We start from the raw sequence: 72,089 nt of genomic DNA, 5'->3' as shown, positions 1-72,089 counted from the left end.
CTACTCATTCTCCTCATACTCATTCTCCCCGGGTGAGGGCACTGAATGGGGCTCTGAGTGTGGCTCCAGCTCTTGCCAACGCCCGCCTGCCTGGGCCTAATCACAGCCATGGCAGCAGTGGAAAACCATTGATTTCAATCATCGTTATTTGCACTGACCAGGGTGGCTTGCTCTGGGGTGCGCAGGGGTCCCCAAATCCCCAGCCCCGTGGTGCTCAGCCAAGCAGGGGTAGCTCTGCTGTTGCAGCTGGGGCCAGGCAGCTATTTTGGGAAACAGCCTCAGAAGAGAGAAGCCAATTTCTTGGTGTGGAACAAACAGCTATTTGCATGCACCCACAAGACCAAGTCTGCCCAAAATGATTAACTTGGAAGAAACAGAGACCAGAGCCCCTCACACCTGCTGGGGAGTGGGAGGGGAGTGGGGAGTGGGCTCTGTGTCAGAGGCTGGTGTTTGGGCCTATGATCCCTGAACACAGCCCCCGCCCATCATGATGGTGGCTGCCCTGGGCCACCTCAGAAGGGCCCTGCAGTCTCTATGTGGGTCCCATGCCGCAGGTAGGACACAGCGACTCAGGGGTCATGGGGAGCTTCGGCCAGCTCACATACCTCACCACAGTGGGTATGGGGGGCGTGGAGAACCCTGCTATCCTTGGGGCTCAGGGTGACGTGGCCTAGGGGAGGGGCACGAGTGACCATGGGGTGCAGAGTGTGGACTGGGAGCCCAGGACCTCTCATAGCACTGTCTCCAGCCCAGGTATCTGAGGGACCCGTGGGGCCACCATGTGTCTAGGCGGGGGTCTGAGCCCAAGAACAGCTGGGGAAAGAGAAAGAAGGCCCACACAGACCAGAAAGGCCCCAGCAGGGCACCCTTGGGCATTCTCCAGGCTGCAGAGGACACAGTGCAGTTCCCTGAACTGGGAAGCCCAGGAGAACAGGGCAGCAGGGGATGGGGTCCCAGAAATATCCTTCCACAGTTAGGACAAACCCACTGCTTTGAAGCCCAAAAAGGAAAGGCACCACAACCTCACCGCCTGTGAGCAGTCTGGCTCCATGATGAGCAGACTGACAGGGCTCCCTCCTGAAAGCTCCCTGAGAATGGCGATAGGGATGGAGGGAACAGGAGCTCTGAGTGACAAGGCCCAGAGCAGCACCTGGTCTTGGAAGCATGGAACCTCCAGTCTAGGCCTCCCTGGCAGCCCTTCGACATCCAACACAGTCGAGTGTGGGCCACACTGGGCCCACAGCAGGCAGGGGCCGCCTGTGTCCACTGGGCCACCAGACATGGCCACCAACACCCAGAGAGACCAACAGTTCCATTAGCAAGGCAGAGAAGGCAGCGGCTCACCTCCCTGTGGGCCAGCACCCACCTCCAGCGTGCAGGACAGGGCAGAAAGAGAGGAGGGTAGGACTCTAGGGATGGCAAGGGTTCCCTCAAAAAGATGGTGCAGACATTGGCGTGCATGGGTGCGTGTGTGCCCATGCACACTCCCGTGGATGGCGGATACCCATGGACACGAAGGAATGTGTGTCCGTCGCTTTGTGGGCCTGAGCTTGTGAGAGTGCATCGAGGAGGGTCCGGCGGGCCTGTCTGGGTGGCACAGGGAGATACCGCATACCTTGCCCCACTGAGGAAGCGTTGAGTTTGGCAGGGCTGGCATGACCGCAGAGTTGTCACCTAGAGGGATCTTATGCTGCGGGGACTGTGAGAATGTGGGAGGCCCATCCTTGCCTGTCCTCTCACCATGTCTGCCTTCAAAACCTGTCCCCAGCCACACCCAAACCCCTCCGGGCCCCTGACACCCATCCCCACCCGGGGGCCTAGGCCCAAGTCCAGCCCCACAGGGAGTACTTCAGACAGGCTTTTGATATGGTGAGCAGAAGGGAGAGGTGCCAGGGGGCAAGGGCCCACATGGGAGTGTGGACGGAGACCCACCAGGAATGGGCCACACACCCACTCCGCCCACACTGTGTGTCTCCAAACCCAGGACGAGCCTGATTGTAGCTGACCCAGGGCAGACCTGGGCTGACAGGGGCTAAGGCCTTCAGGCCTTGGGCACCTTTTTGCCCCTGGTGAGCCTCCCAGTCTCCCATCCCTCTCTCAGGCCCTAGGCCCACTTGTCCAGGTCTCAGTTTTTGGTGTGATTCTCAGAGTACAGCTCTGTTTGGGACACCTGGGCTGTGCTGTGCTCACAATGTCTCAGCTACCTCCAGGGCTATTTTGGGTGTTTCATTTAGTGAGGGGCACAGGACGCTTCAGAAGAAAGAGAAAAGCAAAAGAACACAAGTATGCGATCCCCTCCTGCCCTGCCCACACCTTGCTCCACAGTGTGACCCTGTCCAGGGGCCCATGTGGATAGAGGCCTGGGCTCCACAGGCCTGCTCAGCTCAGTGCCTACACACTCTAGGCTGGAAAGGATGGACAAACAAAAGGGTCCTCACCTTCTCTGCAACAGTGTGTGAGCAGAGAAAGTATGGATTCCCTAGAAAACTCCCCAACCCCACAGGGCCTTTTGTCAGTGAAAGCATGGCTCAGGGGCAAATGGGAAAATGGGCAGTGTAAGGCAGAATCGGACGGCCTGAGGCCTCAGAAACCATGGGCATGAGATAAGGACCAGGACTCAGTAACAGGAACCAGTGTCTGGGATCAGGATGTGAGTTCAGTAGAACCTGGCTCAGAATCAGAGATCAGACCAGGGTCCAGTACTCAGGATCAGGACCCAGTGGTCATGACCAAGGTCCAGTGATCAAGACCAGGGCCAGTACTCAAGGATCAGGTTCAGGACCTAGTGCTTCTGATCAGGGCACTGTCATTAAAAACAAGACTCAGTGATCAGAGTTAGGGCCCACGATCAGGAATGGGGCTCAGTGATCATGGCCAGAACTCATCACTCAGGATGAGGACCTGATGAACAGTATCAGGCTTAAGATTAAGAACAGCACTAAGTGATCAAGAAAAAGACTCAGTGATCAGGGTTAGGACAACTCAACAGTGTTAGGCTCAAGGATCATCACTAGCTACCTGTGACTAGGACCAGGTCCCAGTGATCTAGACTAGGGTCCAGTGACCAGAAGCAGGACTCAGGAATCATGATCAGGACCCCGTGATAAAGAAGAGGTTCTTGTGACAAGAACCAAGTCCCACTGTTCAAGGCACAGTTCAGTGACTAAAATAAGGCCAACTGTACAAACCAAGGTTCAGCATTCAGGACCAGGTCCTTCTGATAAGATCCAGATGCAGTGACCATGCCTCACCCTGAGTGCTTAGGATCCAGGCTCCATGTCAGGAACAGGGCTCAGTGTTCAGAGCAGGTCCTTAGGATGATAAAGACCTGGACCAGTGATCATGGCTCAACCTCAGTGTTTAGGATCCAGGCTCCTGTTCAGAACCTGGCTCACTGTTCAGGTCAGAGCTTAGTGTTCAGCACTGCGTTGTTGTGGTAAAGAACTCACTCAGTGATCATAACTCAGCCTCCATGCTTGGGAATCAGGATCAGTGTTCAGGACCAGGGTTCAGTGTTCAGGACCAGGTCTTTCTGATAAACATCTGGCCCAGTGTTCATGACACAGTCTCAGTGCTTAATAAGAAGGCTCACTGTTCAGGACCAGACCTCAGTACTCAGGACCAGGTCTTTGTGATAAAGACCTGGCTCAGTGACCATGACCCAACCTTAGTGCTTAAGAAACAGAATCAATATTCAAGATCGGTGTTCAGGATCAAGTCTTATGACAAAACCTCACCCAGCCATCTTGACTCAGCCTCAGTGCTTAGGAATCAGGTTCAGAGTTCAGGACCAGAGCACTGTGTTCAGGACCAAGTGCTTGTGATAAAGACCAGGCCCAGGGATGATGATTCAGCCTCAGAGCTTGGGAACCAGTCTCGTTGTTCAAGACTGGGCTCAGTGTTGTTACCAGGACCTGTGATAGACTTGGCCCAGTGACTGTGATGAAGGCTTAGAGCTTAGGAGCCAGGCTGAGTGTTCAGGAACAAGGCTCAGTGTTTGGGAAGACCCGGTCCTCCTGACAAAGACCTAGCCTAGTGATCATTACTCAGCCTCCATGCTTCAGAAGCAAACTGATTTCCTGATGCTTGGCTCAGTGTGAAGACCAGCACCAGTGATCAGGACCCGGGAGCACGTGTAAACGGTGATGCACCACTCCTGTGTGGGTTGGAGCTGCGTCTGGATCCATGCAGAGGGGCTGAGTGCCAAGGTGTGTGTGCTTGAGTGTGTGTTCGCTCCAGCACAATGTGGCCTCGTGGCTCCCGGCTTCTGCACGTGGGGGCCTGGCCCTGCCCCAGAGCACCGGGCCGGCCCTGTCCTTCCTGCGCTGTGTCCCTGTGTCCCTGTCCTCGTCTCTCATCCTCCATCTGACTCTCTCTGTCTCCGAGGCCCTCTCTTTCTCGTCTGTCTCGTTTCTGTCTCTCACCTGTCTTCCTCCTCTGCCCCGTCTCTGTCTCTGCGCCTGCTCGTGTCCCTCTTCGTGTGGCTGCTTCTCTCCCTGTTTGGATCCCTGTCCCTCTTAGTGCCTTTGTCTCTCTCCCCATCCCTACCTCAGTGTCTCTCAGTGTCTCTGTCCTCTAGCCTCTCTCTCTCTCTGGTTCCTGTCTCTATCTCTCCCCATCCATATCTGTTTCTCTCAGGGTCTCTGTGTCCCTCCATCCTCACCTGTCTCTCTCTGTCTGTTTCCATCTCTCTATGTCCCTCTCTGTCTCTCTGTCTCTGTCTCTCCAGCTGTGCCTCTGTCTCTATCATGGGCCCTAGTTCTGTCCCCCTTCCTGGACCGTGTTTTCCCTGCTGGGAGTCCATGTCCTGCCACGAGCCCAGGGCCATGGCCCTCTGCGGCCCCTGGGGACACAGAGGGAGCTGGGGCCTGGCCAAGACTGTTCTGGGGCTGCCTGCTGTGGGCACAGCCCTAATGAGCCACCCACTCTGAGTCCCACCAGGGCAGAACCCTGCCAACCCTGCATGGCCCTGTTTGACCTTGGCTGGTCCTGGGTGACCTTGGATTGATGGGCTAAGAGCCTTGGAGTCCTCTCTGCAGGGAGGGCTCCCCAGGTTTCTGTGCACAGCCCAGGCCCCATGGTATTGGCCCATCAGCCAGGTCTCATTTGGGGTGATTCACAGGACAGCAGACAGGGAACCCGGGGACCCTGCTACTTGCTCAGTGCCATAGGAAGTAGCTAGTCCCGGGGACTTGAGTATGAAGCCCTGAGGGCCGGGCCTGAGGCAGCATGTGGGTGTGTGTGGAACAGTGGCCTCAGGAGTCACAGGTCCCTGTCGGGTATCCTGGAGGGGTCTGTGGCTTATGGTGGGGGGAGGGTGCACATCCCTCTGGGCTACACCTGAACCCCAGCTTGTGACTCGACCCTTGCCTCAGCTCTCGTCTTGCTGTCCTCTGCCCCTGCCTCGGAGTCTGCTTCATCAGGCCTGGCCTGGCCAAATCTGGGGCCCCAGGTGGACCCAGTGGCCTCCACCCAGGCTGACTCGGGCTTCTCCCCACATAGCCACCCTGGGCCCTCCTGACCGAAGCCAGGGTTAGGGCACAGTCTGGAGCTCAGCCGTCCCAGTAGCACCAGGAGGCCCCCAGTCAGGCCTGCCTGGCACAAGTCACATACATGCATGTACATAGAGACACAGAGACACGTTCATACACACAGGCACACACAGGCACACCACAGACACACCACAGACAGACAAATACACAGAGACACAGATACACTTAACACACCCAGACAGGTACACATGACACACAGCACCATCCCTCCACCCTAAATGCCCAGGGAAGTCCCAGAGCGCCCCAACCCCAGCCCTGACACCAGGAGCCCTGCCACTGCCCAGTCATAGTAGAGTATGGGGAACCTAGGGAGGATGATCCAGGCCTGGAAAGGTGGAGACACACACACACACACACTCACTCACATGTACATGACACACCTCCACACATGCTTCATACAACCACACATTCCTCGCACATACTCACACATATGTGAGCCTTGCTAGAACAGCTGTGGCCTGTGGGCTGGGGAATGCTCAGGGCCACGGCCTCACCTGTCCAGCCCTTGAGCCAAGATCCCTGCACAGCAGTGGGAGAACTCCCCAGGGTCAGGACCACAGCAAGGCCAGGCAGCCAGTGCTGGGCTGTGTGAGTGTGCACACCACTGTGCTGTGTGTGTGTCAGCATCCTCGGGGGCTGGGGAGGACAGGACCCAGATGGCCCCTGTGACTCTCCCCACCCCACCCCCACCTCAGCACAGCTTGGAAAACAAGACCCTTGCAGCTCCTGCCCACCCCATAGGCACAAAAACACCACTTGCAAATGTTCTAAAAATACGGTGAACTGAAACCACAGAGCAGCTGGGGCCAGGTGGAAAGCCCCGCTCAACCCCGGACAGAAACTTACAGGGCAGACCTGGGGGATGTGCATGAGGGAAAGTGGCACAGAGCCCCAGGTGGCAGGCCTGTGCTGTGGCTGGGCAGATGGCCAGGCCCAAGGACACTGCTCAGGGATGCCTGGTGAGGATGCAATGGCCTTGCAGGACAACTGGCCCAGGAGCGAGCCAGGGACCTGGCCTGGAGGGGCATCTTGGGGCCCCACATTCACTTCCCACCACACAGCTCCTCAAGGGCCACCCTGGGCCTGGCCAACCCAGGGCCCACAGTGCACCCAACCCTTCAGACTCAGCCACTTAGAGTTCCCCACCTCCTCACTCCGTGTCTGTCTCCAGGTCACAGAGACCCTCAGACCATGCCCCACACATGGCCCCTCACCCCCAGCCAAGCCCCAGGACAAGGTGGGTTCCACGGGTGAGGGAAACTTAGTGGATGCCTGGGTCTGAGGTGTGCCCATGGGTGTCCCTGGCCAGGCAGCCCGGTACCCAGCCCGGCCCTGTAGGGTTCTGTACCTGCCCCCGGCCCCTGAGCCCAGCCTCCAGGAGCACCTGTGAGTGTGCAGGGCGTCCCTGGGAACTGGCAGAGGCAGGCAGAGACCCTGCCTGTATGTCTAGCCTCTGCAACACTACACACAAACATGTGACACACCAGCACACTGACACATAAACTCATACAGACACGCACTGATGCACAAACACACACACACCAACACAGAGACACAGATACACACATGTGACACACTGACACACGCTGACACACACAGATACACAGGACTGTAGACACACTCTTGCACTGAAACACGCCATGGACTACATTCAGACAGCCACACATGTCCCCAGGGGACACACACAATGTAAATACACAAATGCACACACACAGCCATATGCGCATACGCGTGTATTAACATAGCTGTGCCCACACACCCCAGAGTCACACACTCCCTGAGGCTCACACTCAGCCACACTCAGCACAACTGCACACACCACCCACAAAGGAACAGCCACACCAGAGCCACCTAGGCGCACATAGCCACAGACACACACTGCTAGAGGTGGGGGCTGCAGACCCTCAGACTGTCCTCAGAACCTGTTGTGTACAGACACAAATTCAGACAGGGGCAGTGGCACTCAGGCCATACCCAGACATGTGGTGCTGCACGGCCCCACCCTGAGCTGGCCCACACGCCCGGCACACACCCACCACACAGAAGATGGTATAGGCACACGTGTCATCCTGCAACAGGACACACGAGGTGAGCACAGGGCCACACAATAACTCACACTCACACTAACACACACTTGCACTCTGGCACTCACTATCACTCGTGACACACCAATACACTCACACTCTAACACTCTTTCTAACACATACCAACACTCAATTAACACACCAACACAACACACTCTAACATACACTTTCACCAACACACAATCACTAACACAAAATCACTAGCACACCATCATTAACACACTAACATACATTAACACACAGTCTACACACTCACTAACACACACTATCAAAACACACTCACTAACAACTAACACATTCCCTAACATACCTGCTGACACATTCTACCACACACAATAACCCAGATTCACTAGCACATTCACTACTTACCTTCAACACCAACATACACTCACTAGCACACAGTTTAACACACACTAGCTCATTAACCCACACTAACATATTCACTAACACAGTCACACATCAACACACTAACACACTCATTATGTCCTCACAGTCACTAACGAACACTAATGTACACTCACATTCGGTAACACACTCACACGAACACACCTGTGCCAGCTGGCCCCATCCTGTCCCTCTGACCGTGGTGGATGTCACCCTGACCCTCCCCACTGTCCTCCCCACCTATGACCCCAACTCTTCCTGGCACTCAGGGGTGTCTCAGGACCCACACCTGCCCAGGTCTCTTGGGGACCCTGGCCAATATCTGCCCCTTTGCACCCCAGCTGCTCCCACCCCCTCCCTCTGCTGTGGGCTTTGTGGGTTGGGTTCCCACTGTGCTCCCTGTGCCCGCCCACCCTCCAGGCCTGCCTTGGACCCCTGCTCCTGGTCACAGCCAGGCCACCAATCCTACCCCAGGGCCTGCTGGGGACACAGTCCCTGAGGCCCGGCCTGGCCCCAGCACGGCCTCAGCTCTGAGCCCACACAGCCAGGGGTGGGCAGCCCCCTTGACTCCTGGCCCAGAGCAAAGGGTTGGGTGTGTGGAGAGGGAAGCTGAGAAGGCAGGTGCCCGTGGGAGGGGCAGGGGCAGCATCTTAGCAGAGGCTGCTGTGCATGCTGAGCACCCTGTCAAGGGGTTCTGGTCATTAGGAAGGAGCCATCCCCCAGGGGTGAGGCTGGGTCTGGGAGGAGACCACCCTGGCAGTCCCTGCCAAGACTGTGGTCCAGAGGAAAGAGTGAGGTGCTGGGAACATGCACTCAGCCCAGCTCCTCCGGGTCCCAGTACCCACCCTCAGTACCTGCTCTGCCCCACAGGAGAATGGAGCCCCAGGGTGACACCCCCAGGCTAACCTGCGCCCCCAGGCCACCACCAACTTCTGTGTGACCACTGTCCTCCATGTGCTCTACACTCAACACCCGCATGCCTCCAACATGACTTCATAATGTCACAAGACAGTGTGTTGGGAGGTCTGCGAGGGAGCTCCTGCAGACCACAGGGCACAGTGGGGTTCAGGGGAGGTGCAGGCCACAGGGCCAGAGGGCTGTGACCCCTGAGTCACTCTTTAGGCTGGGGCTCCCGATAGAGGACAAGGGCAGAATGACACCCAGGAAGAGGAGGAGAAGAGAGTTGTGTGGGAGGGAGGGCAGGGGGTGGGGAAGGAAGGGAAGGCATGGGTGAAGGGTGGCAGTAAGCCCAGGAGGGTGGGAAGGACATGGATGGAGCAATGGGGATGCTGTAGGGCCAGTGGACAAGGGAAGCTTGGGGCCAGGCAGACAGAGAGGGACCACCAACTCTTACCATCTGCTGTTTGTTGGGCCCCAAGACACACCCCACCTACAGGGGCCCCAGCTTTGTGTCTGTGCCCAGGCCGGGCGCCAGCTGTCCCCACTAGCCAGGCAGCTCAGAGGGTGTGTAGGGCTGCCAAGGCCACAGATGGTCACAGCCCCAGACCCAGGCAGACAGGACCCAGGGCTCCAGCTAGAGTAGGCTCCCTCACCATCCTCAGCCAAGGTCCTGGGCAGGGGGCCTGAGCAGGGGCCCTGGGCAGCCCTTTGTTCCTAGGGGGCCAGGCCTGCAGACAGCTGGGACTTGGGGACTGTCTCGGTTATGCCTGCCCACATTGCCACAGAGAAGGGCTCTGGCAGCTTGGGGTCTCCAGCCCATAGTGGACAACCTCGAGGGCCTGTATTAGGGCTGGTAAGAACCCTGCCTAGAGTGACAGCAGGGCCAGAGTTAGGGTACAGGGGCCAAGACCCCACAACCTGTGAGGATGGATATTGAGCCCAAAGGCAGATGACCTGTGTGCCACATAGCCAGCCAGAGGAGAGGCTGTCTGAGGCAGAGCATACAGGGGGACACAGGGACGGGGGCAGCCCACATGCTGTCACCAGGCAGAACTCTGACAGCCGGCCCTGGGGCTACAGAGTGAACCAGCAAAGATGCACACAGAGGCGGGCCAACAAGGGCTCCAGTGCCGTCCCCAAGCACGGATGTCTGCAGATGGGTACCCAGTGCTAGGTCTCCAGGCGTACACAGACCCAGCTCCCTCTCACCAATGTCCTACATATGTGGAGCCGGACACCCACGGAACCCTGCCGCTTGGAGGTGCCCAGCCAAGCCCTGTCTTCAAGGCCTCCTCTCAGAGACCTGGGTGCAGCCACCCAGGGCTTCCAGAGCTGCCTCAGCTGGGCAGTTCCCCAATGCTCAGAGGCAGAGGATGCTGACGCGCTGCAGGCCTAGGCCGGGAACATCAGGCACTGCTCCTTCCCTTCAGGGCAGACCCCACGGAGGCCAGGGTTCAGCGTGAGGCTCTGCTGCCCCCATGTGGCCCTGCAGCAGCACCGGGCCGGGGATCCTAGGGTGAGGCCTCCTCCTGGGCAGGGAGGAATCCAGGTGTGTGCGGATGACTCCTGTGGCCAATGCGGGTGGGGCTGGTGACTGCCAACAGATAGAATGTAGTCTGTCTACATTGTTCAATGACGTGGTTTTGGTAATTTCAACTGAAACCTACTACCCATGGTTTTCTCCAAAAATAGTGATTTTTACATGTAATTTGAAACCATATAGTTTAATGAATATAGTCATAACTTTCACTTAGTCAAATATTCACTAAAAACACTTCCTAGAATAAAATTTGAGAAACAAACCTACAAAAGTTTAAGCTGAAAGAAGAAAATCTATGACCTTGGACTTAATGAAGAATTTTAACACACCCATACAATGCAGTTCTTAAAAGAAAATATATCAACTATGTATGCTTTGTAAAACCAAATTTTCTACTCCATGAGTGACTCTGTTTAGAAATTTAAAAGACAAGGCATTTTCTGTATAATTTTTATAGCACATATATCTGAGAATAGCTACATTCATAATACACAAATGACTTTTAATGTCAACAACAAACAATCCAACCAAAAATGGGTAATATCTTAACCAGATCATACTAGAACAAAGGAATCATAAAGACAACAAAGAGTTCCAGGAACAAAATCAATACCTTTCCTGTATACCAGCATGTTCCCACTGAGAAAGAAATCAAGAAACAGTCCCATTCAGAGTAGCTTCAAAAAAAATAAAGCGCTTGGGAATTAACCATTCAGAAAAAGTAAAAAATTCACTATTTAAAAACTTCAATAAAATCAGACCCCCCAAATTCAAAGATGCAATTCAAAAATGGGCATCTGAAATGAACAGACATTCCTCAGACAAAGAAGTAAAAACAGCAAATAAATACACGAAAAAATGTTCAACATCACTGGTTATTCGAGAGATGCAGATGAAAACAACACTGAGATTTCACCTCACCCCAGAAAAAATGGCTGCTATTAAGAAATCATCTAATAACAAATGCTGGTGGGGGTGTGGGGAGAAAGGAACCCTTCTCCATTGTTGGTAAGAGTGCAGATTGCGGCAACTGCTGTGGAAATCAGTATGGAGATACCTCAAAGAACTAGGCTTAGAGGTCCCATTCGACCCAGCTATCCCCCTGCTGGGTATCTTCACAAAAGAATTAAAAGAATCATACCACAGCGATATATGTGCACCCATGTTTATAGCTGCACAGTTCGTAATAGTGAAAGCTTGGAAACAGCCCAAGTGCCCATTGACTGGAAACTGGATAAAGAAGACGTGTTTTTTTTTATAAAATGGAGTAATACTCAGCCATAAAGAATGAGAAATTACAGACATTTATAGCTAAATGGATGCATATTGAAGCCATCCTCTTAAGTGAAATAAATAGGACACATATGTGTAAATACCGAATAGTTTCTCTAGTGTGAGAAACTGAAAGTGTAATTAAGGTTACACACGGATGAAATGGCCTAATAACATATTTCTCAGATTGTGTTTCCAGCGTGTGTCATATGACTGTATTGAAATTTAAATTAGGGAGAAGTTTGGCTTATGTGGAGTCTGCTAGCTAACTGGAGCTTTTTCCAGATCATTATTTGTTCAGTGTTGGTTTTGGGGATCTTTCTGAAACAAATCACATTCTCTGGTGTCTTGTTGGCCCTTGAGATGCTTTTTTAAGTTATATGGAAAAATGTTTAAGTGCTTTTCAGTTTTGTTTTGGTTGAGTTCTACTGTATTTGAATATTATTGTAGTTTTTTCCCCCTTGCATTATTCTTCTTTGAATGGTTTTAATTTTTTGTATGTGTGTGTGCTTGATAATAAAGTTATTTAAAAAAATATTTTTTAAACTGTAATAGTTTAGACAGAAAGAGATTGAAGAAGACACTAGAAAATGGAAAGACATCCCCTCTTCCTGGATAGGTAGAATCAATATTGTCAGAATGGCCACACTCACACAAAGGAGAGATATGTTTAATGCAATTCTAATCAAAATGCCATCAGCATTTTTCAAACAAATATAAAACACACTCCACAATTTATAAAAAATCACCAGAGGGCGACATGCCCAAACACACTTAGGTCACAAGAGCAAAGCAGGAGTCATTGTAGTCCCAGATATAAAGTTATTCCATAAAGCTACCATGATGAAACCATCAAGGTACTGGCACAGACATACTGATCAACACAATAGAATCCAGAATGCAGAAGCAAACCCAGGCACTTTCAGCCATTTGATTTAGGAGAAAGAGGACAAAATCAAACTGGCAAAAACCCATCATTTTCAACAAATGGGGCTAGAAAAGCTGGTTATTCTCATGCAGAAGAATGTATCCAGACCCATATCTAAAACACCATGTACTAAAACCAAGTCAAAATGGACCAAACAACTAGATACTGATCCAGAAACACTGAATCTACTCAAAGATAAAATAGGTAAAGCTCTTAGAGACATACGTATGGATAAGAACTTTCTGAACATACTACCAATTGTACAAGAAAATAATACCAAAAATCAACAAATGGAACTATATCAAATTAAGAAGCTTTCACACAAAAAAGAAAACAACCAACAGACTGAAGAGACAACCTATGGTGTGGGAAATTGTAAGCTAGTCCTCAGACAGAGGACTAACATCTGGAATATATAAAGACTCAAGGAAAATTAGACCTTCAAAAATAAAAGACCAAATCAAATAAAATAAGAAATCAAAATGAATACACACTTCTCAAAAGAAGAAGCACAATAGGCCAAGAAATATATGAAGAAACATTTCCAGCAACTTTGGACATTAAAGAAGGCCAAATCAAAACAACAAAGGTTCTCTTATTCCAGTAAGCATGGCCATCATCAATAACTTTTTTTAAAATGCAAGAAAGGTTATGGGGGGAAGGGAACAATGTTGAAGAAAATGAAAACTAACACACCCACTCTGGAGATTCCTCCAAATACTAAAAGCAGAGATATATTTGACTCAGCTGCAACTCTTCTGAGGTATCTTCATGAAAGATTAAAAGTAATCTTAGAGAGATGCATGCATTTCCATGATTACAGCAACACAGTTCATAATTCCTAAATTTTTGAAATGTGGATATTGATAGTATTACAGGCCACTGTGTGGATATAAAATTATTATTAGGCCCCACTGTGTGGATACTAATTTCAGGAGTCCACTGCTTAGATAACATAGCCTCTGTGTTGGTTTGACACTAGTATCAGAGGCCACCATGTGCATACTACTTTAGTACTGAAGGCTACAGTGAGAAAATTCCATCACTTACTCCAGGCCACAGTGTGAGCATTTTATTAGAGGATTCAGGCCTTGTCCAGTGGAAGCAGTGGTTACTGGGTATGACACATTTTGTGTGAAGCCTTTCCTCTGAGTTCTCTGGACACTCATTTTCTACCCCTGCATACAGGGTAGTGATGAATATTTGCACTCATGGTAAAGCAGCAGACACAGACACCTCTTGCTAAGTGTGATAGTTGGAAGTCTGTTGTCTGTGGACTCAGGCCTCTGGCTGGAAAGGCAGGGGCATGTGCTCTCTGGTGGCTGTGGGGATTCAGCAAGGGAGGCTCACAGTTCAGCAAGGCACATGCACACCCCTCCTGACCTTTCCGCAGAATGAATAAAGTTGGCTAATATATTAGTGTTATTCAATGTCATAATTTTGAAAATTCTAACTAAAACCCACTACCTATGTTTGGACCTAAAAATGGTGATGGAATAAGTATTTGGGAACCATATTAAATTAAGTGGATGGAGATACAAACCTTAAAAATTTAGACACAGATTCACTTTTAAAAGTTCAGGACAAAAACTGAAGAAATTGTTAGACCTTGGACCTAGCAATGATTTTGAATATAGAAACCATGCAATGCAATTCATAAAAGAAAATATAACAATCATGGGAACTTTGTATACTAAATTTTCCATTCTGTGAATGACCCTGTTTAGAGAACAAAAACTGAAGCTAAAAATGAGGATAATTTTGTCATAAATCACATATCTGAAAATAAATATGCATTCAAAAGAACACAAATAATATCATTAATTAACAATCCAACACAAATAGATGAATATCAAAACAGACACTGGCCAAAGGAAAAAAAGATGGTCAATGTTTATACAAAAGAATGGTCAACATCACATATCATTTGAGGAACCACATATGGGAACAATAATGAAATAGCATGTCCCTGTGATTAGAACTAATAAACCCTACAAGGATAAAATTTCAATACCAATTGCTGGAGGATGAGGGACAACTGGAACTCTCATTCACTGATGATGGGCAGAAACTGGAAGGTCTAAATGGTAGGGCACCTCCTGGCATGGACACACCACAACATCCATGGCAATTATTTTCCAAACTAAGCAGGTCTAACCTTATGATTTAAGAAATATACTTCTAGGGCTGGGAATTTAGCTCAGTGGCACTGCGCCTGCCTGCCAAGCACAAGGCCCTGAGTTCGATTCCCGGAACCAGATTAAAAAAATATATATATACTTCTAAATTGTCAGTAGACAACTGCTTTGAAAAATTACATCCAAACCAAAACACACTAAAGTAAAACAAAACAAAACAAAAACAGCACATACACACAGAAGCTCTCTTCATTCTGAGCAATACCTAAAATAATCAAAATGGATTTCAGTCACTGAAGGCAAAACCAAAGTATGTTAAAATCATGTAATGCAGTATATTCAGCAATAAGAATGAACTATCAGCCCATAAGAAGCCATAGTTGAATCTTACCTCTGCCTTCCTAAGAAATAAACATTCCCATGAGATAAACCCATATTGCAGCAGAAACCTCTGCTCAGAATTAGCAGGCTATAAGTGATACAAGCTTCTTGTCCCTTCATAATTCAGCTATATCACAGGACCAAGGCCTTGCTGAGTTCACTTCAAGCCAAGGTCAACTTGACTCCAACTAGATTCTCTCCCTCTGAATTAACCATTTGTTCTCTTCAGTTAAGACATGCTAGCGGCCCTGCTTGTGATACTTGTTATCAGCAGGTGTTCTGAGGCCTGCCCAGCTCCCCTCCTTCCCATGCTTGTAATGAATAAATACTGGATGTTCTGGGTGCCTTTTGTCTTTGCTGCCCAGAGCATCTTAGATCAGTCCAAGACCTAGCTTCTCTCAAGTCTCTGTGTCTGTGTCTCTGTCTCTCTCTCTCTCTCTCTCTCTCTCTCTCTCTCTCTCTCTCTCTCTCTCTCTCATTGCATCGTATTATCTCACAGAAGATTGAGATCCATTGCAAGGGTCATCGATAACATTCTCTATAACATATCAACTGGTTACACATCATAGACCCCTTTTTATATGACATGTTTAAAAAATGTAGAGCCACAAATGTTTAAAAGATGTAGAACCGGAAGATGCCGAATCAGCCCGCTGCAGACAGGCAGGTCTGTACACGCCCTACTGAGGTCCTGAGTCCAACGGAAGATGCCGAATCAGCCTGCGGCCCGGCAACAATCCATTGGACCCCCCACCCCCAACTGCCCTGTACAGCCACCTGGTTCCACACTACAAAGACGCAGAGGACATCAGACCACCAGACCACCAGACCACGGTACTGAGTCCCACTGCTCCTGGCCCAGAGGAAGGGGCTTCCAGGTCACCATTCCTCCCACTGATTCTAGCCCACAGGTAGGGGCTTCTGAGCCGCCATCCCACTGCTCCTGGTCCAGAGGAAGGGGATTCCCAGCCACCATCCCTCCCGCTGCTCCTGGCCCCTGTCCCACCTCTCCCAGCTCAGAAGAGGTAATCTGTGCAGGTGCTAACAGCCCCCCACCCCAGTAGAAATGAGAAAACATGTAAATAAGTCTCAAAACCAGACTGCCAGATCACCTACAGCAACCCCAAAGGGAAATGAGATGGAACACTCTGATACTCAACCACCTAGACCCACTGAACTGGCAACAAAAGGGGATCTGGAAAAAATGAAATCAGAAATAATTTCTCAGATAACAGGAGAAATTGTGCCCCTAGTGCAAGACATGGTTAATAAATCTAGAGAGGAGCTCAGGAACATGATGGAATCCCAACATAGGAAACAAATGGAATCCATAAAACAGATGCAAATAGATTTCCAGGACATGAAAAACTCCATTGAAAGTCTACACAGCAGAATGAGCCAATGTGAGGACAGAATTTCAGATATAGAAGATAAGATTGCAATGAATGATCAGGAAAAGAAAAATTGCCTCAAAATTATAAGGGAACATGAGACATCAATCCAGCAGCTACTAGATGATGCAAAGAAGAATAAAATAAGGCTGATTGGGCTCAATGAAGAAACAGGAGAGAGTGCAGATGACATAAAAAATCTCTTCACAGAAATAATGGCAGAAAACTTCCCAAGCAGGGGAAAAGAGCTTGACATACAGATAAGGGAGGCATATAGGACTCCAAATAGCCTTGATCAAAAAAAATCTACACATAGGCATATAATTGTTAAGATTCCAGAAACTCAACAGAAGAACAAAGTTCTACAAGCAGTTAAAGAAACAAATCACATACAAAGGAAAGCCCATCAGAATCACAGCAGACTTCTCAACACAAACCATCAAGGCAAGAAGAGCTTGGAAGGACATATTCCAAGCCCTAAAAGAAAACAGCCTCCAACCCAGATTGATGTACCCTGCAAAACTATCTTTCAAAATTCATGGAGAAATAAGATACTTGCATGACAAAGAGCACCTTAGGAACTTCCTGAATACCAAACCAGCACTCCAAAGAATTTTACACAATAGCCTAGGAACAGACATTGAGGATCACAACCCCAGGAAACAAAGCAGAATGAACCCATCTGGCATGACAAGAAACTAAATGTAATGGGGGAGAACCCAACAAAAAGAAAAAGTCATGGCAACGACAAGTCAATACGTTTCAGTTATAACCATCAATGTTAATGGTCTCAATTCACCAATCAAAAGAAACGGACTGGCAGAATGGGTCAAGAAGCAAAATCCAACAATATGCTGCATACAAGAAACACATTTAATTCAAAATGAAACTCATACACTGAAAGTTAAAGGGTGGAAAACAATATTCCATGCGACAGGTACCCGAAAAAAAGCAGGAGTAGCTATCCTCTTGGCAGATCAAGTAGATTTCAAACCAACACTGATTAAGAGAGATAAAGAAGGACACTACATCCTTGTAAAGGGAACAATCCAAGAGGAAGAGATGCCAATCATAAATATCTATGCACCAAACACTAGTGTGCCCAACTATATAAAACAAATACTAACGGACATGAAAAGCCATATATGCACTAATACAATTGTAGTGGGGGACCTCAACACCCCACTGTCACAAATAGATAGATCAACTAGACTAAAAATAAGTAAGGAAATACTAGAACTCAATCGAACTCTTGAACAAATGAACTTAACAGATGTTTACAGAATCTTCCACCCCATAAAATCAGAATACATATTCTTCTCAGCTGCACATGGGTCATTCTCAAAAATAGACCACATACTCACACATAGAAGATAGTTAAGTAAGTGCAAAGGAATTGAAGTTATCCCCTGTACATTATCAGACCATAGTGGGATAAAAATGGAGATCCATAGCAAAAGAAACTGGAAAATATTTCATAAACATGTGGAAATTGAACAACACACTTCTGAATAACCAATGGGTCACAGAGGAAATTAAAGAAGAAATCAGACAGTTCCTTCAATTAAATGACAATGACAATACAACATATCGGAATCTATGGGACACAATGAAAGCAGCCTTACAAGGGAAATTCATAGCAGTGAATATGCATATTAGGAAAACAGAACGAGCCCAATTAAACAACCTGATGCTGAACCTCAAGCTTCTAGAAGAAGAAGAGCAGAACAACCCCAGAGCTCATACAAAGGAGGAAATAACAAACATCAGAGGAGAAATCAATGCAATGGAGACTAAGAGAACGATACAAAAAATCAATGAAGCCAAGCATTGGTTCTTCGAAAGAATCAACAAAATTGACAAATCCTTAGTTAACCTTATCAGAAAAAGGAAAAAAAAGCCTAGATCCATGCAATTAAGAATGAAAAGGGTGAAATTACAACAGGCCCAGCAGAAATCCAGAGGATCATCAATACCTACTTCCAGAACCTATATGCCAATAAGATGGACAACACAGAAGAAATGGACAGATTCCTAGATACATATGAATTACCAAAGTTGAAAGAAGAAGACCTAAAAATTCTGAACGACCCAATATCAACCAAGGAAATTGAAAATGTAATTAAAAACTTATTACCTAAGAAAAGCCCGGGCCCTGATGGCTTCACTGCTGAATTCTACAAGACATTTAGAGAGGAACTGCTGCCACTACTATTTAAACTCTTCAATGAAATTGAAAGGGAAGCAATACTCCCAAATTCATTCCTGGAAGCAAGCATCACCTTGATCCCCAAAGCAGAGAAAGACCCAACTGAAAAAGAAAACTATAGGCCAATCTCACTAATGAACATAGATGCAAAAATCCTTAATAAGATAATGGCAAACAATGCAGAAGATCATCAAGAAGATCACACACCCTGATCAAGTGTGATTCATTCCAGGGATGCAGGGATGGTTCAATATATGAAAATCAATCAATGTAATACACTATATCAATAGAGCCAAGGACAAAAACCATATGATTATCTCCATAGATGCAGAAAAAGCATTTGACAAAATCCAACATGCATTTATCATAAAACCCTACAAAAAATTGGAATAGATGGTCTCTACCTCAAACTGATAGAAGCCATCTATGAAAATCCAACAGCCAGTATCATACTAAATGGTCAAAAACTGAAATCCTTCACACTAAAATCAGGAACAAGACAAGGATGTCCACTATCACCACTCCTGTTCAATATAGTTCTGGAAACATTAGCCACGGCAATTAGACAAGAGAAAGAAATAAAAGGAATAAAGATAGGAAATGAAGAAGTCAAATTGTCATTATTTGCAGATGACATGATACTCCATATAGAAGACCCCAAGAACTCCACCAAAAGTCTTCTAGACTTAATAACCAAATTTAGTCAAGTAGCTGGTTACAAGGTCAACACACACAGACTCACTGAGAGTGAAATAGGGCAAATAATTCCTTTCACAATAGCATCCAAACAACTGAAATACCTAGGAATCATCCTAACGAAAGAAATCAAAGACCTCTTCTCTGAAAACTATGGCACTCTGAAAAGAGAGATTGAAGATGATATCAGAAAATGGACAGACATCCCCTGCTCCTGGGTAGGAAGGATTAATTTAGTGAAAATGGCCATACTTCCAAAACTGCTATTTAGATTTAATGCAATTCCCGTTGAGATCCCACCAGCATACTTCATAGACCTTGAGAAAAAAAATCCAAAAATTCATTTGGAGCAAGAAGAGACCCAGAATAGCAAAAGCAATTCTAAGTAACAGAGACATGGCAGGGGGTATCCCAATCCCCAACCTGCAACTCTACTACAAAGCTACTGTGATAAAAACACCATGGTACTGGCAAAGAAACAGACCTGAGGACCAGTGGAACAGATTAGAAGATGCAGAAACAACTCCAGACACACTCAGCCATCTCATCTTCGATAAAGGAGCCAAACACCCTCACTGGAGGAAAGATAGCCTCTTTAATAAATGGTGCTGGAAAAATTGGGCTTCAACTTGCCAAAGATTAAAACTAGACCTGTATCTCTCACCATGCACTAAACTAAAATCAAAATGGATTAAAGATCTAAATATTAAAATAGAAACTCTGAATCAGTTGGAACAGAGGTTAGGTAGAGCCCTTGAAGACATCGGTGTAGGAAAAGATTTTATGAACAAAACCTCAGTTGCCCGTGAACTAGCATAAACAATCAACAAATGGGATCTCTTCTTGTTGAAAAGCGTCTGCACAGCAAGAGAAGCCACCAGCAGTGTGAAGAGACAATCCACAATGTGGGAAAAATTCTTCACCTGCTCTTCCTCAGACAAAGGTCTACTATCTCAAATCTATAAAGAACTTAAAAAGATCAGACCTCCCAAATTTAAAGACCCAATCCAAAAATGGGCATCTGAAATGAACAGACATTTCTCAGACAAAGAAGTAGAAATAGCAAATAAATACATGAAAAAATGCTCAACATCAGCAGTCATTCGAGAGATGCAAATGAAAACAGCACTGAGATTCCACTTCACTCCAGAAAGAATGGCTGCTATCATGAAATCAACCAATAACAAGTGCTGGCGGGGCTGTGGGGAAAGAGGAACCTTGCTCCACTGCTGGTGGGAGTGTAGACTGGTGCAACCACTGTGGAAATCAGTATGGAGATATCTCAAAGAACTAGGAATAGAGGTCCCATTTGACCCCACTATTCCACTGCTGGGGATCTTCCCCAAAGAATTAAAAGAATCATACCACAGTGATATATGTGTACCCATGTTCATAGCACCGCAGTTTGTAATAGCTAAAACTTGGAAACAGCCCAAATGCCCATCAAGTGAAGACTGGATAAAGAAAATGTGGTTTTTTTATAAAATGGACTACTACTCAGCCATAAAAAATGAGAAATTAGAGACATTTATAGCTAAGTGGATGCACATTGAGGTGATTCTCTTAAGTGAAATAAATAGGACACACATGAATAAATTCTGAATAGTTTCTCTGGTGTGAGAAACTGAAAGTGTAAATAAGGACTAAATGTATAATAGGTAATGTGAAATAGGAAGAAAAGGGGCAAAGGGGAAGGAAGTGGAAGGGGTAGGGGAAAGGATAGAAGAGAATGGGATTAATATGAGAAAATGGAAAAATAGGAACAAAATCTTTGTAAATAGGGAGGGATAGAAGGGTTGAAGGGAGGGCTAGGCAAGGGTGAAAAATAAGAACCAAGAGAGACTATGTAAAGGTGCAAATTTCCAATGATGAATGTCATTATATTGTATACCTAAAATGTACCAATGATTATAATGAATAATCGATAATGCAAAATAGGAAGAAAAGGTCCAAAGGGGTAGGGGTAGTGGGAGGGGCAGGGGAAAGGAAAGAAGGGAAAGGAAAAATGATGAGAAATGGAAAAAATGGAAATAAAGTCTTTGTAAATAGGGAAGGGTGGAGGGGGTGAAGGGAGGGCTAGGAATGGGGAAAAAATAAGAACCAAGATGCATCATGTAAAGGTACAATTCCCAATGAGAAATGTAATTGTGTTGTATACCTACAATGTACCAATAAAAGAATTTAAAAAAGAAAAACAGTTGTAGAACCACAGAGATGAAAAGTAGAGAAGGGGCTGCAAGAAGCGGTTTAGGAGTCTTCAGTATGCCATCTTAACAGAAGATCCCTGGCACCATGCACCTGAGAAGACCTGTGGAAACCACAATCATTTCAGACTGGTTCAAATTATCCAGGAGGTAAAACTATCCAAAGAGGGAATACAGATTGTCAGAAGTAAGCTAAGTATATTGCAAAAAATGATTAAACTGCATTGCAAAGTTATAAAAACTCAGTGCCACTGCAGTTGGTGGGCAAAAGCTTCAGGCCTAAATCACATGGGATTGAGCAGAATGTAAGAAGCCTGGTAAATGAGTCTTGAGGGAGACTCTTTCAATATCCTACCATGTGAGGACAAAGCTAAAATCACAATCTATGAAGAGTGTACTTTCAACAGACATGAAATCCACCAATATATTCATCCAGGTTCCAGAACTGTAGACAAAAGATTTTTCATGTATTTTGTTGAGGCTGCCTGAGAGGGCTGAGGGATTGAATTATTGTACAGGGTGAAATATAAGTCATATGAACAGCTAGATGAAAATAAACACAGGGAGAGGTTCAGGAGGGTCCCCAGGGCAGGAGCCTCTGTTCCTGTTCCCATGCCAGTGGTGTGCACCCTCCTCCTTGTACATGGAGGTACTTGCTGACTCAGAAGCTTCCTAAGCTACACATTCTAGGGATTTTTCAACTGATTGAATCATGTAAGCATCACCAATTATTTAACCCATCTCCAGCCTCTTTTTCACCAGAGGGTGGGTTGTGGGGATAAAAGTGCCAAGCTTCTGTTTTAAGTTGGTCTGTGAGTGACCATCCTCCCTCCTGAAGCTTTCTGGGGTTCTTTATGAGAACAGACATTCCTATCATCCAGGAGGTTCCAGAGGATTCATGGGCTTGTGTAAAGAACTAAAGTCAAAGACCAAACACTGGAACAGAAGATGATCCTAAGACCCCATCACTCAAGAAACTATCATAATTTATCTACCAGGATCTGAAGGAAGATACCAAATATACATTTCTTAGAAGACAGCTGAGCAATAAGCAGCAACAAATCAGCTTCTCCAAGATTTGGAATGGAGACACTGGAAGATAACAACTTGGGGGAAAAAAAAGAGGTGGATTCCTGGGACCTAGAAAGGACCCGAAGGGAAACAGAGCCCACAGAGAAATTGAAGAGAAAGAAAACAGTGCAGAAAAAGGAAAGGTCAAACTGCACTTTTCTCCTGATTTCTGGCCATGGTGTGAGAAAGAAAGATCCAATCTACAGAGACACATTGAAAGTGGGTGACTACAGAGGCTTCTGGGGTGAAATGCACCAGTGGAATGGAGCAATGAATGCTGTGCACTACAACAGCTGGTGAGTTCAGTCCAAGAAACTGCAGTGTCCTTTGGAGAGAGTGCTTGGTTGGAATCCATTTTAGGGATGGGCCAACTGAGCCTGGGGCTCAGAGCTTCCATGGGTCATCGGCTTTATCTCAGGGTTTCCAGTGTTAAACTACCACCGTGACTTGGTGAAGGACAACCACAGGAGATATCTAGGATCAGGGAGCTATGGTCAGGCCAGCAAGAAACACCCAAAATGTTATAAGCTAAATAACTCCAGCCCCACCTCCATGACTATTTCATGACTACTGGTCAGTTTCAGCCTGAACATCATATATTTGAAAGTCCCAGGACCGGGGATTTAGTTCAGTGGTTCCAGTGCCTGCTTCAAAAGTGCAAGGTGTTCAATCCCAGGAGGAGGAGGAGGGGGAGGGGGAGGGGGAGAAGACGATGACAACAATGAAGATGATCATGATGAAGAAGAAGAAGGAGGAGGAGGAGGAGGAAGCAAAAAGAAGGAGGTCCCAGAAGCAACACCACTACCAAATCCTAATGCAGGCTTGCTGGCTTTATCCAGCATGTATCTGGGCTCTGTCTCTTTTGTTTACCAATGAAAGCAGAGTCATGTCCTGAATTGAGTCACTGCCACAGAACTGTAGATCCCAGAAGATAAGCACAGGCTTGAAATCACAAAGAAACTTCCTTTTTTAAATTTTTCCTCTTTTTTTATTGTTTTTTGTTACTTTGTGTGAAAAAAATAAAACACCTTTAAAGGAAAACCGATCAGAATCAAAGAAGACTACTCAACACAAACCCTTAAATGAAGGAGATCTTGTAGTGAACTATTTCTAGCCTTAAAAGAAAACAACCCACCAATCAAGATTGGTATACCCCACATTCTTTCAAAATTGATGGAGAAATAAAATACTTCCATGCTTTACAAAAAAACCTGAAGAAATCCATGGCCACCAAACCAGCACTCCAAAAAGTTCCGAAGGATATTCTAGAAAAAGACAATGAAGACAACAATTGCAAGAATTCCAATAGAATGAATCTACCAGGAAAGGCAAGCAATTAAGAATGGAAATAAAGGGAACCAATAATAGTAAAATAATATGACAAGGATAAGTAAATATCTATCAGCTATAACCATAAATATGAATGGTCTTCACTCCCAATAAAAAGAAAGAGATTAGCAGAATGGATCAAGAAAAAATACCGCATACAATATGCCACATACAAGAAATACAATTAACTCAAAAAGAAATTCATAGATTGAAAGTCAAAGGATGGAAAACAATACTTGTTTGCAAAAGGAATCCCCTTTCACCAAGACTAGGGTACCCAGAAGATTCTACATGTCCCCACCACAGAACTAAGGCACCCATAAACATCAGTGTGCCACCAACTAGAGTCCCCAGAAGCTTCAGCATGCCTTCCCCTCTATGGCACACATAATACTCTGGGTAAAACCCCTAGATTATAGTACCCAGATGACTGTGTGCCCAACCACCACTGTACTACCTACCATACCCAAAAGCTTCAGTGAGCACCCCAACTGGATTATGGTACCCGGAAGGCTTCACATGACCCTTCCACTGTAATACCCAAAAGAGTCTTCAGAGCCAGAAGACTATAGTATGCAGAAGCCTCCACATCCCCATCCCAATATCCAGAAGCCCCAATGTGCCCTTTCTTGCCACAAAACCCATAAACCTCTGAGTGCTCCCAAAGGACTAGGTACCCAGAGAAATCATCAAGGACCATGGCACCCAGAATCCTCAGTATGACACTTCCCAGTACTACAATACCCACAAGCCTAAAGGTAACCCTCCCCAGGAATACAACACCTAGAAACATTCACAGGCCACAGAAACATGGTAATCAGAATTCATAATGTGCCCCCTCGAGGAGTAATGTACCCTGGATCCTCAGCAGGCTCCCGATGAACTAAAGTACCCACAGTCCTAAGAGAGAGACCACCCAAATTACAGTACACAGCATCCTTGTCATGATTTCAGTCCCCCAAATTGGAATACAATATCTTGAATCCTCAATTTCCCCCCACAGAATTACAGTACCCAGAATCCCTGAAATGACCCATACATACAAGAACAATACGCAGAATTGTCAGTATGTGTAGGGGACAGGGGAAGGGGACGTTACCAGAACCTCTGCAGTGAGTCCTGGTCTCCTGCGAGCCACGGCAGCACATGGCGAATTACAGGAAAGGTAGAAAAATGAGACTGAGAAGAAGCTGAGCTTTGGGTCTGATCAGTGATGCTCTGGGCATCAAAGACAAAGCCCCCAGCTTACCACACCTTTTATTCAGTACATCGGGAGAAACAAATGTAACAAATGACTTGCAGAGAGTTCAATAGTTCACATTGGGATAAACAAGGTGTAACGGAAGGCTTGCAGAGAGTTCAGTACATCTCCGGCAAACAAGATGTTAATCAGTCCAAGAACAGTGAGGAACTGAGCAGATGTTTGTTCTCCCAGGATGTTTCTTGTCCTGGAGAATCACAGCATCACTGGATCACTGAAGTCTCAATTGTGACCGGAGGCCAAACTGGAGTTATTCTGTAGCTGGGCTGTAGGCAAGAGAACTAGGCTAACCAAATGATTTATCCCTAGAATTATGTAGCATTGCTCCCAACAAGTATGGCTCAGGACAATAGCAAACGATCCTCAGCCAGTCCCTTCAGATTTGCTTACCAGAACCCAAGGATGGCTGTCCAATCATTTTTTTTTAATTTATATATTAATTGGTACATTTTTGGTATAAAACACATTTACATTTATCATTGGGCGTACCTGAACATGATGTATCTTAGTTCTTATTTTTTCCCCCATTACCTATGCGCCCTTCACCCCCTGCACACTTCCCTATTTACATAAACTTTGTTTCCATTTTTTCTTTTCTTTCTCATAATTTTTCCTTTCCCTTCTTCCCTTTCCTCTTCCCCTCAAACCACCCCTACACCTTTGGACCTTTTCCTATTTCAAATTATCAGTTATTCATTTTAATCATTTTTATCCTTATTTACACTTTCAGTTTCTCACACTAGAGAAACTATTCTGTATTTAAACATGTGTGTCCTATTTATTTCACTTAAAAGTATGACCTCAATATGCATCCATTTAGCTATAAATGACTCTAGTTTCTCATTCTTTATGGCTGAGTAGTACTCCATTTTATTTAAAAAACCACATCTTCTTTATCCACTTTCCAGTTGATGGGCACTTGGGCTGTTTCCAAACCTTAGCTATTACAAACTGTGCCACTGTAAATATAGGTGCACATATATTGCTGTGTTATGAGTCTTTTACTTCTTTGGGGAAGATACTCAGTAAGGGAAGAGCTGGATCAAATGGGACCTCTAGTCCTAGTTCTTTGAGGTATCTCCATACAAATTTCCACAATGGTTGCACCAGTCTGCACTCCCACCAACAATGGAGAAGGGTTCCTTTCTCTGCACGCCTGCGTCAGCATTTGTTATTGGTTGGTTTCTTGATAGCATCCATTCTTTGTGCATGAGGTGGAATCTCAGTGTTGTTTTCATCTGCATCTCTTGAATGACCAGTGATGTTGAACATTTTTTCATATATTTATTTACTGTTTTTACTTCTTTGTCTGAGAAATGTCTGTTCATTTCAGATGCCCATTTTTGAATTGGGCCTTTGAAGTTGGGAGGTCTGATTTTTTTCAATTCTTTATATATTCTCTATAGTAGACCTTTGTCTGAGGTACAGCTACTAAAAATTTCTTCCCATATTGAAATTTGTCTCTTAGCTCTGTTGGGAGTTTCTTTTGCAGTGCAGAAGCTTTTTAATAAGATGAGATCCCAGTTGTTGATTCTTTGTGTTAGCTCCTGTGCTACTGAAGATTTGTTCATAAAGTCTTTTTCTATGCCAATGTCATTGAGAGTTCTACCTAACTTATCTTCCAGAAAATTTAGTGTTTCTGTCTTAATATATAGCTCTTTAATCCTCTTTGATCTTAGTTTAGTGTATGGTGATAGGTATGGGTCTAGTTTTAATCTTTGGCAGGTTGAAATCCAGTTTTTCCAGCACCATTTATTGAACAGACTATCTTTCCTCCAATGAGGGTGGTTGGCTCCTTTGTCAAATATGAGGTGTCTGAGTATGTCTGGAGTTGTTTCTGCATCTTCTAATCTATTCCACTGATCCTTGGGTCTGTTTCTTTGCCAGTACCATGCTGTTTTTATCACAGTAGCTTTGTAGTAGAGTTGCAGGTTGGGGATTGTGATACCCCCAGCCATGTCTCTGTTGCCTAGAATTGTTTTTGCTATTCTAGGTTTCTTCTACTTCCAAGTGAATTTTTGGATTGTTTTCTCTAGTTCTGTGAAGTATATTGTTGGAATTTCAATTGGTATTGCATTAAATCTATATAGTAGTTTTAGAAGTATAGAAATTTTCACTATATTGATTCTTCCTACCCAGGAACAAGGAATATCTTTCCATTTTCTTATATCTTCTTCGATCTCCTTCTACAGAGTGCTGTAGTTTTCAGTGTAGAGGTCTTTTGCTTCCTTTGTTAGGTTGATTCCTAGATATTTCATTTTTTTAGATGCCATTGTAAAATGAATCATTTCCCAAATTTCTCTCTCAATGGGTCTGCTATTTGCATATAAGAAGGCTTTTGTTTTTTGAGAGTGTTGACCTTGTATCCAGCTACTCTACTGAATCTGTCAATTAGGTCTAGAAGACTTTTGGCCTAGTTTTTTGGGGTCTTCAATATAAAGTATCATATCATCAGCAAATAATGACAGTTTCATTTCTTCCTTTCCTATCTTTATTCCTTTTATTTCTTTCTCTTTTCTAATTGCTATGGCTAACGTTTCCAGAACAATATTGAACAGGAGTGGTGATAGTGGGCATCCTTGTCTTGTTCCTGATTTTAGCGTGAAAGTTTTCAGTTTTTGACCATTTAGTATGATGTTGGCTGTTGGTTTTTCATAGATAGCCTTAATCAGGTTGAGATAAAGACCTTCTATTCCAGTTTTCTATAGCGTTTTTATCATGAAAGGATGCTGGATTTTGTCAAATGCCTTTTCTGCATCTACTTAGATGATCATGTGGATTTGTCCTTGACTCTGTTAATATAGTATATTACATTCATTGATTTATGGATGTTGAACCATCCTTGCATCCCTGGGATAAATCTGATTTGGTCAGGGTGTATGATCTTCTTGATAACACTCTGTATTCTGTTTGCCAGTATCTTGTTGAGGATTTTTGCATCTATATTCATTAGGGAGATTGGTCTGTAGTTCTCTTTTTGGGTTGGGTCTTTCCCTGGTTTTGGAATCAAAGTAACCCTTGCTTCCAGGAATGAATTTGGAAGCCTTGCTTCCCTTTCAATTTCATTGATAAGTTTAAAGAGTAATGGCAATAGTTCTTCTTTAAATGTCTTGTAGAATTCAGCAGTGAACCCATCCAGACCTTGGCTTTTCTTTGTTGGTAAATATTTTATTACGTTTTCAATTTCACTCATTGTTATTGGGGTGTTTAGAATTTCTATATCTTCTTCATTTAACTTTGTCAATTTGTATATATCTAGGAATCTGTCCATTTCTTCTGTGTTTTCCATTTTACTGGAGTAGAGATTCTTGAAGTAGGTATTGATGATCCTCTGAATTTCTGCTGGATCTGTTGTGGCTTCACCTTTTTCATTCTTAATTGCATGGATTTGAGCATTTTCTTTCCTTTTTTTGATAAGGTTGGCTAAAGGTTTATCGATTTTATTTATTCTTTAAAAAAACCAGCTCTTCAATTCATTGATTTTTTTATATTATTCTCTTAGTCTCCATTGCATTGATTTCTGCTCAGATCTTTATAATTTCCTTTCTTCTATGAGCTTTGGGTTTGTTATGCTCTTCTTTTTCTAGGAGCTTGAGGTTCTGCATTAGGTTATTTAACTGAGTTCTCTCTGTTGTCCTAATATGGGCATTCACTGCTATGAATTTCCCACATAGAACTGCTTTCATTGTGTCCCACAGATTCCTGTATATTGTATTGGTATTATCACTTACTTGTACAAACTGCTTAATTTCTTCTTTAATTTCCTCTGTGACCCATTGTTTGTTTGGGAGGGTGTTATTCAATTTCCATGTGTTTGTGAGTGTTTTGCAGTTTCTTATGTTATTGATCTCCAATTTAATTCCGCCATGATCTGATAATATACAGGGAATAACTTCAGTTCTTTTACATTTACTTAGATATGCCCTATGAGCTAGCATGTGATCTGTTTTGGAGAATGACCCATGTGCAGCTGAAAAGAATGTGTATTCTGATTTTGTGACATGGAACACTCTGTAAACATCTATTAAGTCCATTTGTTCAATAGCTTGGTTCAGTTCTAGAATTTCCTTGTTAACTTTCTGTCTAGATGATCTTTCTATTTGTGATAGAGGGGTGTTGAGGTCCCCCACTACAATTATGTTATTGTTTATTTGGTTTTTCATGTCCATTAATATTTGTTTTGTATAGTTGGGGGCATTTGTATTTGGTTCATATATATTTAGGATTGTCATCTCTTCCTCTGGGATTGTTCCCTTCACAAGGATGTAGTGACCATCTTTGTCTCTCTTAATTAGTTTTGGTTTGAAATCTACTTTGTCTGCAAATAAGATTGCTACCCTTGCTTTTTTCTGGGTTGCTGTCATGTGGAAAACTGTTTTCCATCCTTTTACTTTCAGTCTATGAATTTCCTTTTGGGTTAGGTGTGTTTCTTGTATACAGCATATTGCTGGGTTTTGCTTCTTAATCCATTCTGTCTATTTCTTTTGATTGGTGAATTGAGGCCATTAACATTGATAGTTATAATTGATAGATATTGACTCATCCTTGCTATGATGTTTTATTGTTGTTGGCTCTTTTATTTCTTATTTTTTCCCCTTTCCTTTTTGTGTCTTATCTTGTGTGGTGTCTTCTCTCTGTTGGCCCTTATGGAGTTGTGACCTTCATTGTCTTTTTCTAGGATATTGCATAAAATTGTTTGGAGTGCTGGTTTGGTGTTCATGAAATTTCTCAGGTGTTCTTTGTCATGAAAGTATCTAATTTCCCCATCAATTTTGAAAGAAAATTTTGTCAGATACAACAGTCTAGGTTGGAAGTTATTTTCTTTTAGGGCTTGAAATACTTCACTCCAGGCTCTCCTTGATTTGAGGGTTTGTGTTGAGAAATCTGCTGTGATTCTGATGGGCTTTCCTTTGTAGGTGATTTGTTTCTTTTCTCTAACTGCCTGTAGGACTTTGTTCTTCTGTCGGGTTTCTGTTATCTTGACTATTATATGCCTATATGTAGAGTTTTTTTGGTCCTGGCTAGTTGGAGTTCCATATACCTCATTTATCTGTATGTCCATTTCTCTACCTCTGTCTGGGAAGTTTTCTACTATTACTTCTGTGAACAGTTTTTTTTATGTCTATTGTACTTTCTCATGTTTTTTCATGGACTCCTATCAGGCTTATGTTATTCTTCTTTGCAGCATCTAGCAGCTGTTGGATTGATTTCTCATGGTCCCTTACTATCTTTGAGAAGTCTCTGTTTTCATGGCCCTTAACCACAATTCTGTCTTCAATATCTGATATTCTGTCTTCAGATTCTCTTAGTCTGCTCTGCATGCTTTCAATGGAGTTTTTAATCTCCTGAATATCTGTTTGAATCTGTTTCATGGATTCCATTTCTTTCTTATGTTGGGCAATAATGGTTTCCATTTCTTTCTTATGATGGGCATTCATGGCTTCCAGCATGTTTCTGAGCTAATCTATTTTCTTGTCTGTTCCTGCTCTAGAGTCTCTAATCATGTCTTTCACTCTACTCACCATCTCTGTATTTATCTGGGAGATTATTTCTGCTCTGAATTTTTCTAGAGCCTCATGTATCTGCTTTGTTACTTCCTGTGCTATCAGTTCAGGGTGTCCAGGTGGTTGATTATCCGACTTTTCCACCTCATTTCCCCCAGAATTTCCTTTTTGTGGCCTGGATGCCTGCATTTGTGCTTTGCTTAAATGTCTTCTCATTTTTGTTTTTGGTACTGTCCTTGGCTTAATTCCTGGGTTGATATTTCAAAATTGCTTAATGTAGGTATCTTTGTTGTTTGTGTTTAAAACCTTTGTGGAATGATTGCTTTTCAGAGGTGTCTTCCAGATATGGCTTGTGTTTAGGTTTTGTGGCTCTAGTTACTCTGAGGCTATTTTATTTTCCTTATACCAGGAAGGAAAATTGATTAGATCAATCACAATATGTTAGACCAAATGATACAATCAGCAGTACCATAGCATCAAGCACAGCTTAGAAAATGACAATTTGTGGTAGTTATTAATCTATCACTTTTAACTATGTGAAGTATAATCCCTTGTGCCTCTGTAGTGTGGGACCAGGTAGCAGAAGAGCCAGAGGGTGGGGGAAGGGAGTGGAACTGGGCCTTGCAGTGCCCGCACAGCTAAGTGGAGCACCGGCTGGGGGCGGGGCTCCAAGCTGTGCCTGGGACCTCACCATGGCATGGGCAGGAACCAGGACAGAGTCGAGGAGATTCACGCTGCTTGCCTGACCTGTGGAGTGGAGCACCAGATGGGAGTGGGTCTCCAAGCTGTACCTGGGACCTCACTGTGGCATGGTCAGGAACCGGGAAGCAGTTGAGGAGCTTCATGCTGCTTGGCTGACCCATGGAGCAGAGCACCAGATGGGGATGGGGCTACAAGCTGTGCCTGGGACCTCACCATGCTGTTGGCAGGAACTGGGGCACAGTGGAGGAGCTTCATGCTGCTTGGCTGACCCGCAGAGCAAAGCACCAGATGGGGGTTGGGCTCCAAGCTGGGCCTGGGACCATGGTGTGGGCAGGAACTGGGCTGTCCAATCATGTTTACAATTATCTCTAAAGTTCCATGAGATCTGTTAGGGGCACTGAGGTACCTTGGTAAAGGAGGGATTCTTTTTCAGGTCATGGTTCCTTTATATTTTGGACATATTCATCTTATAGACATATTAGTAACATTTGCCATTTCTGAGATAAAGGTAAACAATTTCTCCTCAGTATATTTTGTTCTGGTCTTACTACTTTGCTATGCAAAACATCATTTTTAGTTACCTTCATGTATTGAATTTTAGAATTCTGAATTTTCAGATATGTTTGGGAAAATGTTTCCCTCAATGTTTTTTTCAAGAGATTTTGTAATTTTATTTTTCACATCGAGGTATCTTAGTGCTTTGATTTTTGTCCAGTTATACCTCATGGCACTACAAGTCCAGTTTAAACATTTTTCTAGTTTCTATCAATTTCCAAAATCAATTTCTTTTTTTAAAATTAATTTTATTGGTACATCTTAGGAATACAATATAATGACATCCCTCATTGGAGAATTGTAACTTTACATAATATATCTTGATTCTTATTATGTCCCCATTGCCATACCCTGCCATCAACCCCTGCACCCCTCCCTGTTTACAAAAACTTTGTTTTCATTTTTTCCTTTTCTCATATTTATTCCATTCCCTTCTTTCCTTTCCCCTACCCCTCCCACTTCTCTTCCCCTTGTCCCTTTTCTTCCTATTTCATATTATCTATTATACCTTTTAGTCCTTATTTACACTTTCAGTTTCTCACACTACAGAAACTTCAGTATTTACACATATGTGCCCTATTTATTTCACTTAAGAGTATCATGTCAATCTGCATCTATTTAGCTATAAATGTCTCTACTTTCTCATTCTTTAAGGCTGAGTAATACTCCATTTTATAAAAACACACACACCCATTTTCTTTATCCAGTTTCCAGTTGAAGGGCAATTTGGCTGTTTCCAAGTTTTAGCTATTACAAACTATGCTTCTATGAAAATGGGTGCACATATATCACTATGGTATGATTCTTTTAATTATTTTGGGAAGATATCTAGCAGGGAAATAGCTGCATCAAATGGGACCTCTATTCCTAGTTCTTTGAGATATCTCCATACTGATTTCTACAGTGGTTGCACCAGTCTACACCCCCACCAACAGTGGAGAAGGATTCCTTTTTCCCCAAAACCCCACCAGAATTTGTTATTGATTGATTTCATGATAGCAGCCATTCTTTCTGGGCTGAGGTGGAATCTCAGCATTGTTTTCATCTGCATCTCTTGAATGATCAGGGATGCTAAACATTTTTTCATATGTTTATTTGCTATTTCTACTTCTTTGTCTGAAAATTGTCTGTTCATTTCAGATGCCCATTTTTGGATTGGGTCTTTAAATTTGGGAGGTCTGATTTTTATAAGTTCTTTATAGATTGTAGATAGTAAACCTTTGTCTGAGGAACAGCTGATGAATTTCTTTTCCCCACATTGTGGGTTGTCACTTCATGGTGTTGGTGGTTTCTCTTGCTGTACAGAAGTTTTTTAATAAGAAGAGATCCCACTTGTGATTGTTTGTGCTAGTTCACGGGCAACTGAGGTTTTGTTCATAAATTCTTTTCCTACACCAATGTCTTCAGCAGTTCTACCTAACCTCTGTTCCAGCGGGTTCAGAGTTTCTGTTTTAATATTTAGATCTTTAATCCATTTTTATTTTAGTTTAGTGCATGGTGAGAGATATAGGTCTAGTCTTAATATTTGGCAAGTTGAAACCCAATTATTCTAGCACCACTTATTAAAGAGGCTGTCTTTCCTCCAGTGAGGGTGTTTGGCTCCTTTGTTGAAGATGAGGTGGCTGAGTGTGTCTGAAGTTGTTTCTGCATCTTCTAACTGCTTCCACTGATCCTGGGGTCTGTTTATTTTCCAGTGCCAGGTTGTTTTTATCAGAGTAGCTTTGAAGTATAGTGTCAGGTTGGGGATTGTGATACCCCCTACCTTGTTTTTGCTGCCTAGAATTGCTTTTGCTCTTTGAGGCCTGTTCCTGTTCCAAATGAATTTTGGGACTGTTTTCTCAAGGTCTGTGAAGGACAATGCTGGAATTTCAATTGGGATTGCATGGAATCTATATGGCAACTTTGGAAGTGTGGCCATTTTCACTATATTGGTTCTTCCTACCGAGGAGCAAGAGATGTCTTTCCATTTTCTGATAGCCTCTTCAATCTCTTTTTTTTAGAGTGCTACAGTATTCAGAGTAGAGGTCTTTGATTTCTTTTGTTAGGTTGATTCCTAGATATTTCAGTTTTTTGGATGCTATTGTAAAGGGAGTTGTTTCTCCAGTTCCTATTTCAGTGACTCTGTTGTTCATATACATGAAAACTATTCATTTCTGTGTGTTGACCTTGTATCCAGCTACTCTACTGAATTTGGATATTAAATCTAGAAGACTTTTGGTACAGTTCTTGGAGGTCTTCTATATAGAGTATCATGTCATCTTCAAATAATGACAATTTGACATCTTTGTTTTGTATCACTATTCCTTTTATTTCTTTCTCTTGACTAATTGCTATGGCTAGTGTTTCCAAAACTATATTGAACAGGAATGGTGACATCATTGTCTTGTTCCTCATTTTAGCATGAATGATTTCAATTTATGACCATTTAGTATGATATTGGGTGTTGGTTTTTCATAGATGGCTTTTATCAGGTTGAGGTAGAGATCGCCTATTCCAATTTTTTGTAGGGTTTTTATCATTAATGGGTCTTGGACTTTGTCAAACACATTTTCTGCATCTATTGAGATGATATGGTTTTTGCCCTTGGCTCTATTAATATAGTGTATTACATTTATTGATTTCCTTATGTTTCCTGCATCCCTTGAATGAACCCCACTTGGTCAGAGTATGTGATCTTTTTGATGATATTCCACATTCTGTTTGCCAGTATCTTATTGTGGATTTTTGCATCTGTGTTCATTAGGGAGGTTGGCCTATAGTTCTCTTTTAAGGTTGGGTCTTTCTCTGCTTTGGGGATCAAACAATGCTTGCTTCAGGAATGAATTTGGAAGTATTGCTCCCCTTTCAATTTCATTGAAGAGTTTAAACAGTAATGGCATCAGTTCTTCTCTAAATGTCTTGCAGAATTCAGCAATGAAGCCATCAGGGCACGAGCTTTTCTTAGTTGATAAGTTTTTCATTACACTTTCATTTCATTCATTGATTTGGGGTTGTTTAGAATTTTTAGGTCTTTATTCAAGTTTGGCAATTCATATGTATCTAGGAATCTGTGTTTTCCATCTTACTGGCATATAGATTCTCCAAGTAGGCGTTGATGACACTCTGGATTTCTGCTGGGTCTGTGGTAACCCTTCTCATTCCTAATTGCATGGATTTGGGCCTTTTCTTTCCTTTTTTGATGAGGTTGGCTAAGGGTTTGTCAATTTTGTTTATTCTTTTGAAGAACCAACTGTTTGCTTCATTGATTTTTTTGTATTATTTTCTTAGTCTCCAATGTATTGATTCCTGCTCTGATCTTTATAATTTCCTCCCTTGTATGAGCTTTGGGTTTGTCCTGTTCTTCTTTTTCTAGAAGCTTGAGGTTCAGCATCAGAGTGTTTATTTGAGTTTGCCCTGTTATCCTAATATGAGAATTCGCTGCTATGAATTTTGCTCATAAGACTGCTTTCATTGCGTCCCATAGATTCTGATATGTTGTATTGACATACTCATTTAATTGTACAAACTGTCTAAATTTTTTTTTAATTTCCTCTGTGACTCATTGGTTATTCAAAACTGTTACTCATTTTCCATGTGTTTGTGAAATTCTTGCCATTTCTATCGACATTGATCTCCATTTTCATTGTGCTATGGTCTGATAATATACAGGAATAACTTCAATTCCTTTACACTTACTTAAACATGTTCTATGAGCAAGTATATGGTCTGTTTTGGAGAACATCCAGTGTGCAAAGGGAATGTGTAATCTGATTTTGTGGAGTGGAACGCTGTAAACATCTATTAAGTTCCTTTGTTCAAGAGTTTCATTGAGTTCTAGTAATTTGTTTTTTATTTTCTGTCTAGCTGATCTGTCTATTTGTGACAGTAGGGTATTGAGGTCCCCCACTACTACTGTATTAGTGCTCATTTGATTTTTAATGTCTGTTAGTATTTGTTTTATACAGTTGGTGGCACTAGTGTTTGGTGCATATATATCTGAGGTTGTCATTTCTTCCTCTTGGATTTTTCCCTTTATAAGGATGAAGTGTCCTTCTTTGTCTCTCTTAATTAGTGTCAGTTTGAAATGCATTTGATCTGTAAAGATAGCTACTCCTACATGGTTTTGAATTAAGTGTGTTTCTTGTTTGCAGCATTATTGTTGGATCTTGCTTCTTATGACCCATTCTGCCAATCTATTTCTTTTGATTGGTGAATTGAGACCATTAACATTGATGGTTATAACTGATATGTATTGACTTATCTTTGTCATGACTTTTCTTTTTGTTGGATTCTCCCCCTTTCCATTTAATTTCTTGTTATGCCTGATGGATTCATTCTGCTGGGCTTCCTGGGGTTGTGATCCTCATTGTCTTTTCATAGGATACTGTTTGAAGTATTTTGGAGTGCTGGTTTGGTATCTGTGAAGTTCCATGGGTGCTCTTTGTCATGAAAGTATTTTATTTCTCCATCAATTTTTAAAGATAGTTTTGCAGGGTACATCAATCTGGGTTGGAGGTTGTTTTCCTTTAGGGCTTGAAATACTTCTCTCCAGGCTCCTCTTTCCTTGAGTGTTTGTGTTGCAAAGTCTGCTATGATTCTGATAGGCTTTCCTTTGCATGTGATTTGTTTCTTTTCTCCATCTGCTTGTAGAATTTTGCTCTGTTGGGTTTCTGGAATCTTAACTATTATATGCCTAAGTGTAGATTTTTTTTTTGACCATGGCTAGCTGGACTCCTATACGCTTCACTTATCTGTATGTCAAGTTCTTTTCCCCTGCTTGGAAAGTATTCTGCCTTTACGTCAGTGAAGATTTTAATGTTGTTTGAACTCTCTTCTGTTTCTTCATTGACTCTGATCAGTCTTATATTATTCTTTGCATCATCTAACAGCTGGTGGATTGATTTCTTGTGATCCCTTACTATTTTAAAGAAATTTTTCATTTCCTGGTCAATAATTTCAATCCTGTCTTCTATATCTGAAATTCTGTTCTCACATTGGCTCATTCTGTTGTGTAAAGTTTCAATAGAGTTTTTAATCTCCTGGAAATCTGTTTGCACCTGTTTTATGGATTCCATTTGTTTCCTATGTTGGGATTCCATCATGCTCTTCAGCTCCTCTATTTTTTCATCTGTGTCTGCTCTACATTTATTAATCATTGCTTGCACTATGGACACAATCTCTCTTGTTATCTAAGAAATTATTTCTGATTTCATTTTTTCCAGATCCTCTTTTGTTGCCAGTTCAGGGAGTCCAGGTTGTTGAGTATGAGATTGTTCCATCTCGATGCCCTTTGGCGTTGCATTAGGTGATCTGGAAGTCTGGTTCTGAGACTTGTTTATGTGTATTCTCATTTCAACAGATGCAGCCTGCTGTGCCTTTTTTGATGTGACTGCTCACAAAGTGGTCAATTCTCAGCAAGCCATGGAGAGGCCTTTTCTCTTCTGTTCACCCTGATGGTATAGTGGTGGGCCTCTAGCTTTTGCTTGTGCCCCTGTGCAGCTCTTTTCCAGGCAGGCCTTTGGGTTGGCCTATGGGTCCCAGTTGCTGGGGTTGGGGTGGGGCCCTCACTAGGACCTGCCTGCAACCATGCCACTTTGGTCCCTACAGGCTTCTCCCTAGGATCTATGAATACTTATCGATGGTATCAGGATGGGCCTCAAAGTCAATTTCTTTTAAAACACAGTATTTATCCTCTGATTTGTAGTTTTACTCACTAACTTAAATACAATGCAATAAAGTGTGCAATACATCAATTATCTTATACCTTCATTTATACTTGGACATAGGTCAATTTCTAGGGTTTTGTTAACATTAGTCTAACTGTGCACCAAAAGCATCATCAACTTTTCATTATGGAGGGTTTATAATATGCTAAAATATTTTAGGACTAGATGTACCACATCAACTTTATATTTTATACTTTTAAGGGCTACATTTACTATTTCATTTATGCATATGAACTGCTATGGTTGAAAGGTCCACATCAAAACTCATAGTGAAACTTAATCCCCTTCATGAAAATTAAATATTTGGTACTGAATGAGAATTTAGGATGTAAATAGGTCATGAATGGAGTAAACCAATCATATATCAATGACTTATCAGGTCATCTGGCAAATCTAACTATAGAAAAAGCCAATTTTACCATCTTTGTGTGCCCCCCTATAATCTCACCTCAGGACTCTGCAGTGTCCCCACCAGCAAGAAGCCCCTCACCAGATGGGGCCCCTTGATCTTGCACCTCCAGAATCCTGAGATGAATAAACCTTTATTATAAATTATGCAATCTGTGGTATTCAATCATAGTAGCAGAAAATGGATTAAGACATGAAGCATATACATATTCATTGCAGAATGAATGACAGTGTCATTTCATTTTTGTGTATGTTAGGAATGAAAAAGAAAGTATCCGTTATGACTTGTATATAAATGTTTCTGCAAAGCCTCATGTGTTCATAATTGAGGATCTTTGGAAGTGGCTGGATCTAGGATACTCTAATGTGGATTAAGGATGTGAGAACTAGAGTAGTCCACTGATTACATTACCATAGTTCCATGTGTGAATAATGGGAAGGCCCACCCTGGTTTTGGGTGGCATAATCCAAAAGGCTTCTAGCCTCAATGAGATAAAAGATAAAGGGAGGTTTTCTGCTTGCTGCTACCTGTCTATCCTGTTTATCCTTTGCAATCTCACTTTACCATATTGCCCTGCCTTGGAGCCAGCCGAATATGGATTGGAACCTCTACAAACAGTGAGCCAAAATAAACATTTTCTCCATTAACTCTGGGTGTAGAGTATTTTGTCCCAGCAATGAGAAATTAAATAAGACAGTGTCCTTAAAGTTATTTCATCAACAACTCTACATAAAGAGTGGAGACACAATCACACAATGTGAAATTGCTGAGGAAAATAATTAAGAATATGATGTTGAACATTTTTTCATATGTTCATTTGCTATTTCTACTTGTTTGTCTGAAAAATATCTGTTCATTTCAGATGCCCATTTTAGCATTGGGTCTTTAAATTTGGGAGGTCTGATTTATTTCAGTTCTTTACATATTTCAGATAGTAGACATTTGTCTGTGGAACATCTGGTAAATTTTTCCCACATTGTGGGTTTTATCTTCACTCTGATGGTGGTTTCTCTTGCTATGCAGAAGTTTTTAAATAAGAGATCCCACTTGTTCTTTGTGCTAGTGCATGTGTAACTGGGGTTTTGTTCATAAAATATTTTCCTATGCCAATGTCTTCAAGCATTCCACCTAACCTCTCTTCCAGCTGGTTTAGTGTGTTTTAATACTTAGATCTTTGATCCATTTCAACTTTAGTTTAGTGCATGTTGAGAAATATAGGTCTAGTTTTATTATTTGGCAAATTTAAACCAAATTTTTCTAGCACCATTTATTAAAGAGGCTATCATTCCCCCAGCAAGTGTTTGGCTCCTTTGTCAACGATGTGGTGGTTGAGTATGTCTAGAGTCATTTCTGCATATTCTAATCTGTTCCACTGGTCCTTGGGTTTATTTATTAGCCAATACTATGCTGTTTTTATCACAGTAGCATAGCAGTATACTTTCAGGTTGGGGATTGTGATACCCTCTACCTTCTTTTTGTTGCCTAGAATTGCTTTTGCTATTCTAGGTCTTGTCCTGTTCCAAATGAATTTTTGGATTGTTTTTTGTAGTTCTGTTTAGTATACTGTTGGAATTTTAATTGGGATTGCATTGAATCTATATGGCAGTTTTGGACGTATGGCCATCTTCACTATATTTGTTCTTCCTACCCAGGAGCAAGGGATGTCTTTCCATTTTCTGATATCCTCTTCAATCTCTTTTCAGAGTGCTGTAGTTTTTAGTGTAGAGGTCTTTTCTTTCATTCATTGGATTGATTCCTAGGGTTTTCATTTTTTTGGACGCTATTGTGAAAGTTGTTTCCCAATTTCCTCTCTCAGTGAGTCTGTTGTTCGTATATAGGAAGGCTGTTGATTCTTGTGTGTGGATCTTCTATGCAGCTACTCCACTGAATTTGGTTATTAAGTCTAGAAGACTTTTGGTGGAGTTCTTGGGGTCTTTTCATTATTTGCAAATGACATGGTATACTATACAGAATTTAATTACTTTATTCCCTATCTTTCTTTTCTCTTCTCTAATTGCTGTGGCTAATATTTCCCAAACTATATTGAACAGAAGTGGTGATAGTTGACATCACTGTTTTGTTCCTCATTCTAGCACGAAGAATTTCAGTTTTTGAACATTTAGTAGGATGCTGTTGGTTTTCCATAGACGGTTTTTATCAGGTTGAGGTAAAGACCATCTACTCCAATTTTCTGTAGGATTTTTTAACACGAATGGGTGTTGAATTTTGTCAAATGCTTTTTCTGCATCTATTGAGATGATCACATGTTTTTTGTCTTTGGCTCTGTTAATATAGTGTATTACATTTATTGATTTGCATATGTTGAACCATCCTTGCACCTCTGGGATGAATCCCACTTGTTCAGGGTGTGTGATCTTCTTGATGATCTTCTGCATTCTGTTTGCCAGTATCTTGAGGATTTTTGCATCTATGTTAATTAGAGAGATTGGCCTATAGTCCTCTTTTTCAGTTAGGTCTTTGTCTGCTTTTGGGATCAAGGTAATGCTTGCTTCAGGAATGAATTTGGAAGTATTGCTTCCCTTTCAATATCACTGAAGAGTTTAAGCAGTAGTGGCAATAGTTCTTCTCTAAATGTGTTGTAGAATTCAGCAGTGAAGCCATCAGGGCATGGGCTTTTCTTAGTTGCTAAGTTTTTTTTTTTTTGTTTTTGTTTTTGTTTTGGATACTGGGGATCAAACTCGGAACCTTGCGCTTGCAAGGCAGGTGGCGAAACCACTGAGCTAAATCCCTGGCCCTAGTTGGTAAATTTTTCATTACATTTTCAATTTCACTCATTGATTTGGGATTGTTTAGAATTTTTAGGTCTTTGTTCAACTTTGGTAATTCATATGTATCTAGAAATCTATTTCTGTGTTCCCATCTTATTGCATGTATGTTATCAAGGTAGGTACTGATGATCCTTTGGGTTTCTGCTGGGTCTGCTGTAATTTCACCCTTTTCATTCCTAATTGCATAGATTTGGGCCTTTCCTTTTTTATATAAGGTTGGCTAAAGATTTTTCAATATTCTTTATTCTTTCAAAGAATCAACTGTTTGCTTCATTGATTTTTTTCTATCATTCTCATAGTCTCCAATGCATTGATTTATGCTCTGATCTTTATAATTTCCTTCCTTGTATGAGCTTTAGGTTTGTCCTGCTCTTCTTTTTCTAGAAGCTTGAGGTTCAGCATCAGGTTGTTTATTTGCACTGGCTCTGTTATCCTAATGAATATTCACTGCTATTAATTTCCCTCTCAGCACTGCTTTCATTGCTCTGCATAAATTCCAATGTTGTGTTGGCATTTTCATTTAATTGTAGAAACTAATTTCTTCTTTACTTTCCTCTGTGACCCACTGCTCATTCAGGAGGGTGTTGTTCAATTTCTATGTGCTTATGAAGTTTTTGTTATTTCTTTTGCTATTAATATCTAATTTCATTGCACTATAATCTGATAATATACAGGGGATAACTTCAATTCCTTTGCATTTAAACATGTTCTATGAGCAAATATGTGCTGTACTTTGGAGAACAATCTGTGTGTAGCTGAAAAGTATGTGTATTCTGATTTTGTGGGTTGAAACACTCTGTAAACATCTGTTAAGTCCATTTGTTCAGGAGTTTTGTTGAGTTCTATTATTTTGTTATTTTTTGTCTATTGGATCTATTTGTAACAGTGGGGTATTGAGGTGCCTCACTACTATTGTATTAGTGCATATTTAATTTTTCATGTCTATTGACATGTTTTATATATTTGCATGCACTAGTATTTGGTGCTGACATATTTATGATTAATTCTTCCTCTTGAATTTTTCCTTCACAAGGATATAGTGGCCTTCTCTTTCTTATTCTTGTTTTGAAATCCATTTTATCTGCAAATGAGATAGCTAGTCTTTCTTTTTTTCAGGTTCCTGTGTCATGGAGTATTATTTTTTACTGTTTAACTTTAATAGGTCATCAGGGAGATGCAAATGAAAACAATACGGAGATGCCACTTCACTCCAGAAAGAATGGCTGTTATCAAGAATTCAACCAGTAACAAATGCTGGCAGAGTTGTAGGGAAAAAGGAACCCTCCTTCATTTGGTTGAAATGTGAATTAGTACAGCCATTATGGAAATCAGCATGGAGACTTCTCAAAGAATTGAAATTAGAAATTCCATATAGTCCAACTACCTCCCTGCTATGTATCTTCCCAAAAAAGTTTAAATCATCATACTAGAGTGACACATGCATACCAATGCTTATTTCAGCACAATTCCTAATAGCTAAATCCTGGAAGCAGCCTATATACCCATCAGTGGATGACTGGCTAAAGAACATACGCTATGAATATATAATGCAATACTACTCTGCTATAAAGAATAACAAATGTGAGATATTTGTAGGAAAATGGGTGCACAGGGAATATATAATGTTGAGCAAAATAAATCAAGACACAGAAGTTTAAATAACATGGTATGTCTCATATGAGACGTGGAACAAAGAAAATGACATAGGATGGATAGAAAGGGACAAGGGGACAGACCTATTGGAACAAGAAAGGGTTCCAAGGAAACTAGGGTGAGAGGTGGGGAGGAGAGGATAGGGAAATAAGAAAGATATGCCATGTACAGGAACCTAATAATCCCTATTAATATAAACACTATGTCATAACATGAGGTAAGACAAATAATATCAACAAGTATGAAAAACAGGTAGGGGAACCTGTGAGGGAAGGGGGAGGAGGGAATGGGAAGGGGATTAAAAAAAAAAGCAGTAATATGTACATGTAACCACTCCCAAGATGACTGTAAACTGCATAAATTGTAAGCATGTACCAATTGAAAAAAATACATGCTCACAATTCTCTCAAAATATGTATCAATATAAACTATAGAATAAAATTCAAAAATATCTTTTGTTACACAGGATGTGGAGTATATACACCAAAAATTTAAAACAAAAGGGGGGCAAAATTCCAAGAAAAAAATTAACAACATTAATTTTTAGTGGCCCCCCTATTGTAACAACAAAACAAAAACTACATACTTATGCTACTTGAAAGTAAATAATACATTTTAGGACCAAGGATTTAGCTCAGTGGCACCATGCCTACCTCATAAGCACAAGGGCCCAAGTTCAATCCCAGGCAACAGAAATAATATTTCAATTAACCAGGTTTAATTAACACAAAATGCATCAAGCTCAGACACAAAAAAATACATAATCTCAACACAATTTTTATATTAAACAGTATGGATACATAATCAAGATATTTATATTTACTGAAAAACACAATGTTTGTACTTTAGGATATCTCCATCTGGGATTGTATTTCTGGAAAATTCAGGAAGAAATATTGACATAAAATTTTTTGTATTATTTCTACCAGTCCTTGTCAGAAATTTTCACAGGATTTTCAAAATAGGGTTACATACATAAAATTTCTCCCCAGTGCAACTTCTTTCATTTATGCAATATGTTTGTACTGAAAGCTTTCTCACATTTGTTTACATACACAGGGTTTTACCCAGTGATTTTTATGAAATGAGGACTTAGCAGCAAATTTTTTGATATTGCTTACATACATAGGGATTCTCCCCAAATAGTTCTTTTCTATGACAAGTACCACTTGTGCTGAAAGCTTTCCCACATTGCTTACTTAGGGTTTCTCCTCAGTGTGAGTTCTTTCATGTCTTTGACAATGACCATGTGTGTTGAAAGCTTTCCCACACTGTTTACATACATAAGGCTTCTCCCCTGTATGAGTTCTTTCATGTATTTGACAACTAGCATGTATGCTAAAAGCTTTCCCACATTGCTTACATACATAAGGTTTCTCCCCAGTGTGACTTCTTTCATGTATTTTACAATAACCCTGGGTACTAAAAGCTTTCCCACACTGCTTACATACATAAGGTTTCTCCCCAGTGTGAGTTCTTTCATGTGTTTGACAATTAACCTGTGTGCTGAAAGCTTTCCCACATTGCTTACATACATAGGGTTTCTCCCCAGTGTGAGTTCTTTCATGTCTTTGCCAATGACTGTGTGTACTGAAAGCTTTTCCACAGTGTTTACATACATAGGGTTTTTCCCCAGTGTGAGTTCTTTCATGTACTTGACAACTAGCATGTATGCTAAAGGCCTTCCCACATAGCTTACAGACATAGGGTTTCTCCCCAGTGTGACTTCTTTCATGTATTTTACAGTAACTCTGGGTACTGAAAGCTTTCCCACACTGCTTACATACATAAGGTTTCTCCCCAGTGTGAGTTCTTTCATGTGTTTGACAATTAACCTGTGTGCTGAAAGCTTTCCCACATTGCTTACATACATAGGGTTTCTCACCAGTGTGACTTCTTTCATGTATTTGACAATGACTGTGTGTGCTGAAAGCTTTCCCACACTGCTTACATACATAGGGTTTTTCCCCAGTATGACTTCTTTCATGTACTTGACAACAACTGTGTGTGCTGAAAGCCTTCCCACACTGCTTACATACATAGGGTTTCTCTCCAGTGTGAGTTCTTTCATGTACTTGACAATGACTGTGTGTGCTAAAAGCTTTCCCACATTGCTTACATACATAGGGTTTCTCCCCAGTGTGACTTCTTTCATGTATTTGACAATTACCATATCTGCTGAAAGCCTTCCCACATTGCTTACATACATAGGGTTTCTCCCCAGTGTGAGTTCTTTCATGTATTTGACAATGACTATGTGTGTTGAAAGCTTTTCCACAGTGCTTACACATATACGGTTTCTCCCCAGTGTGAGTTCTTTCATGTATTTGACAACAACTATGTGTGCTAAAAGCTTTCCCACATTGTTTACATACATAGGGTTTCTCCCCTGTGTGAGTTCTTTCATGTACTTGACAGTGACTGTGTGTGCTGAAAGCTTTTCCACAGTGCTTACATACATAGGTTTTCTCTCCAGTGTGGATACTTACATGTCTGTGAAAAGAATTACTGTAAGTGAACCCTTTCTTCCATTCCTTAGACACACAGGGTTTCTCTTCAGCGTGCCTTTGTTCAGGTATTTGAATATAGTGGGATGAAATAAAGGCTTTCTCATACTGTTTACATACATATTGATTCACCCCACTGTGATTTCTTTCATAGATCTGAACATCACTGGGTGTGTTGGAGGCTTTCAGGTTTTGCTTACATACAAAGGCTTTCTCTCTGAGGTAAGTTCTTTCACTAAGATCAGAGCAGGATTTCCCACACTGTTTATGTTCATGGGGCTTCTCTCCAGCATTTGTCCTTGCGTACTTCTGATGGGACTGCAAATCACCACACGTTCTTCCATTTTCATCACATTTATACAGCTCCTCTTCAAAGCCCAAATATTCAGATGGCTTCAGTCCAGTGGGAGCTATGATGGGTACATTTAGTGACAAATACCCAATCAGGGGCTTTCTACAAGCAAGACTTTCAGCTGGTTTTAAACCAGCTTGTTTCATATTCACATTAGCATCTGGAGTCCAAAGGAATATTTCTTCATACTGAGTCCAAGCTTTATATTGATAATGTTTCACTACCTGTTCATTTCTGTGAAGAAAAAAAGTCACAATAAAATGGATCTCCATATTAATGATTTACCAGAAAAACTTCCCACCTTCTAAAAACTACTAACAATGAATTAACTGAATGGCCTGGAGGATAACTTTAAAATGGCCAATCCGAAATCAGTGGTATACATTTGGAAACTTTTAAATTGGAGTATTTTGCAATGCATAGGCTTAGTTCCATTCTGGGAAGTTGGTATATGTGTATATTATATATTGATCATTTTTGTTACCATTTCCCCATCACTCTCCCCCTTCTCTCCTTACCCCTCTTCTCTCCTTCCCAACTCCCAAAAGCCTGGCTTGCCCTTTTCTATCACCACTCCTTTACTTTACTCCCTAATTTGTATGTTGATTCTCTTATAAGAGAAACCATAAGATAGTTCACATTCTGTATCTGACTTATTTCACTTAACATTATGGGTTGAAGACCAACTCATTTCTTTTGCCAAATGACATGGTATCATTCATCTTTATGGCTGATTATATAGCACATTTTCTTTTTTTCTTTTCAGTGCTGGGAATTAAACCCAGGTCTTAGTACTGAATTACATCTCCTGCTTTTTTTATTTCTTATTTTGAGAGAGTTTCTCATTGATGATTAAGTTGCTTAGGCTAAGCTTCAATTTGCCATCCTGTTGAATCTGTTTCCCAGAGTGCTCAGTTTATAAAAATGCACCATCATGCTAAGCCTATCAAACATTCTATCCATGCATCCAATGATGGACATCAAGGCTGATTCCAAGACTTAGCTGTTATATATTGTTCTGTTTTGAGTATGGGTATTCATGTATCAGAATAATATGATTTTAACACTTCTGTGACTATACTCAGGAGAAGTACACCTGGATCAAATGGAAATGCTATTTTTTAGAGACATCTATGTACTGACTATCACAGTGGCATTAACATTCCCACCAACAATGTTGGAAGGTTTCTTCTAAGAATTTTACAACATGAATGGGCTCAATTCTCTGGTGGATGGCTTGAAAACATCTATTATTACAACACTGGCATTCATTTGCACTTTGAATACTGTTTCACAGTTAGCAATTTTTTAGATAGTGAATCTCTCACACTGAGATGTATATAAAAATCAATATCCAGAAGATGGGTCCCTGTCAAAACTCAAAATTTATTCTTTTCATATACACCTATACATAATACCTAAATGCATTATCATACATTTTCATGACATTGATCATGAAAGAACACTTTTATACTTATATATCAAATAGTGTCACTTGTTGGATGACATCAGTACTAACAGTTTCCTACACTGGAATATTTCTGTATTTGTCAGATTATACATACTCAAGCTGTATACATCTTTGGAGAATATTTGTGAAATTAAATTTGAACATGGCCTTGTTTCCTTGGTTGTCATATTTCTGCTCAGACACAGACACTTGAGGAACATTCTTTTTCCTTCAGAATGCAAATTACCTTAGATTTCTCCAGTACTTCTTGTATTCTTCTTCAACTTCCTGGTTATCCCAGGCTCTTCCTGAATTGTAGACATAAAAATATAAGCAATCATTATTTTATTACATAAACATTAGTAGATTCCAGTTAGATTCATTTTGTAATGCAACTAGACTTGTAATGTTCTTAAAAGTATTTTCACATTCTATTTAATGAAACTGCACCCAAAAGCAAGAAGCAATGTTCTCTGATTGTATAAATGAGAAACTGTCATCCTTACCTATAGCAGCTATGTTCATAAATGTTTCCCCCATCACATCTCTGTAGAGCTTCTTTTGGGATGCATTCAGCAAAGCCCACTCCTCCATGGTGAAATTCACAGTCACATCCTCGAAGGTCACTGCCTCCTAAATGACCATATATAAATTTCTTGAAGGAAGGTTGAGACTGACAGCCTGGGATAAAACGTTGAATTGAGACCCAGGTATAGTGGTGCATGCCTGTACTCCCAGTACTGAGGAGGCTGAGGCAGGAGGTTTGCCATGAGTTTGAAGCCAGCCTTGGCTACCAGCCTGCACTAAATAGTGACATTCTGTCTCAAAAAAAAAAAAAAAAGCTGAATGAAGGCTGAATCCTTCAACTACTAACTCCATGTCTTGGTCATCAAGTCCATGCCATGTGCAGGCACATTTTTAGACAGTAATTCTGATGCTAGATTGCCACTCACTGGTAAAGCAACAGCAGAAAAGGAGCACTGGTCCTTCTGCTGGGTGATTGCAAGGGTATCATCTGTGCACTGTCTCTAAAACAGAACTCATAGAGCCTACAAGATCACCATCCACAAAACAATGTGGCAGATGAATATCTAATGAATGGTTTTGACAGATCATAGGTGCTATCTCTTATCAAATATTATAATTTCTGATATTGAGTCCTTCTTTCTTTGTACTTAGGTGGTATTTTGAAACCTGAATTTGGTTTCATAGAAAAAACATAATTGAACATCAAATAAGGTTTATGAATAATAACTAAAATGGAAAACAGTTTTATTGGAACAAGTCTATAAATAATGAAAATAGGGAAAAGGTGGCATATTATCTTATAGGTCACTGTCACCAAATGATCATCACCTTGTGTTTGCATAAGACATTCCAGAAGGGTACAGGAGAGTAATGAGGGGAAGAAGATGAATAAAATGTATTTTATGCATTGAAAACCAATATATCACAAAATAATCAGGCACAAAAGGCACCAGGTGTGGTGGTACATGCCTGTAATCCCAGCACAAGGGAGGCTAGTGCAGGAGGATTGCCAGAGTTCAAGGCTACCCTGGACTACATACTAAGGCCAGTTGTAAATATAAAGTGAGACCCTGCCTCAAACTCCTCCCCAAAAAGGAAAATTTCGTAAAAATTGTGTCATTTACAAATGACACCTTTGATTTGTTAAAAAAAAATTATAGATGTAAAGTATAATAAATTTAACAAGAGTCAATACCTTCTTCTAAGCAAGAAAGTTGATAGCTTACATAATATACATTGAAAGACTCAAATTCCACCTTTCATGAGACTGTACTATTAGTAGAGTGAATGGCAAATGCATCTCAGAAAAGGAAGACAGTCTTCACTGGGTCTATATGTATACAGAATACTAATTGATGATAGAGCTGGTGTTACATGTGTCTGGAGAAAAACAGAATCTGTTTCATTTATGTTCAAGGAGAAACATTTATGTATTTGGAATCCTGTATAATCTTGTATATATAATAATTAAGTTATATATCAAAAAGAGAAAGATAAACTTGAATGCCTTGAGAATTCATAGTGAAATAAAGTGTTTCCTCAGAAAGAAACCAAGTAACCATCAGAATTAGGAGAATAAATTGAAATACTGATAATCATGGGAAATAAGACAAGAAAATACTTCCTGTGTACACAGTATAAACATTTTGCACAGGGGGTAAAGAGCAAAAAATAAATAAAAACTGACTACAACATAGCTAATGCAAGAAAAAACACTGACTAGCAAACAAGAACCAAATCTTTTTTTGAGAAAATTACCAAAAAAGAAGTGTGGAAAAACATAATAAGAAAGTAGACTTATGCAAGAATGGAGAATCACGTGATACACTCTGCATTTATTTCCTTTACTTTGGACTTGACCAGTGACTTGTTTGCAATGTCCAGAGATGTATGAATAAAAGTAAAAAAAACAAAAACAAAAACAAAAAAAAACATTAATGTGTTCACAATGGAAATCATGCAAACCAAACTTTCACATCTACTGAAATAAAATTTAAATCAACAGCAGAACTACATTTAAAATACTCCTGAGAGTCAGACAGGCACATCTGCGGATGCCATAGCAGGGTCCCCAGCCACAGGGAACACACTGATCCAGCCCGTTTCAGACAGGAATACCTGTGGACGCTGTAACAGGGTCCCCAGCTATGGGGAACACACTGATCCAGCCCACACCCCAGCAACAATCCACACCCCCCCCGGCCTGTTGGCTGTACTGCCACCTGGTTCCACGCTACAAAGACAGAGGACACTGGACCACCAGACCACTGTACTGGGTAAGTTGGAGCGATCATCACCTCCCATCGGAACTGGGACTATCTTCAGGGGAAGGGCAGCTGGAACCTTCAGTACAACCCTGCAGAGTTCCACCCTACAAGAGGACAGGTAAGTCAACTTGGGACTTGCAGCCAGAAATCTGCCTGAATCTCAAAGGTCTGCAACTGGCTTGCCAAGGCTCATTGACTTGTATCTGCACACTGCTACCCACATTATCTATTGTGACAACAGAGACATACCTTGAAAGAGGCCCTTCATTTTCATTTTTATTTTTTATTTCCAAAATTAGTATTATTGGTTTGTTTTTTTTTATCTTTTCTTTTTTATCCTCTTATGTTTAATTTTTTTTTACTCTGCAAATACTTGTTTTTCTCTCTTTTTTTCTTCTTTTCTCTTTCCTTTCTATGACTCTTATACTCACTCTCTTGATGTCCCACATTGTTCATCCCCCTTTTTGTCCCTATTTTGGCCCTCACTTGGAGTTCTTCTTTATTTTTCTATTATTCTCTTTTTCCTTCTCACCTGTGTCCTCTGGCCTCACTTTTAACCTTCCCCTATCCTCCTACCTATCTATCCCTCCCTCCCCAACCCCTTCTAACTCACCATCAAAAAGGGTAAAGTTATTATATTGAAGAGTTTATTCACTATAAACATATGTTGGGTTGGTCCTTGATCTTGATTTAATTCACACAGTTAAAGGTGATAGATTAATAACTACCACAAACTGTCATTTTCTAAGATGTACTTGATGCAATGGTGTTGCTCATTGTATCACTTGGGCTAAGGTGTTGTTATTGATCTAGTCAGTGTCCCTTCCTAGTATAATGAAAATGAGATAGCCTCAGAGTCATTAGAGACTTAAAACTTAAAAGACCAGTTACATCTGGAAGACACCTCTGAGAAGCAATCATTCCATAAGGGTTTTAACTACAAGCAACAAAGATATTTACAATAAGCAATTTCAAAGTATCAACCCAGGAGATAAACCAAGGACAGTACCAAAAACAAAAATGAGAAGACATTTAAGCAAGGCACAAACTCAGACTTCCACCCCACCAAGGGTAAATAAAACCTGGGCGAAATGAGGTGGAAGAGTCTGACAACCAACCACGTGGACAGCCTGAACTGATAGCACAGGAAGTAACAAAACAGATGAATGAGGCTCTAGAAAAATTCAAAGCAGAAGTAATCTCCCAGATATCTACAGAGATGGTGAACAGAGTGAAAGACATGATTAGAGGTTCTACAACAGAAACAGATAAAAAAGTAGATGAGCTCAGAAACATGCAAGAAGCCATAAATACCCAGCATAAGAAAGAAATGGAAACCATGATCGCCCAACATAAGAAAGGGAATCCATGAAACAGATTCCAACAGATATTCAGGACCTTAAAAACTCCATTGAAAGTATCTACAGCAGATGAAGGGAATCTGAAGATAGAATATCAGATATACAAGAAAGGATCGCGATTAAAGACCATGAAAACAGAGATTTCGTAAAAATAGTAAGGGACCATGAGAAGTCAATCCAATAACTGCTAGACAATGTAAAGAATAACACAAGACTGACAGGAGTCCATGAAAAAACAGGAGAACGCATAATTGACATAAAAAAAACTGTTCACAGAAGTAATAGTGGAAAACTTCCCAGACAGAGGTAGAGAATTGGACATACAGATAAGGGAGGCATATAGAACTCCAACTAGCCATGATCAAAAAAAATCTACATCTAGACATATAATAGTCAAGATCCGAGAAACCCAACAGAAGAACAAAATCCTACATGCAGTTAGAGAAAAGAAACAAGTCACCTACAAAAGGAAGCCCATCAGAATCACAGCAGGCTTCTCAACAAAAATCCTCAAGTCAAGGAGAGCCTAGAGTGAAGTATTTCAAGCCCTAAAAGAAAATAACTTCCAACCTAGACTGTTGTATCCTGCAAAAATTATCTTTCAAAATTGATGGGGAAATTAGATACTTCCACAACAAAGAATACCTGAGAAATTTCATGAACAACAAACCAGCACTAGAAGCAATTCTAAACAATATCCTAGAAAAAAACAATGAAGGTCACAACTCCATGAGGCCCAACAGAGGGAAGCCACCAGGCAAGGTAAGACACTAAAGGGAAAGGGCAAAAAATAAGAAATAAAACAGCCAACAAAAGTAAAACATCATGACAAGGATGAATCAATATCTATCAATTATAACCATCAATGTTAATGGCCTCAATTCACCAATCAAAAGAAATACACTGGCGGGAAAACAGGCCGAATCAGCCCGCTGCAGACAGGTAGGTCTGTGCATGTCCTACCGAGGTCCTGAGTCACGCAGAAGACGCCTAATCACCCCACTGCAGACAGGCAGGTTTGCCCACACCTCACCGAGGTCCCCAGTCACGGGGAACACACGCCAAATCAGCCCACTGCAGACAGGCAGGTCTGTGCATGCCCTACCGAGGTCCTGAGTCGCACGGAAGATGCCGAATCACCTTGCTGCAGACAGGCAGGTCTGCTCACACCCTACTGAGGTCCCCAGTCGCATGGAACACATGCCGAATCAGCCCGCTGCAGACAGGCAGGTCTGTGCATGCCCTACCGAGGTCCTGAGTCACACAGAAGACACTGAATCACGCCGCTGCAGACAGGCAGCCACCTGATTCCACAATACAAAGACGCAGAGGACACTAGACCACCAGACCAAGGTACTGAGTCCCAATGTTCCCAGCCAAGAGGTAGGAGCCTCTGAGCCGTCATCCCACTCCTCCTGGTCCAGAGGAAGGGGCTTCCTGGTCACCATCCCTCCCACTGCCCCCAGCCCAGAGGAAAGGGCTTTTGGGCCACCTTTTGTCCCAGTGCTCCTGGCCCAGAGGAAGGAGCTTCTGAGCCACCATCCCACTGCTCCTGGTCCAGAGGAAGGGGCTTCCCAGCCACCAATCCTCTGGCCGCTCCCAGCAAACAGGAAAGGGCTTTTGGGTCACCATCCCTACTGCTGCCCCCAGCCCCAGTCCCACCTCACCCAGCTCAGAGAAGGTAATCCGTGCAGGCGCTAACAGCCCCCCACCCCAGTAGAAATGAGAAAACACATAAATAAATCTCAAAACCAGACTTCCAGATCACCTACAGCAACCCCAAAGGGAAATGAGATGGAACACTCTGATACTCAACCACCTGGACCCACTGAACTGGCAACAAAAGGGGATCTGGAAAAAATGAAATCAGAAATAATTCCTCAGATAACAGGAGAAATTGTGCCCCTAGTGCAAGACATGATTAATAAATCTAGAGAGGAGCTCAGGAACATGATGGAATCCCAACATAAGAAACAAATGGAATCCATAAAACAGATGCAAATAGATTTCCAGGAGAAGAAAAACTCCATTGAAAGTCTACACAGCAGAATGAACCAACGTGAGGACAGAATTTCAGATATAGAAGATAAGCTTGCAATTAGTGAACAGGAAAAGAAAAATTGCTTCAAAATTATAAGGGAACATGAGAAATCAATCCAGCAGCTGCTAGATGATGCAAAGAAGAATAACATAAGACTGATTGGGCTCAATGAAGAAATAGGAGAGCGTGGAGATGACATAAAAAACCTCTTCACAGAAATAATGGCAGAAAACTTCCCAAGCAGGGGAAAAGAGCTTGACATACAGATAAGGGAGGCATATAGGACTCCAAATAGTCTTGATCAAAAAAAAATCTACCCATAAGCATATAAGTGTTAAGACTCCAGAAACACAACAGAAGAACAAAGTTCTCCAAGCAGTCAGAGAAAAGAAACAAATCACATACAAAGGAAAGCCCATCAGAATCACAACAGACTTCTCAACACAAACCATCAAGGCAAGAAGAGCTTGGAGGGACATATTCCAAGCCCTAAAAGAAAACAGCCTCCAACCCAGATTGATGTACCCTGCAAAACTATCTTTCAAAATTCATGGAGAAATAAGATACTTTCATGACAAAGAGTACCTTAGGAACTTCGTGAATACCAAACCAGCACTCCAAAGAATTTTACACAATAGCCTAGGAACAGACATTGAGGATCACAACCCCAGGAAGCAAAGCAGAATGTACCCATCTGGCAGGACAAGAAATTAAATGTAAAGGAGGAGAACCCAACAAAAAGAAAAAGTCATGGCAATGACATGTCAATACATTTCAGTTATAACCATCAACATTAATGGTCTCAATTCACCAATCAAAAGAAACAGACTGGCAGAATGGGTCAAGAAGCAAAATCCAACAATATGCTGCATACAAGAAACACATTTAATTCAAAATGAAACTCATAGACTGAAGTTAAAGGGTGGAAAATAATACTCCATGTGACGGGAACCCGAAAAAAAGCAGGAGTAGCTATCCTCTTGGCAGATCAAGTAGATTTCAAACCAACACTGATTAAGAGAGATGAAGAAGGACACTACATCCTTGTAAAGGCAACAATCCAAGAGGAAGAGATGACAATCATAAATATCTATGCACCAAACACTAGTGTGCCCAACTATATAAAACAAATACTAACGGACATGAAAAGCCATATATGCACTAATACAATTGTAGTGGGGGACCTCAACACCCCACTGTCACAAATAGATAGATCAACTAGACTAAAAATAAGTAAGGAAATACTAGAACTCAATCGAACTCTTGAACAAATGAACTTAACAGATGTTTACAGAGTCTTCCACCCCATAAAATCAGAATACATATTCTTCTCAGCTGCACATGGGTCATTCTCAAAAACAGACCACATACTCACACATAGAACATATTTAAGTAAGTGCAAAGGAATTGAAGTTATCCCCTGTACATTATCAGACCATAGTGGGATAAAAATGGAGATTCATAGCAAAAGAAACTGGAAAAAATTTCATAAACATATGGAAATTGAACAACACACTTCTGAATAACCAATGGGTCACAGAGGAAATTAAAGAAGAAATCAGACAGTTCCTTCAATTAAACGACAATGACAATACAACATATTGGAATCTATAGGACACAATGAAAGCAGTCTTACGAGGGAAATTCATAGCAGTGAATAAGCATATTAGGAAAACAGAACGAGCCCAATTAAACAACCTGATGTTGAACCTCAAGCTTCTAGAAAAAGAAGGGCAGGACAACCCCAGAGCTCATACAAAGGAGGAAATAACAAACATCAGAGGAGAAATCAATGCAATGGAGACTAAGAGAAGAATACAAAAAATCAATGAAGCCAAGAGTTGGTTCTTCGAAAGAATCAACAAAATTGACAAATCCTTAGTTAACCTTATCAGAAAAAGGAAAGAAAAAGCCTAGATCCATGCAATTAAGAATGAAAAGGGTGAAATTACAACAGGCCCAGCAGAAATCCAGAGGATCATCAATACCTACTTCCAGAACCTATATGCCAATAAGATGGAAAACACAGAAGAAATGGACAGATTCCTAGACAAGTATGAATTACCAACATTGAACGAAGAAGATCTAAAAATTCTGAACGACCCAATACCAACCAATGAAATTGAAAATGTAATCAAAAACTTATCAACTAAGAAAAGCCCGGGCCCTGACGGCTTCACTGCTGAATTCTACAAGACATTTAGAGAAGAACTGCTGCCACTACTATTTAAACTCTTCAATGAAATTGAAAGGGAAGCAATACTTCTAAATTCATTCCTGGAAGCAAGCATCACCTTGATCCCCGAAGCAGAGAAAGACCCAATCGAAAAGGAGAACTACAGGCCAATCTCACTAATGAACATAGATGCAAAAGTCCTTAAGAAGATACTGGCAAACAGAATGCAGAAGATCATCAAGAAGATCCTACACCCTGATCAAGTGGGATTCATCCCAGGGATGCAGGGATGGTTCAACATATGCAAATCAATCAATGTAATACACTTTATCAATAGAGCCAAGGACAAAAACCATATGATTATCTCCATAGATGCAGAAAAAGCATTTGACAAAATTCAACATGCATTTATCATAAAACCCTACAAAAAATTAGAATAGATGGTCTCTATCTCAAACTGATAAAAGCCATCTATCAAAGACCAACAGCCAATATCATACTAAATGGTCAAAAACTGAAATCCTTCACACTAAAATCAGGAACAAGACAAGGATGTCCACTATCACCACTCTTGTTCAATATAGTTCTGGAAACATTAGCCATGGCAATTAGACAAGAGAAAGAAATAAAAGGAATAAAGATAGGAAATGAAGAAGTCAAATTGTCATTATTTGCAGAAGACATGATACTCTATATAGAAGACCCCAAGAACTCCACCAAAAGTCTTCTAGACTTAATAACCAAATTCAGTCAAGTAGCTGGTTACAAGGCCAACACACAAAAATCAATAGCTTTTGTCTACATGAACAACAGACTCACTGAGAGAGAAATAGGGCAAACAATTCCTTTCACAATAGCATCCAAAAAACTGAAATACGTAGGAATCAACCTAACAAAAGAAATCAAAGACCTCTTCTCTGAAAACTATGGCACTCTGAAAAGAGAGATTGAAGATGATATCAGAAAATGGACAGACATCCCCTGCTCCTGGGTAGGAAGGATTAAAATAGTGAAAATGGCCATACTTCCAAAACTGCTATTTAGATTTAATGCAATTCCAATTGAGATCCCAGCAGCATACTTCATGGACCTTAAGAAAACAATCCAAAAATTCATTTGGAGCAAGAAGAGACCCAGAATAGCAAAAGCAATTCTAGGTAACAGAGACATGGCAAGGGGTATCACAATCCCCAACCTGCAACTCTACTACAAAGCTACTCTGATAAAAACAGCATGGTACTGGCAAAGAAACAGACCTGAGGACCAGTGGAACAGATTAGAAGATGCAGAAACATCTCCAGACACACTCAGCCATCTCATCTTCGATAAAGCAGCCAAACACCCTCACTGGAGGAAAGATACCCTCTTTAATAAATGGTGCTGGAAAAATTGGGCTTCAACTTGCCAAAGATTAAAACTAGACCTGTATCTCTCACCATGCACTAAACTAAAATCAAAATGGATTAAAGATCTAAATATGAAAATAGAAACTCTGAACCAGTTGGAACAGAGGTTAGGTAGAACCCTTGAAGACATCGGTGTAGGAAAAGATTTTATGAACAAAACCTCAATTGCCCATGATCTAGCACAAACAATCAACAAGTGGGATCTCTTCTTATTAAAAGGCTTCTGAACAGCAAGAGAAACCACCAGCAGTGTGAAGAGACAACCCACAATGTGGGAAAAAATCTTCACCTGCTCTTCCTCAGACAAAGGTCTACTATCTCGAATCTATAAAGAACTTAAAAAGATCAGACCTCCCAAATTTAAAGACTCAATCCAAAAATGGGCATCTGAAATGAACAGACATTTCTCAGACAAAGAAGTAGAAATAGCAAATAAATACATGAAAAGATGTTCAACATCACCAGTCATTCGAGAGATGCAAATGAAAACAACGCTGAGATTCCACCTCACTCCAGAAAGAATGGCTGCTATCATGAAATCAACCAACAACAAATGCTGGCGGGGCTGTGGGGAAAGAGGAACCTTGCTCCACTGCTGGTGGGAGTGTAGACTGGTGCAACCACTGTGGAAATCAGTATGGAGATACCTCAAAGAACTAGGACTAGAAATCCTAGTTGACCCCGTTGTTCCACTGCTGGGGATCTTCCCCAAAGAATTAAAAGAATCATACCACAGTGATATATGTGCACCCATGTTCAGAGCAGCACAGTTTGTAATAGCTAAAACTTGGAAACAGCCCAAATGCCCATCAACTGAAGACTGGATAAAGAAAATGTTGTTTTTTAATAAAATGGAGTACTCCTCAGCCATAAAAAAATGAGAAATTAGAGGCATTTACAGCTAAGTGGATGCACATTGAGGCAATACTCTTAAGTGAAATAAATAGGACACACATGTATAAATACCGAGTAGTTTCTCTGGGGTGTGGAACTGAAAGTGTAAATAAGGACTAAAATGTATAATAGGTAATGTGAAATAGGAAGAAAAGGGGCAAAGGGGAAGGAAGTGGGAGGGATAGGGGAAAGGAATGGAATTAATATGAGAAAATGGAAAAATAGGAACAAAATCTTTGTAAATAGGGAGGAATGGAGGGGTTGAAGGGAGGGCTGGGCAAGGGTGAAAAAGAAGAACCAAGATAGATTATGTAAAGTTGCAAATTTCCAATGATGAATGCCATTATATTGTATACCTAAAATGTACCAATGATTAGAATGAATAATCGATAATGCAAAATAGGAAGAAAAGGTCCAAAGGTGTACGGGTAGTGGGAGAGGCAGGGAAAAGGAAAGAAGGGAAAGAAAAAATGGTGAGAAATGGAAGAAATGGAAATAAAGTCTTTGTAAATAGGGAAGGGTGGAGGGGGTGAAGGGAGGGCTAGGAATGGGGAAAAAATAAGAGCTAAGATGCATTATGTAAAGGTACAATTCCCAATGAGAGATGTAATCATGTTGTATTCCTAAAATGTACCAATAAAATAATTTTTTAAAAAAATTCTCAGAGTGGGTTGAATAGGCATCTCCTTCTGCAAATTGATTTTTGCAGCATTATTGGCATCTTCCCTTCTCTAAACTGATAACTTTCCCTCCCATTTTCTTCATATTCTAAACTACATGAGGACTATGTATGTATGTACATAGGTATGTATGTAGGTAGGTAACCGCAAGAGTTTATGCATATTTGGCACGTGCCCCTACAACTGAACTTCATCACAGTAACATTAAACCTTTCTTCAGTTTTTTGTGGCCTTTATAAACACCCTCCAATGATGGGCAACATGGGGAAATTTTTGGAATTGACTGCCATCACAATGAAGACCAAGATTCAGAAGACAACTTGTGGTTTTGAGAGTCTGCATCCTAAACTTCTATAAAATTACCAGCTGTCATTCATTTTTACATCAATAGGACCAAATATTCAATACCCACAACTTAAAGGGTCAGTTTACTTTGCCTCACAGGTTTAGTCCAGTCGACTGGCTCCAAGGCAGATAGAGGATGGCAGAGTGGTATTAGTGGGGAAAATGTACTCAAGCCATGGCAGCCAGGATGCAGAGAAAAATGGGGAAAGCTTCGGACAGAACACATTTTTCCAGGCCATGACCAACGTCCTCACAGCACTTTCAGATAGTGAACTTATCAACAGCTGGATTCACTGGTGAATATAGGTCCCACAAAATCCAATCAACTTTCAAACTCATGAGACCTTCTAGGGATATTGTAGATATAAACCATAATACAAGGCCAGCTGTTGAAAGAAAAAAACAAGGTACCCAATAGCACAGTCCCACCCAAATAGAAACCTCAGAAAGGAGTCAGGGATCTACCCCAATCAACCTTGCTCCTCCTAATGCTGAATTTCATCACTCAAATTATCCAATTGAAGCTGTGTTACACAGCATATGATGACATTTTGTGTAAACTAGGGATATATTTGTTGTGGCTATTATCAATGTCCTGTCACACCATATGAACTACAAAAACACACATAGAATTCAAAATCATTTGGCCATATTCTAGAGATTATGATCCACAGGCTTCTAAGACTCCTAAATCTCTAAAGAAAAGAAGTAATAAGAAAACTAAAGAAGAAGAAAAGGAAACCAAAGAACAGACGGTAGGGACTGTGAGGAAAGAGAACAGAAGGATGATGAGAAGGAAGAAATATAGGGACCAAAGTGCCCCTTTACAATCCCAGCAACAAAACTCTGAAGAAGAGTTGATGGGTAAGGCTTTTTTCATGTTGTTCTTCTGATCCTTATTCCCGAGGATGAATATGATGCAGTTTTGACCATGGTGTGTCAGATCTTTCAAAGAGACTCAGATATTTCCAAAACTGAGACAAAAGTAAATGACAAAGGAACAGCCAGAATGCTTGACAACCAGCAGAGCCAGAGTGCTTGAAAACCACAGTGAGGTACACTGCACACATGGAGAAGGGCATCTGCTGTCCCTCAGTAGAGCAGATCCTTAACTTGGAGGTCACAATGAAGACACAGGAGAATACAATTAAGATTAAACAGTCAATGAGGTCTCACAGTCAGTAAGACTTCTTCTCCCTACAATTCAACTTCATGAGGAAAAATGTGGCAGAGAAAATCTTGGGTTACATTAGACTCACATAGGACAAGGTGGAAAACTAGTATTGTCACCAAAATGCTATAACTGAACATGGGACGTATGTCAGGACAAAGCCCCAAGATAGGGCACTTTCACAAGGGCTGCTCGGCATACTGTCACACAAAGGCATGGAAAGGGACACACAGTGGGCTTACCCCCACAACCACGAGGAAGGGTTGTGTAGCAAAAGCTGAAGTGGAACATGTGGTTAGCTCAGGCCATACATGTGAAGCAGCAGTGGAGGCACAGCACAGTAATATCACTGATGGTCATGCTGAGCACAATTTCAGAGATGCAGAAAGCAGTCAGGAAGAGGTACATGGCTGTGTGTGGACTGTATTCACTCTGGCAAGGAACTGAAGTGACAATCAGTTTTCTAGTGTACATTCCTCTCCCAGTGGGTTTGCAAGTGACTCCTTGCAGAGTCCCCTGCTGTGGAACAGGTGCATCAGGAGGAAGACAGCTGGCTGGAGCTGCCATGGGAGAACAAAGAAGCCAAGAGGATGAACTGCAACCACGTGCAACAGTTCTGAAGGAGCACAGCTCTTGTGCCTGCTGAGATCCAACACAGAATGAAAACACAGTGGTGAAAACTTAGGTGGTTGCACAGCTCAACTGGGAACTTAACCACTTACCAGTCCAATTATTTAAATACAGGATGATCCAAGATTGCATATTTTTGTGAATTTTTATAAGATAATATAAGATAATATAACAGGAAATATGAAAAATGACAATATTGTCAAATTTATTCAATACAAGAATCTACTGGTTGAAATGGCGCCTGCTTGAGTGATGCTAGGGATGGTATGTAAACAAAAGTGCTGCCCACGTGATGCTTGGAGGACACTGCTAAGTGGTTAATAATTCTATATGACTGCACAACATACTGGGTATTTATTACAGTGTCTCTTTCCTCATCTATTAAAAAATAATGGTCTTAACATTCGCCATGGTGATAAGGGTAAAACGAGAGCCTTATATTAAGGGCTTAAGCCAGAGTTTAGCAACTAGCTGGGTTTTATTAACACTGACTACGAGAAAGGGCATGTATTCACAATCACTGTAGACAGGAATTGATAATCAGGTTGTAACAAACGTACCTCAGAGTGCACATGTTCTAGGAAACATATATTTGTATCTGGTTGGTTTGTAAAATATTTTCTCTGAGAGCCCATCTTTTCTTGATTATTTAGAATGTATTGATTTACGTATATTTTAAATGTTCATTATTGGTATTCACTCCAGACAGCATTTTCCCTATTTTATGGAAAATGAAGAGATCTAGAGATGCTTCTGCACATTTGAAATCTAGCTCCTAAGAAATCTCTGGAGCAAAAAGATCACAATTTCAAGATTAAAATGGGTAATTTATCAGGAGTTTGTATTGCTAAGCAACCAACATAAAATACATTGTAAAACTCTATGAAATTCAAGTAGTAAACAGTATCATGTCTCTGAGAAATGGGTAAAAATATCTAACTCCTAATTAAAGTCGCAAATTTTAGCAGATTTCAGAAATGCAACACAGGAATTTATTTCAAGCCCCTTAATATTTTTTGGAGAACCCAGATAGATTACTTAAAGGTACAAATTTCCAATGATGAATGTCATTATATTGTATACCTAAACTGTACCAATAAAATAAATTTAATAATAATAATAACAATTTTAGGGGGGTACTGGGGATTGAACATAGGACCTTGCACTTGTGAGACAGGCATGCTGCCACTGAGCTAAATCCCCGGCTCCACTTAATATTCGTCTACTACATATTAGATAAATTTCAAATGTTTATAAAGTACAAATCATATGTTTTTTCAAACAAATAGGCAACTCTTAAAAATCATTTTGTTATGATATATGGAATCTTTCAATTACAAAATATAAATATTAGATTGCTTATAATAAGGAAAACTACAAATTATAGGGGAGGAGTGGCTTTAAAAATCTCATGTATTTTCTTTTCCAAGTGTAGGTGGAAGGAATCAAGTATCATTGTCACATGAAGGAGGTGCTCTACCACTGGACCAGATTTCAATTCCACCCACGTGTTACTTATACAAAATACATTACTCTATTGTTTCAACAGAAAATCATGAAACATATTTGTAAATGTATAGGATTAGGTGACAAATGTGGTATAAAATATAAAAATTTGGGATAAGGAATATTTTCATTTAAATTTAAGAAATACATTTAGCAAAGCACTTCATCAAAAATATACAACCAATAATTAATGAAAGAGAAATCAATATATTGGAAAAGATGGACAAGATAAGGGTATTATAATAATAACAAGAAAGGTATAATTAAAAAATCAAAAAATGAAAACAAGAAATAATTATAAAGGTCATGGATATTTTAAATTATGAGAACATATCTCAGTAAGTATCCTGGGAAGGCCATAAACTTTGGTCTTACATTAGCTTTCTAACTGCTGTAATTACACATACATACCATTGCACCTGGCTAAGAAATGCTATATTAAGAAACTTGAAAATATAACAAAATTGTGGTTTAATGAATTTTAGTAGATAAATAAATTCTTTAAAATATATAAAAGTTCAAAGTTGGTATTAGAAATGGGAGGCTGGAAAGTTAAAAGAAGGTGGCAAGACACTGAAGTGACAAGCACATACCTCCCATTACAAATTGATCTCCCGTTGGGATGGGGGTGCATGCCTTAAATCCCAGCACACAGAAAGCTGAGGCAGGAGGATCACCATAAATTTAAGCCAGGCTGAACTGAATAGCAAGACCCTAAAAAACTAAAAAAACAATTTTTAAATTAAAAAAAAAAATCAATCTCCCAGTGAGTTTACAAGTGATTCCCTGAAACTTTTAAGATATTGGTCAAGATGTACTATACATATGTGCCAATGAATATGTTTATTATATATTATAAAATTACATGAATTAAAAGCATTATGATAAAAATCAGTTATATTCAGGTAGGTATGGTCTCACATGTATGTAATGCAAGAAAAAAAAGAAAACTATGCTGCACATTTCATCAGTTAATGCAACTTTTACCTAAAACCAGACAAGTGTTTACAAAAATAAAGAATTATAGACACTCTACACCTAGGCATGCAGATTTTCCATACAAGATAAAACATTACCTAGTAAAATACAAGGGCATAACAGAACATATTAGTTATCCGATATCATGAGTGCCTACCCTGGGTGATATCCTGGGTTCCATCCACAGTACATACCATGCATGCATTCACACACACACACACACACACACACACACACCACTATATTATAATAAAGTGGTGTTTGATAAAAAAAAAAGATGTCTCAGTGCCAGAAATCTATCATAAAATTGATTGCAAAAATCAACAAAGGAAAACCTCATCTAACTACATATTTAAATCTTGGCATAAATATATTTTCTAAACCTCAATTTCTATTGTTTCTTAAAGGCTTCTAAAGAGGACAAAATTAAAATAAGATTAATTACAAGGTAAAGCACAAAGACGATAAAACTAGAAGATGGGATGCTGAATGGAGACACAGTACATGTATTATATAAAATCAGAAAAAAGTTTATTCACCGTTACCACTATTCAGTTACAGAAAACCAAATTTCATTTGTGATGTCATAAGGCAAGAAATCAGAAATAAATGACATAAGGACTCAAATGAAAGGAATAAAATTGCCATTCCTGAAGGAACAATCAAGATGTAACACTTTAGAACAATGAGAAAGACCTATGAACAATGAGAGAAATCAACTGAAAATCATCAGTTTCTCATAGTATTAATATTCACAGAATTATTTCAATATAACAAAGGTCAGCAATTCCCAGTAAGAGCACCAATTATAAAGAAATTTCTCTTGTTTAGCTCTCAAACCCAATATAGATTCACCACAGAAACACCTACTGGTCATTAGTTCATTACCAGTTTGTACCATATTAGAAGTTAAAATAGAAAAAAAAATTAAATTTTTTTTATTAGTAGAATCAAAAAGTGCAAGTGTAGATCTATGACATGTAAATATAAGTAACACTTTAGGGGGGAAAATATATTACAAAAACTACATTAGAAGAGGGGCAGGGATGTAGCTTAGTGACACTGCACCTGCCTGGCAAGCTCAAAGTCCTGAGTTCCATTCCCAGTACAAAAACAAAAAATTAGAAGATTGACCTTCTTCAGTTTTTGGAAATACTTCAAATGTATAGTATCCTTTAAAAAGAATACTAGACATTCATTCCACTCTGCTTACTCCTTTAGTTGTGCCAGTATGATGTTCTATTGTAGAAAACGTCTCACCTTCCACTGGAAAATAAGGACTTCACACTGAGAACTGATCTCAAACAACACCACGCATTTATATACTATATCCACTTTCATAACATTATTTAAAAACAATATACATTATTCATTAAAAAGTTGCAAAATCTTCAAAGAGAAAGATGAAAATACACTGAAATAAAATTGGAGAAGATAGGAATACATAGGGAATAATTTATAGCCTTGGATGAGATGTGATATGCTACAAATCCTTCAAATTGCATCTTGAATGGAAGTATATATGTAATACCAGTGAGTCAAATATAAATTTCACAAAAATCTTCTAAAATCCCTTCTGAAAAACCAATAACATTGGTATATTTTCAGATCTCAAATAAAAGGGGAGAGGTGTCCCTTTGTATTGTGTGGAACACGCTATACAGTTACAGTCATTTAAGTGTGAATCTCAGACATGTAGACACGTGAAATTTATAAATACTACTGATTTACTCAAAACAGATTGGGCAAGGGTGGCAGTGCAAACCAGGAGGAAGAGGTAAGGGATCATTCCATCATGGTGGTAAAACTGCTCATATTACAGGTCAAGTGAATCTGACTTTAGCATTTCAATCTTCCAAAGGTGCAATCCAGAAAAAAATATATAAAATAAGTTTACTTTAAAAAATGCAAAAAGAGTAACAGGATTTCAACTCAGCAAAGAAAATATTGGCCAAAGTTAACAGATGAAAAGTTGTGAGAAGCTTTTCTTTTTTTACTTTCTACAAATGATAAGGAAATAACTGTCTCATTATATAAAAAAAGAATCTTCTCAAAAAGAATCTTCACAAGTACGAGCACATGCTGAGTAAGTAATGTACAGAAGAGCTTATATAGTAAAATGAAAGGGCATAAATACAAAAAAAAATGAAAATAACCAATTGAATTTCATTGTGAAACCCTAAAAATCATCAAATTAGAAGAAGTCCGGTGTTGGGCATGAAGAGAAACCAGCACAGGGCTCCCTGCTGGCATCAGTGTGGGTGGTGTAAATGAGGGTGCAAAATGCACAAACTGTGCACGAGCAAACACGCTCTGGAATGTCTCCGCATTTCCTCAAATCTTTCTCTAGGGAGCAGGAAATAGGAATAAAATGATCCCCGTAGCATTTTACATCACTAAAGAACCGGAGAACCCGCCCTCCAGGCCCTGGGCTGCTCAGATCCAGAGCCCGACCCGGCTGACTCTAAGCAGGTACCAAGCCCCAGTCCACACAGCCGCTTCCGGCCCTTCCAGCCGACCTCAAGTGCGTCCCACCCCGCGTCAGGGCACCTTCCTTCCTGCGCCATTACCATTGTGCGGCTTCCCAGAGTGTTTCCCACGCAGCTCGGAGATGTCAACGGTCACGGAGCAGGCGGTCCAGCAGGCCAGACCCTAACAGCGCGTTTCGGGTTCAGACTTAAGCGCCATGACAGGCGAAGAGCACTCTTGCTACGGCCCATCTGATTGGACAGTTCATAGAGCCCCGCTGATTGGCTCCTGCTCCACTGCCCACCCTCTGAATTAAGAGTGACAGCAAAACCAAATCCCTGTCAGTGGACCCAAATGACAGATTGTAACCCAGAGACTTCTAGACCAATGTCTCTGCCAGGATGTCGCCTGGCCTAGCCTGAGTAAGGAATGCATGTAAGCAGAGTTTGCTGTGGGCTTTGCAAAGATGCCCCGGGTACCTGACTGGATTCCGTGAGCTCTTCCTGCGCGTTGCTCCTGAAAGAAGGATCACACGTGTGCGCAGACATTTCCAGGGTCAGCAGCCATGGAGGTGACCCCTGATGTCAGGAGTCCAGGACAGGTCAGGACACAATGGAACAGAGGGAGGGCCCGATCTTGGGAGTGGTTAGAGTGAGGCAGTTGGCTTCACAGCCAAGACTTTCTCACACCCTCTCTTGATCTACTCATTTTCAGCCTCGAAAAATAAATACATACATATGCCAAAGAATTTCTACTGAGGAAATGAAGAAAGTAGAATTAAATGAAAGTAATATTCTGCAAAGGAGTCAGGATGAAATAAAACCAAACATTTCAACTGCTTCAGACAGGTAACCTACTTCATTCAAAGTTGCAAAGAAAACCTCAGTTCTGAAAATCAACATATTTCTGAGCATGAGAGCTAGAATGATTGCTGAAATGAAGGCTGATAATCACTTCCTGGTGATGAGGCAGGGACTCCAAGGACTTCAGAATGTAAGGCCACATGCCAGAGAGTTGCCTCCTAGAAGATCTGTAAAACCCTAATATTCACTAGAAGGAAATTGTTAGCTGAAGACAGGTGAGGCTCTTGATTGCCAACTAGCTTGCCCTGAGGGATGGGGAGGATATTAGCAAAGCACACTTCTGGGTGTGTCAGAAGTGTGACTTATGTTGCCCATATCTGGTGTCTGGTCCTTTCCTCTGGGCTCTTTCCCTCATAAGATAATTACATTTCTTTCTTGTTTCCTTTCACCAGGATGTTGCTGTTTTAGAGAAAATCAACCACCCACTGCAAGAGTAAACACAAGTAAACACATAGAATATTATGTTATGTATCATACTCCAGGAATTCTGACACAAGAGCTTCTCAGCTCCTTGAAAACTCTGAAGTGAAAATCCTGCACTTTGTGTGATAATTAGATGGCTAATGGTTGGGTTACTGTTGATAGCTTCTCATGAAAAAATGATCTAAAAATCCACATAGACCAAGTAATACTTAAAAACTGCAACTTCTAAGACTCACATTTATAACTGGGAAGTAGGTTGAAAGTTTAAACCTCACCTATTGTACCTGTGAAAAGGAGGAAAGAGGTCAAAACTTAGTTCATAATCAAAACAAAAAGCCTATGTTTGTGTCAATATACCAGGAAATTATTCACTTGTAAGGGAGGCTATTGTCTTCACTCTATGACATTTAGCCCCATCCTTATCTAAATGTATTAAGATGCTAGTAAATTCCACTCCTCCATCTGTTTCCTGAAGACTAGAATCCATCCTGATTGAAAACTGAGAGACCTAAGTTAGTTTAAGAGACTCCATTTTGTCTGAACTGCCCCAGTCCTGATGGGAAAACTGTCCTCTGTGTGAACTCTGAAGGGGAGGGGATCTTATCTCATGTTGCACTCCTGTGTGATGTCTCAACACACCAGATGTTCTTATCTCGTGCCTATACTCCTGTTTTCAATTGATGCTTAAGGGTTTAGAGGAACAACTACCAAGAGTGCACATGGAACCCACCCATCGTAAATAACCGGATGTGTGTTTATATTTTATAAGGGCTGGTTTTACATTATGTATCTGGTAACTCAGAGGTGCTAACCACGCAGTCTTTCCCGCTTCTGTAGATATGCTTACTGCAGGGCTAGGGAGGAAAGGGTTTTCTTTATAAAAACTGACCAAAAGTTCAGTCTGGGGCCAGTCTCCTTGCAGGGGATTTGGTCCCAGTCAGAAATAAAGTTCTCTGCGGACTTCACATTGTGTCGTGACTCGGGTGATTATTGCTGTTGGGGACTTAGTCCCAACATAAATCACACATGTAGCAGCCTTACTGAGCATCTAGGTGGGCTGATTGAAAAGACACCTAGAATGGGCAAAGATTCCAGGCCACTTTCTCAACCAGAAAAATTTCTCTATTTCTCTTTGACCCTTCCTTCCCTCAGTGTGATGTCAGGGCTTCCCTTGGCACACCTCTAACCTCCCCTGGGTGCCAGGGCCCCAGGCTGAGCTACAGGGAGTTGTCTTCTCTCAGGGAACCTACAAGGTGACAAAGGGAAAAGCAGCCAGGAATCCAGACATAATGTTCCAGAAACTTCTCTCAACCCTGGAAGAAAATGACCCAGAACAGTGAATGACAAATGTTTAAAGTTACCAGGCTTCAAATTAGCAAGAACATTACAAACCAACCTAGCCTTGTGATAGGTCTCCCACTACCTCAGCAGCTATTATGTATAGTAGCTGCCCTCTTCCTATGGTGCCTTGCCCCCTCCCCTGTGTGACGTCATGCCAAGATGGCTGCTCCCACCAAAGAACAAACCCTTCTTCCCAGCATGCCCCTGGTCCCACCTAGAAAGTAACCTAATACTGGCTCACCTCCTACCACCTAGTGACATCACTGGCTCCTCCACTCCCTAGTCACTACCTCACTCAACCCCACCTCAGCCCCTACAAACTCCACCCCAGTCTCTATAAAATACTATCCCTGCCCTGGCCATATTGCTTTTGTCTCTCCTTTGTTCAGAGACAGCCTAGCGGATCTGTTCCCTAATAAAGGCTTGTTGTGGCCTGGTCTGGTCTTGGTTTTCGGCCCTTTTACCTGACACCTTGTATTTCTCAAAAAACTTTTTTTTCAATGCTTATAAAAGAAAATTATAGGGAAGGGGAAGGGACATTGCCAAAACTCCTACAGTAGGTCCTGGCCTCCTGTGAACCACTTCAGCACAAGAACATAAAGGCAGGAAACAAAACTTAGAGCAAAGCTGGGTCTTGGGACCTGATCAATGCTGCTGTAAAAAACAAAGACAAAGGCCCCCAAGCGCATCTAGTATTTATTGAATACAACCCTGGGAAGGAATAGGGACCAGGGGATGCTTTGAAAGATTCTAGTGAATTACTGCCAAATACCTGGCAAGATGGCACCAGGCAGGGCTGTTAGGGAGAAAGTGCTGCTTATCTTGCTTGGATAGAAAAAACAGGTACTGGGACCTGAGGTAAAAGGCCGAAAACCAAGACCAGACCAGGCCACAACAAACCTTTATTGTAGGGACAATCTGGTGGGCTGTCTCTGAACAAAAGAGACATAAAGCAATATGGCCAGGATGGGAAGTGCCTTTTATAGGAGCAGGGGTGGGGCTTGTAGGAGCTGAGGTGGGGTTGAGTGAGGTAGTGGCTAGAGACTGGAGGAGCCTGTAATGTCACTAGTTGCTAGGAGCAGAGCAAGTATTAGGTTACTCTTTTGGTGGGAGTAGGGGCATGTTGGAAAGAAGGTAGCTATTATATACAGCAGCCACCCTAAATTGGAGGGAAACCTAGCAGGGACCAGGTGCAATTAGCAAGCAACCCATTGAGTCAGTGAGAAGTCATAATTTAGGGGAAAGGATTTTAACTGGAGTCAAGTTGCACCTAACTCAGCAAAGCCCTGCTGCTTCACAGACCAGGACCTAGGCCTTAGAGACAGCCATTAGCAAAGCAGCAATGCTAGCCCACCTCTGCTCTCTGGCATGCCCATTCGAGTCATTCAGAGCTTCTGTCTGACTCCTAATATAAAACAGTATAGATGAATTAGGGAAGGCAAGAAGCATGTACCACTCATTGCTTGCTACTACTGGGCAGGGATGTCTGCTACAGAAAATATGACCCAAGAAATTTATGCCTGACCAAACTGGTGTTGGAATATAGTTTCCACCTGTACAAACTTGGGAGTTTTCCCTAGAGTCCATCCTTACTGGACAGAGCCTACCAGACCACACAAATGTGTTCACATATCTGTGTGTATAATTTGAACGTACGAGTTACATGATTACATTTATTTATTCACTATGTACTATGAAATATTGACAGATAATATTATTTATTGAATAAAAACAAAGTTTGTCCCACAGGATAAAAACGCTCACCTCAGCAGGACCCCGAGTGCAGGTGAGGCCTGGTCTCCATCTGCTGTGGCCCACGGCTCCTGACACCCAGGACTCAGCAGGGTAGGAGCCATCCCTTCAGGGAACTGTGAGGACTGGGCCTCGGGGAGGGGCTGTCACCAGGACAGCCATCTCCCTGGCAGGGTGACTGAATGCCAGGGCTTGCTCAGTTGTTTCGGGTGGAGCCCTGGGCCTAAGGTCACTGAGTCCAAAACCTCGGGGGTGGGGCAGTGGAGAGACCACCCCCTGGGACTGAGCAGGCCAGAAAAGGTGAGGAGAGAACCAGTCACAGGGACCTGGTGTGTGGTGATCCCAGTGCTTGCTTGCACCATATCCTTCCCCTGCAGGCAACCTTCTCATGTGGCTGCTACCTGGTGCCCCCCAGAATGTGTGCAAGAGCAGAAGGTAGAGCTTTGATTTCTTAATTTATTCCTTTTAATTGTCAAAATTGTATGTATTTATCATGTAGATGTTTCAACATGTATTTCATTGTGCAGTGGCTAAACTGAATTAATTAACATATGCATTACCTCACATATTTGTCAATTTTGTGGAGAGAGCACCTACATTCTACTCTAGTGGTCTGCAAGAACATAATAAGAATATAACATATAGGCCTGGGGATTTAGCTCAGTGGCACCACACCTACCTTGCGAGTTCAAGGTCCTGAGTTTGATGCCTGGTACTGGGGGTGAGGGAGGGAGACTATGACATATTGTTATTCACTATAAGCACCACATTGTGCAGGACAGCTCTCCATCTCATCCCTCCTGCCTAACTGAAGTCCTTTGTCCTAGGACTGACTTCTCCCTAATTCTCTCCCCTATCCCTGTCACAGTTACCATTATTCTATTCTCTGCTCATGTGAGTTCTACTTTATCAGATTCTATGAGTAAGTGAGGTCGCCCTGGGTAAGTCTCCAGACTATGTCTCATGCCTGCACATCCAGGACAGGAATCAGAATGATGTTGCATCCAACAGGGGTCACACACTTGACAGTGGTCCCATAGGATTAGAACATCTACTGATGTCATGGCTGAGGCAGGATGATCATTGTGAGTTGGAGGCCAGTCTGGGCCAGTCTGGACTGCATAGTGATATCAATGGCAGCCTAAAATGCATATCTAGACCATGTCTAAAAAACCAATTAAATAAACAAATAAAGGAAATTACAATTATATTTAAATAAATTATATTTAATAATTTAACAGTTATAATATATTATATTTATATTTTTACAATTTATATTTTAAATAACTTATTGAGTTTATTATAATTTAATGCTTTAATAATTATATTTAATAATAAATAACATTTTATTTAAATAAAAAATTTTAAATTAAAAAATTAAATTACTTTCCCTGTAACTTTACAAGTGATTCTTTGACACTTTTTTTTTTTATTAAATTCTTTTATTGGTACATTGTAGGTATAAAACACAATTACATTTCTCATTGGGAATTGTACCTTTACATAATGCATCTTGATTCTTATTTTTTCCCCATTCCTAGCCCTCCCTTCACTCCCTCCACCCTTCCCTATTTACAAAGACTTTATTTCCATTTTTTCCATTTCTCAGCATTTTTCCTTTCCCTTCTTTCCTTTCCCCTGCCCCTCCCACTACCCCTACCCCTTTGGACCTTTTCTTCCTATTTTACATTTTCTATTATTCATTCTAATCATTGGTACATTTTAGGTATACAATATAATGACATTCATCATTGGAAATTTGCACCTTTACATAATCTCTCTTGGTTCTTATTTTTCACCCTTGCCCAGCCCTCCCTTCAACCCCTCCATTCCTCCCTATTTACAAAGATTTTGTTCCTATTTTTCCATTTTCTCATATTAATTCCATTCCCTTCTATCCTTTCCCCTAGCCCTCTCACTTCCTTCCCCTTTGCCCCTTTTCTTCCTATTTCACATTACCTATTATACATTTAGTCCTTATTTACACTTTCAGTTTCTCACACCAGAGAAACTATTTGGTATTTATACATGTGTGTCCTATTTATTTCACTTAAGAGTATTGCCTCAATGTGCATCCACTTAGCTATAAATGTCTCTAATTTCTCATTTTTATGGCTGAGTAGTACTCCATTTTATAAAAATAACCCACATTTTCTTTATCCAGTCTTCACTTGATGGGCATTTGGGCTGTTTCCAAGTTTTAGCTATTACAAACTGTGCTGCTATGAACATGGGTGCACATATATCACTGTGGTATGATTCTTTTAATTTTGGGGGGAAGATCCCAGCAGT

General features: G+C 41.3%; 1 protein-coding gene and 1 long non-coding RNA gene across 3 annotated transcripts; one reads left to right on the top strand and one right to left on the bottom strand.

Annotated features, from left to right (window-relative positions):
- Positions 1-43,353: 43,353 nt before the first annotated feature.
- LOC101704295 (uncharacterized) lies at positions 43,354-65,670 on the bottom strand. The gene is made up of 4 exons (XM_087204499.1): positions 65,520-65,670; positions 47,473-47,599; positions 47,214-47,274; positions 43,354-45,750 (listed from the first exon to the last, which is right to left on the bottom strand). Exons 1-4 carry the CDS (start codon positions 65,520-65,522, stop codon positions 43,857-43,859), a joined length of 2,085 nt encoding a protein of 694 aa, XP_087060625.1. The 5' UTR covers positions 65,523-65,670; the 3' UTR covers positions 43,354-43,856.
- Positions 65,671-65,774: 104 nt separating this feature from the next.
- Positions 65,775-67,890, top strand: LOC110345369 (uncharacterized). 2 transcript variants are annotated; one of them, XR_015448670.1, is made up of 3 exons: positions 65,775-66,019; positions 66,133-66,266; positions 66,674-67,890. It is a non-coding gene; the product is annotated as an uncharacterized LOC110345369 (long non-coding RNA). The 2 variants fall into 2 exon arrangements; XR_015448669.1 differs by having other exon boundaries at positions 66,133-66,496.
- Positions 67,891-72,089: the final 4,199 nt, after the last annotated feature.

Source organism: Heterocephalus glaber, unplaced genomic scaffold (assembly GCF_053883595.1).
Source record: "Heterocephalus glaber isolate CG9 unplaced genomic scaffold, H.glaber_assembly_v1.0 deba00000546, whole genome shotgun sequence".
Lineage (NCBI taxonomy): Eukaryota > Metazoa > Chordata > Mammalia > Rodentia > Bathyergidae > Heterocephalus > Heterocephalus glaber.
Note: the sequence above shows the minus strand (reverse complement) of the source record. Positions and strands in the feature narration are given on the sequence as shown.

Coding starts and splice junctions, on each gene's coding strand:
- LOC101704295 (XM_087204499.1), bottom strand. Junction 47,275..47,472: donor TATGAACATAGCTGCTATAG/GTAAGGATGACA, acceptor TCTACAATTCAG/GAAGAGCCTGGGATAACCAG. Junction 45,751..47,213: donor AAGTACTGGAGAAATCTAAG/GTAATTTGCATT, acceptor TTTTCTTCACAG/AAATGAACAGGTAGTGAAAC.